At 44.1% G+C, this 71923-nt stretch overlaps 2 protein-coding genes across 2 annotated transcripts; one reads left to right on the forward strand and one right to left on the reverse strand.

The window, feature by feature from the left end:
• Positions 1 to 2725: 2725 nt before the first annotated feature.
• Positions 2726 to 45378, forward strand: CLCN1 (chloride voltage-gated channel 1; the record flags this gene model as incomplete). The annotated part of the gene is made up of 23 exons (XM_082303940.1): positions 2726 to 3061; positions 9612 to 9765; positions 10269 to 10400; positions 12042 to 12170; positions 12273 to 12406; positions 12772 to 12849; positions 16323 to 16401; positions 19359 to 19484; positions 26398 to 26482; positions 29057 to 29158; positions 31514 to 31598; positions 32025 to 32174; positions 35229 to 35298; positions 36917 to 37027; positions 37154 to 37367; positions 38097 to 38230; positions 38742 to 38968; positions 39085 to 39181; positions 40898 to 40980; positions 41732 to 41770; positions 42427 to 42531; positions 44409 to 44495; positions 44980 to 45378. Exons 1-23 carry the CDS (start codon positions 2873 to 2875, stop codon positions 45376 to 45378), a joined length of 3009 nt encoding a protein of 1002 aa, XP_082160066.1. The 5' UTR covers positions 2726 to 2872.
• Positions 45379 to 60509: 15131 nt separating this feature from the next.
• FAM131B (family with sequence similarity 131 member B) lies at positions 60510 to 67015 on the reverse strand (the record flags this gene model as incomplete). Its single annotated transcript, XM_082337325.1, has 6 exons — positions 66911 to 67015; positions 65402 to 65437; positions 62746 to 62839; positions 61941 to 62138; positions 61473 to 61616; positions 60510 to 61054 (listed from the first exon to the last, which is right to left on the reverse strand). The coding sequence occupies exons 1-6, from the start codon at positions 66962 to 66964 to the stop codon at positions 60510 to 60512; spliced, it is 1071 nt and encodes a 356-aa protein (XP_082193451.1). The 5' UTR covers positions 66965 to 67015.
• Positions 67016 to 71923: the final 4908 nt, after the last annotated feature.

Genomic DNA, 71923 nt, shown 5'->3' on the forward strand with positions numbered 1-71923 from the left:
AGAGGGGTGATTTATAAGCTGTGGAGCATGATAAGATTAGTGTTGAGGACACAGGAAATAATGTGACATAAACCCAGTATCTCTACAGATGGCAAAATGTGTTTTGTCATGCACTGGAATGGTGAATTTCAGTTCTCAGTCTTTTCCTTGGTAGCCAGTATCTGGGTACAGAGATCAGAGGTAGAGAGATTGTTTGATGAGAAGTGCCCTCCCACTGGGAATTAGATAAATGCTAGGGCCGTAGCTGCAGATGTCCTTAGAGCTAGGTCCTTAGGGTGTACACGTGTGCCACTGTGTGCATAATGGTTGTTGGGTTCCATCTGTATAGTTATTAGTCTACCATTTGGGGCACTGGACGAGGTGTTATTACATTGTGAAAAGTACGAGTGAGGGTGCAGGGGTTTTGTGAGTTGTCTTCCTCATGAGGATAGTGAAGGTTTCTTGTTCAAGTAGCATCTAGAGCCATTTGGTGAATGTTGGTCTTGGGATACTTCATGCTTTGATTGATGAGGTGAGTGAGGCTGGGGCCACTTTGGAGGCTGAGAGGGACAGTTCTTGGAAAACACCTTTCGGGGTAGGATCATCTTATTTTAGGCTATAATTATATAATGGTTTTCCATGGAAATTTCACAACAGTATCATACAAGACAGACAGTAGTTTGATTAGCTGGCAGTAGGGGGTTCTTTTTTATTCTGAAGCAATTTCTGATGTGTTATTCTTGTGCCTCCTGAAAAACAAGACCTGGAAGAGTGCACCTTTGGGTAAAGGTTCCCATTAGTTTTCTTCAGTGGCTGTGATGAATGTTTCCTCCAGTAAATAATAGTAACTGAAGGTCTGGTGCTGTATTACAGCTTTGAGGTTTGTTAGGGCTTACTGCGGTTGGTCTTTAGGTTTTCTGTATATGACGTACACTTATACTTTAAATACTTTTTTATATATTTTACACACTATACAGTATATGCTTGCACCATTTTTTATGTAAGCTGCAGTGACATTGGTCTTCCAAAAGCATCTCAGTAGGTTGGGAGCAATTAATGCCTTTAAGATGGAAATCTATGAGGCTATCCAAATGTTCTTCTCCGTATGGTCACTTCTCATGTATGACGTGTTCACTTAGAAACGCTTCTTTAAGGTGGTTCGTTACAAGTTTTGCCCTACTGATGGGCCACAGTCTTCCTCCAGGGGATATTGCTTATTAACAGTAAAGTGAGTGCTGGTGAGAATGAAACAGATGAGCCTATATGTTTTGAGGCAGCGCTGATCTTGCTTTTTTAAATATTCAGAGCTTGCCTGGCATGCCACCAGGTGTCGACTGTACAGACTAACAATATCCATATGGATATCATTGCTAATGGATATCGATATGGATATTGTTAGCAGAAACACTGGAGGAGGTGGGGAGGTGGTTTATGGAGGAAATCAAGTGTGTCTTCCTCTTGGAGATTTTCTCTGTACCCTGCTCTGGAGGATCATGCAGACTGAGGAAAAGCAAAATGAGCCTCCAGGAGAAATGTTTTACAGGGGTCTGCAAAATGAAATAATGAGACTACTGTTCTGGACCAAAAAGAAGGGTGTTTTGCCTCTCTCTCTCCCCCGCCTCCCATCCTACCTGCAAATCTCTTATGCTGCAGCGTGAGAAGCTTGGAAACCATTATTCTGGAGAGGTGATAGTGCGCAAGAGGAGGAAGGAGTTAACAGCAGCTCTTTAGTGACTGTGTTTGAGGCATGTGGGGTCTTCTTGTACACAATGTCTAGGATCTTGAACTCACTGCTTTTCATTGATTAATAGCCATCAAAAGACATATGGTTACAGGCAGCACACTGACAGCACTGGGAGGTGTCTCTAAGACCATGTTGCTGGAACATGCTTCTCATTCCTGTCACGGGCTGGTAGCTCACTGCCGTTGGCTGAGCTCGTTGCTTTTTTGCCTGGCTGAGAAACAAGTGGTAGAGTGGAGAGGAAAAGCTGTTGAATGCTCTAGCCTGTGGAAAAGTGAGCAGCAAGAATAAATTTCTGCATATAGCCATAACTGAATACCCACAGAGAAGTTTGGTGACATTCTTCAAAAGTATAAAGTGTTCCCCATAAGGGCACATGGAAAGGCTGAGATTAAGCTGTAATGCGCAGCAGTTTTACAGGGATGCCTGATTTCTCCCTTAGGGCTTGCTGCTTCTGTTGTGGACCATGGACTTAGAAAAACTGTCTTGGGACAGTGAGCAGTGAGTGTGCACCCATCTCGTTCTGTCTCCCCATAGTTGCTGGCATCTTTATGACTGTCACTCAGTCTTTTGGACACCTGGTATCTGGGGAGAGAAGGAGGAAGCCCACTGAATTTTGTTCTCATTGCAAACATAGCTTGGTCAGAATGGAGAGGTGTGAAAGAGATCTCCTGGATAACCATTTCTGCTTCCTCCTGTCTGCTTTCTGTCTCTGTACGTCTAGCTCTGTCTGTCTTATCGTCTTCTTTCCTCCACCCCCACCTCCCCCTTCCCTCTCCTTCAGGAGTTCCCCTCTTGCTCACACCTGATATTCAATCCCAGCCGAGTTAGTGCCTTTTGCTGAGATCAGACACGGCACTGGGGAATCATGTGGCAGAGGAAGGTTGCTATAAATATAGTTAAACCCTGCAATCACTGCCTTTGCGCAGGAAGGGGAGAAAGTGAGAGAGACACAAGGAGGAGGAGGAGGAGGGGCAGAGAGAAAGTGAGTGCAGGAACAGGACAAGTCAGGGTGGTCTGAGGAGAGAAAGAAAAGAAGGAGGGAGCAGAAGAAAGTGTGGAGGCCATGCTCTCGGCCAGAACATGAGGTGGTTCTAGGTAAGGCCCAGAGCGGCAGCTCCGTTACAACTGAGCGTGAGGAAGAGTAGAGGCATGGAGAGCTCAGAGACCATGACGCAGGAACCCAGCTCGAAGTCAGCTTTGTGGGGGGGCACACCGCAATACAACTATGTCTGCTTTGAGAAATGCACCCGTTACGGGATACCTTTGGAGGCAGGACGCGAGGCCGGGGGGACAGGGGACGACCTGCACTACCTGGAGAACTCCCTCAGCTACCCACAGGTAGGGCTGGACAACTGGGACATTTGTGGCAGCACAGGTCTCCCTGGGATCACGTAGGCTCTTGGGGCTCCCAGAATGGTGCTGTAGAGCACACATCCCTCTCCATTCCCAATCCTACCAAATCTCCCCTTCCCTTGTTGACTCCCAGGTCAGGCATTGACTTTCATGGTGATACTTATATCCAGGAGCGCTATAAGCATTTCGAGTCAGAGGTCATTTTCGCCTGCCATGGACACAAAGAGAGTTAGAATGGGCAAGCTGGGATGGGGAAAATCAATGAGGCCATTAATGTATGTGTGACAGCGAAGAGAAACTGCAGCTGCCTTCAGCTGCGTAGTGATATTAAGTAGAACAGAAGAGTGAATAAAAACAAAGGGACCAATGATATATATAGATGGGTATCTATCTGCACAGTATAGACGAAGTCATGCAGAGCTCTGTTCTGACTTTTCTCTGACCAAAAAGCAATTCATGGTCATAGACCCATACATGGATACTGGTGGGTTTGGTAGCTCTTAGGGGAGTTGTAAGTGAGGGATTTTCTAACCCTTAAACTGACCTGACTCTTGCTCTGGTTCATACAAGCAGCGGTTCAGAAAGATATCTGGGACACATATGTACTCTGGTTATGGCTTCTTGTTCCATTACCCTCTGTATCTCCTCTACCTCTCCTTTTGGGACAGCCTCCTGCAGAGGGGAGGTTTTGCAGCAGAGTCCTGGTGTCTTATTTCCTACCACTCTGCTCAGACTAAGCCGACATAAGAGGGCTTTAGAGCAATGAAGGATCCAGTCAAATGATGAGGGAGAGAGTGTGTGAATGTGAAATTCATACAGAGCGGATGGTTCTCCTTAGGAATACAAATCCCCTTACATTACTTAGGTGAATGATCAGGGGATGAGGGAGGGGATGCATTCATCATCTCCTGAAGACTTTTGTGATTTACTGATAGGGAAAAAGCCACATTTGCCACCAAGAAAATCTCTTCCAGTAGATAAGCATCCCAGTGAGGATTATATGTGCCACACTGCAAAAGATTAGAGAATCAGTTCCATGGCCGTATTCAGGAATTTCTCTTCCAAAACTGCCTAAAACATATGAGAGTTTGCAAATGTCTCCTGCACTAAACTCTTCCAAAACCACTCCCTGGCTGATTTGGAAGCAACAGCCCAAACGGGAAGGTGTCTGGACAGAGGTCTGACTGGAGCAGTTTACGCTTTATTTACACTAACGTAAGGCAATGGTTTGGCTGCAACAGCCACGCTAACAGGGTGAGCACACGGTGGGACGGGATGGAGAGGTGCACGCACCCAGCTGGAGCTGAGCTCCGCTGGGATTCAGCCTTCGAATCCCCGCTTGCTGCCAAGCGCCCACCCCCATCAGCCAGGCCCAAGTCCCTGGCTGGCCCTGGGTGAGTGTCACCGCTTCGCTGGGAGGATGGCACACGCCTGCCCTGTGGGGTGCGAGTGGAGCAAGGCCTAGGGCTGGAGGGCTGAGGTGGGCTAAGGAAAGGCACCTTGTGCTACATGAACCGCTAGTGAGTTGGGGGCTGTGGGCTGCAAATCGTTCCTCCAGTAAAGCACATCCATGCACAAAAACATCCCAGTTCACATGTACCCACCCGATATGCTGTTCCACACACGTCTAAAACCACTCTCGCAAGCAGGCGCAGATGACACAGTGAGGCAATACAGCCTACCTCCGTGCTCTTGCTACCTGGCACTGGAATGTCTTTCTTCTCAGATCCAGAGGCCTGCTGGTCAGTGCCTGCAGACAGACAACCTCACGCACAGACAAGCAGGCCATCAAATGCCTTCCCATGCATATCTTCAGGCAGTGAAGTCCCCAAGCAAGCATGCAGTTGTGAACACAATTTGCAGTCTTTAAAAACAGACAGCCATATTTATAGATTTACTGAAAAATATGCCCTAGAAACACTTTTACATAAACAATCAAATGCACATGTATGCATGTATGTTTATGTATGAAACTCTGTATGCGGACATATTCTGGCAAAACCAGGCTTGCTGTGCATATGTGTATTTTGCTAGCCATTCATGCATACGCAGCTAAATATAAATATGCATGCTAATGTACACATCTTGTACAAAGATGCACACATGCTATTAGTATGAAAAACAACCTGCTGCACATGTTTTCATCCATGTCCATGCAGATATCCGTTAAGATTTCTTTCCCCACTGTCATGTGAAAAAATCGTTGGCAGAGAGAGATTTTGATTCTGTTGTGCCCTTTTCTTTTGCTGGCTGTTGCCTTCTGTTTTATATGTAGGTTGGAAGCCATTTCAGACTGGCTCTGTCATTTGATTGGGTTTACATAGGCTCCAGAGCAGTAGAATCTCAGAATTTGGCCTGGGACCTTTAGATAATTGATAGTTAAAAGACATATAGTAGTTAATAGATAATAATAATAGTAGCAGAGTAACAATAGTAATATATACATAATTCTGAACAATTAACATAACAGATAGTAGATAGATGACAGATGATGTAATAAAATACATTGATTAAAATATACATTCTCAAACATTGTAGGATTTTGTATTGTTTTCTTTCTGCATGAGAAAGCAGCTCCAGCTGGTGAGGTTTTTAGAAGCTGTGTTATTCGTGACTATAGAAAGGGTGTTCATGGCAGAGAGCTCCCTCAGCAGTAGACAGATGGGTGTAGTGGGAGGGATGTGTAATGAGTAATTAGCAATGCAGTAATATAGAATAACAGACTCAGAAAGATGTAGGTGGGAGGGGACCTCCGGAGGTCTCTAGCCCAAGCCCCTGCTCACAGCAGAGCTGACTCCAAAGCTAGGTCAGGTTGTCCAGGGCCTTGTCCAAGCAAGTTCTGAACATCTCCAAGACTGAAGATTCCCCAGCCCCTCTGGGGAGCTGTTCCTGTGCTGAACCACCCTGGGACATGATGGGGACATGTTTTCCTTTTTCACAGACTTTCCTTTCTTGCAGGTTCCCCCTTTTTCCTTTCATCCTTCACTCTGTCCCTCCAAAAAGTCTCCCTCTGATGTTTCTCTCCAACCCCCTCTCCCTTCAGGTGGTGGGACTGCTGTTGGATCTCCCCTTTGCCTTCTGTTCTTCAGGAAGAACTATTATTTTGTTGCTGTCCCCTGCCCCTCACATGTGCCTCATTGACTCTATGTCTAAGCAGTTGAGCCTAGACTTCTTACTGACATTGAAATTTACTTATGAAGTGAGTTTTGGGAGGTTTCACCTTTGAGACCAAATATGGCTAGTCTTTTATGATCCATCAGAAAAAAAAACTAAGGAAGATATTTCAGGAACAGCAGGATGGCTACAAGGTGGGAGTAAAAGGGATGGGCAGTAGAGCCCAAGGCTGCCTCAAAGGCCGGGAGCAGCAGCTTAAAACCAGTATGCACTGGCAGTGCTGGGGGAAAAGATTTCAGGACTGGAGTATGCTGTGGAGAACATATTGTTCAGTCTGAATGGCATGGGAAATAGCTTAGGCTTTGGACTGTGAGAGGAGGGCAGTTCTATGCAGGTGCTGAGCTCTCAGAAAATAGCTCCCAGAAGAGTCTTGAGATGTTGGTGCTGTACATATTTTCCCCTGAAATTCTCTGCAGCTTTTCCTCTGTTACTCAAGCAATGAAACTTCCCCATCTTTTTTGGAAAAACAAACCCTGCTGGTTTACAGTTAAACGTTAATAAATGCTTCCTCCCTGAAAATGAACTTTACCCTGGTTGTGCTTTCTCCCTGGATGTTTTTTGGGTTTTTTTCTTCCCTCCCTTTAGCGGTATTTATACCTTCAGCTGGTTTTGCATCATTATCATGTTCTCACTCAGCATTTAGCCAAGCTAGGCATGATAGTACCTTTTCTGGCTCAACCCTTTAGGTGGTGATTGACATCATTTAAAATTCTCTTTGGTTTTTCTGGTGCTCAGAAACCCTGTGTTCCTTGTGTTAGAGAGGGAGCATCAGAAGAAAGAACAGTCTAACTCCTACTGTGTTATATTTTTAGTTTTATATATCTTCTAATGGAGTGGATATTTCTCGCCTAACCTAATTTTGTTCTAAGGTCATTGTCTGATTTCTGGATTCTTTCTCTGTCCCACAATCTCCTACCATTTTAAGTAGAGCCAGAGTCCTGGAGAAGCAAAGCACGTGTATGAAGCATTCTTTAAGTGAGTTGAGACTAACCTGTTCTCCAGGACAGAACCTTCTTTTTATGTCCAGAGACTAACTCCTTTTTTTCCACATCCTGAGTGCCCTATTTTCCAGCTAGATAGAAGCAGTGAACTGGGATACCGTATGAGGACTTTTACCATTCATACTAGTATACTGTCATGCTGTTCCATCTGGGCAGATGGAAGATTCTAATGTGAACATCATACTTGGCACAGGTTTGAGTTCATAGTTTGGATTAAGCTGTATTTGATATAAACCCATCCCTCATGACCATGTAAAGGCAATGAAACATTAGCTGAGGTGATGTGAAGATGCATTTGTCTAAAATCTGCTAGTACTTGGCTTTTCTGTCTGAAATAGACACAGTTAGAGAAAAAAAGGAGCAGTCTGCTATTTAGGACTGGATTCTATATGTGGCAGCTTACCTTGTATATGAAGTCTGTCAGGTCCTTCAGCCTGACGTTTCACTGTCCTCCCTGTATTATGGGGGTCAGAGCACGGCCATTCCTCACTGCAAAGAGTCTGCATTGCTTAATTTGCCTAGAGCGTGTTGATAATCGGTTAATAATTACATATAAATTTGTCAGCTTCCAATACAGTGATGAATGGAAGAATACTTTCAGATGTTCAGATAGGATCAATTTGTTTAAGAGACAGCAGGTAAGCCACCTTAAGAACAGGATGATTTAAAAAAGCCTAGATGTGTGTTCTGTGAAAAAAGCACTAGGGGTTTCTAAGGGAGCTGTTGCATATGGTTCAAGTGTCTCTTGAGGAATATATGCAAATAAATAAACTACTTAGGACCTTCAGTCATATTTGTTATGTGGAAATATGAATCGGCAGAGCACTGAAACAGATGCTCAGAGAAGCTGGGAATTTCCACCCTTGGAGATGTTTAGGAGTTGCCCGGACAAGGTCTTGAGCAGCCTGGTCTGGCTTTGGAGTTTCCATGCTGTAAGCAGAGGCTTGGACTAGAAACCTCCAAAGGTGCCTTCCAGTGTAAATCTTTCTGTGAGTCTCTGAATCTGTTTGATCTTAAATTCTCTTAAAAAGAGGTCAGCTGCGTTATCCCCATTGTACAGGTGATGTTTCAGTTCATGGAGATCCTCAGGGAACAGGAGCAACATCTCCTGTGCCACTGCGGAAGGAGGAGACACAAAGCTGTCAAATAGAAATGTCTCCTAAGCTTTACCTCCTTAGCTACCTAAGCTAAGGTAGTGCTTTATATCTCTCATGTCTTGTCATTCTCCAGCTGAAGTATCTGATTTTGCTGATCAAAGCATTGCTCACTCTCCTCATGTCACTCAGAAAATCTTAGAGAAGCAGATGTTGGGCTGGGAAGGACTCAAAGGGTTACATTCTGGCAGGTGGGAAGTGCCAAGATCACAGGCCATGCATCAGGTGGCAACCTGATCTCAAGTAAAGTCAAAGCTGGTTAACTGAAGGGCATGTGATGAGGAGAGGCTTATTCTCTGCTTCTCAAATGCACACTTCCCCACCTGTACTCTGAAAGAGTGAGATAGGATAGCTGCTCTTGAGGGAGGCCAATAAAAAAACAAGGGGGCACAGTCAGGATCCTTCAAGTTCCCTTGAGCTCTCGTTGACAAGATGGCACAACTGCCAAGTTTACTACAGATCCATGTGTGAAATGTCATTGGTAAACGCGTGTAGCTACTTGTGAATTGCGTATAACCAATTGCATTTCAAGATTTGTATCTGAAGACAAAGACTAGATTAGGTGGTTAGGAAATTCAGAGCAGTTGGATACATGTGAGCACTTAGCATGACGATTTGGGTAACTAATGGGAGGAGGTGTGCAGTACCCTGTGATACATCTTAGCTGATGCTGCTGCTTTTCCTCCGCAGGCACCATCAGTGGCTGTGTGCCCTGTTAAGCATTCCTTGGCAGCGGGAGGAACAGATGCAGGACATTCCTGCAGCCTGTTTGATAGTGTAATACCTCTCAAAACCTTCAGAGATGTTTCACAGCGCTGCTGAAGTCTATGAGACAGCCCTGAGAGTGGCAGCCTCATGTGAACTATTTTGACCTTCTTTTGTACTTCCAGAAAGCCTGCTCAATCTCCTCAGACCAGAGCCGGCTCTTTCTCAGGATGTTAGAAATCAATTAATATTCTGTGATCATATCTTGTACCCTCAAAAAGGAGATGAAAAGATTTTTCAGAGATTGGGAAGAGGGAACCAGAAAGGAAAAAGTACAAAAAATGAGCTGCATCTGTCTGAGAGTTTCTGTGTCTCTGTCTCCCTGCTTCGGTACATTCGGGTCTGCACCTCTGACTGTTAGTAGATCTGCCTTTTCATCTTTAATGCTATTTGTGAAGAGGCATTTGCCTTACCTTTTCCTCTTGCTTTCTGCTCCTCTAGCTTTATGGCCAATACACAGACCAGATAACCGACTTTGCAGAGAAGGAAGCAGCAAAACTACTGAATAAGAAGCAGGCCCAAAAGAACAATGAAAGACCCCTGAAACGTGAGAGTCAAGTAGAGATCAAAGAAGAGCACTATTCCAAATGTCAAGGTAGGGACAATTCATCTTTCATGACCCTATGACCAGATATTGCGTAGGCCAGCCAGCGAGACAGAATTTAAGCAAGAAAATTGTGACTGGGGAGAAGCAGAGAAGGAAGGAAAAGGGAGTCACAGTGGATCCAAAAGACTTTTTAATGCCAACTTTCATCATAGGAAGAGCCAAGATCTGTTTGGAAAAAAAGACCAGTCCCAAGTTAGTGATTTTTTCCACAACAGCTCTCTGGAACGCGAGGAAAAGGACTTTCTCGTGTCAGAGTTTTGCTGTTAGTGCATGAGATGTTAAATTCCCCCTCCCCCCCCTTTTTTTTGAAACTGCATCAGATTTTGCAGGACTGTGTAGGAGAGGCATAGGTACCATTCCTTCAACACTAAGCCCATGATGTTTTCTAAATAAATCCTTATTGTAGTCAGCTCTCAGCATAGGAGAGGAGAGGCAGACACAGGCTTCATCTACGTTCCCTCAGTTTTTCTGGTTCACTCTTCCCTCCACAGACTGTGCTAGACGCATCCAGAAATACGTTACCAAGAAGCTTGGAGAGGACTGGATTTTCTTGGTTCTGTTGGGTCTGGTCATGGCGTTGGTGAGCTGGGGAATGGATTATGCCAGTGCGAAGAGCCTACAGGGTGGGTCCCATTCAGGTGTTGCAAAAGCCCACCTTAAATTATATGAATGTTTTACAAAGCCCAGTGACCAATGTTCCTCTTCCTTTAACATCAGTGTCCCATCCTCATCCCTCGCTGCCTGGGAAGTTTGAAGTACTTGCAACATAGTAGAGAACGGGTTAAATAGGGAGAGGGTTTTAAAGAGATGGCAGGGAAAAATTTGGAAGGAAGCAGGCAGAAACAAAGGATATGTGTATGAGCCAAAGACACACCATTATTTTGACTCCCTTTCCCTCCTGCTCCCTTGAATATGTAGGGGCACAAGGAAGTGGTACTGTGGTCCCTCCTGTTATACTGGTTGCCATCCTCCCCAGGTCTGTGGAGCACATGGGGGGTGGGGAGGGGCTCTTAGATGCCCTGCTGACACTGTTTCTGCCTCATTATTGTTCTTTCCAATTTTTTTTATACAGTGCCCTGCAGTTTCCTGCTACGTGGCCACGTAGTGCTCTCTCCTTTGGCTCTTTTCACAAAGATCTCCTAATCACTGTCTAATACCATAGAATCATAGAATGGTCTGGATTGGAAGAGACCTTTAAAGGTCATCTAGTCCAACCCCTCTGCAATGAGCAGGGACATCTTCCCTGCATTTTTCCTGTCGTCCCTCTCCCCTTTGCCAGCTATAACAATTACAAGATCTTTCAGCCCCCCTGCCCCCATCTTGGTGCACACACGCGCACACAACATTGCCCACATCCCGTTAACTGCACTATTCCTTTGTCCTTACCCTCAGTGTCCTGATCCTGACCTGCACACGCACACCAATCCTCTCCTCTCGGTGCTCTTGGCTGCTGATGTCCACCAGACACCGCAGTTCCTCGAAGCTCCCAATATTCCTTCAGCCCAGGGTTCCTCCCTCTAGAGCTTCCCCATCTACCAGGTGTCTGGCTTACCCTCCCGGTCTCAGAGGGGCCCTGTCCTTCATACTCCCTGCAGCTGAGTTCTTTGGGTTTTTTTTCTTTCCCTCCACCAAGTCTCAGCCTCTTGCTGTGTGGGGAGCCAGCTCAGGCAAAGAAAATGAACAGCACAGGAGCTGCAGTTCAGTCTGGATTCTCAGCAGCTCGTGTTGTTGTACCTGGCTGAGCCACGGTACCACTGCTCTTCTAACAGTTGGCACGGTTCCCTTTACGCTGCTGCTCTAAAAGGCAAATCATAAGCAGAGCTTTTAAGCTAGTTTTTTAAGAAGGAACAATTTTTCATGTGATTGAGATGGAGGAGAGGGCACTAGCTGTTGGTGGACCACTTTATTGCCCTTCAGGCCCCACATAAGGCCCTCAGGCTGTCAAATGAAAAGACTCTGTACAGTAATTCGTCCTCACAACTGCATGTAATACATCTCTTCTTATACCACATTTGGGCACAGGTATTAATAGTGTCTAAGAACAGAGAGCCACTTCTATCCATTCCTGCAGAATGCCTGTTTTATTTGAGAACTCATACTCAAAATGTAACAAGGCTTGTCTTGGAAAACGAGGACTTTAGGATAGCATTTCTCAGGGACATTTAGTATGGGCAGGTTTAGCAAGCGTGTGATTCTTTGATGTCTACCAGCCTGTTTGGAGCAGCTGTGGTTACTGACAACTTCTTTTGTTTGTCTGTCTACAGCCTACAAGTGGATGTACAGAGAGCTGCACCCGAATGTTCCTATGCAGTATCTGGCGTGGGTCACATACCCACTTGTTCTTATTCTGTTTGCGGCCATTTTCTGCCACCTCGTCTCTCCACAGGCTGTTGGTGAGGGCAGAAGGCATGGCAAGATCTGTTTCTGTCTGTCTCTTTTTCTTATTCCATTTGCCTGTGGGTTTTGTTCATCCCCTGCTCTGCTGCTGTTTTCAGGGTCTGGGATCCCAGAGCTCAAGACCATTATGAGGGGAGTGGTCCTCAAGGAATATCTCACTCTCAAAGCTTTTGTGGCCAAAGTTGTAGGCCTCACAGCTGGGCTTGGAAGTGGCATGCCTGTAGGGAAAGAGGTAAATATTGCTCTTTTCATGTGCAGTAGTGGCCAGGGTCTGGGAGGTGAGAGGGGTTGTCTGTCGAAGAAGAGTCCATAAATGTTTTCTTTCTTTTGCCACCATTCCTCTTCTCAAAGCTCTGCTCTTCCCAGCAACACTTATCTTCCATAGGCCATTTTCCTTCTACTTTGAAAGGCTTGATATAGAAAATATCAAAGAACTAAAGTCAGGTAGTCTTTAAGAGGGGGAAAAAACAAAAAAAAAAGAAGATTGGAGGACTGGCTGAGAGAGCCAAAGAGAAATTATGAAATCTGCAATGGCTAAATGGTTGTCAGTAACCAGAGGGTAACCCTCTCTGATTTTCTTCTCCTCTTCTCTTGCAGGGTCCTTTTGTGCATATTGCCAGTATCTGTGCTGCCGTACTCAGCAAGTTCATGTCAATCTTCTGTGGTGTGTATGAGGTAAGGCACATGTCTCTGCATACAGCTCTCCCACAGGTTGAACTCGTAAGACACATAGGATAGTACTGGTAGGCCACAAAACACAGGGGAAACATATGGACTGAAGTTCACCATACTGCTGTAGAGCAGTAAAATACAAGCCAAAGAAAATGGTAGTGGGAGGCCAGATATACAGTTAAATAACTGTGCAGGACCACCAATGTTACCAATTACACAGAGGGTGTTTAGGAATATGCATTTGACAAGTTTTCAATCTCATGATGCTGATACCTTTGCACTGTGATCATTGTCTGTATAAAAAAGTAGCTGCAGACAAAGATCAGTTTGTCTTTAAGCCAAATTTATACAGCATTGCTAATTATAGACACTGACACTATCTCTAGGCTTTTGCTGTCACAGAACAGCCTCTGCAGGCTGATCACTGTATTGACTAGTTGTATAAAAAAATCTATTAACTGCATATATAGCTAAACGTAGGAACTGCTTTACATACAGGCTCCTAGCAGAAACTGGCTGTGTAATACAACAATGAGAGGTGCTGTTCTACCTGAGTAGATCCTGTCTGTGCATAAGGACCAGATGTCACTGCTGAAGACCAGCTGACAGTACTAAAGACTGCACTAAAGTGTGTAGAGCCTGCTATTTGTAATAGCAATGGCTGAATCTGCTGCTGGCTGTTGCTTTGTTTCATTGTTCTGGATCCTAACCCCTTGGCTTTGCTCCCTCTAACCCCAGCATGCCCTTCTCTGGCTGCACTCTCTGTTCCAGAATGTGCATAGGCAGCTCGACCTCCTGGTGGCGGCTTGCGCAGTTGGAGTTGGATGTTGCTTCGGGGCTCCTCTTGGAGGCAAGTGTCTTCCTATATGTGACATTTAATGTACAACTCATTTAGCCTCTTGCTGTGAGATCTCCTGCTCTCAGGCAGGTTCTCCACAGATACCTCTCCGCTCTAGCGACGAGTTCTTTCTTTTCTCGTGTAACCGGTGGCAGCGAAAGAAAGGGAAGGTCATAGGAAAAGTGACACCTATTAATGTACTGATTTCTAATGATGCAGCTTATTCAGTCCCTGCTGGCCATGGACATTGTTCAACTTGGAGAGCACCAAGGTCCAGTCAGCATGGGTTTATGAAAGGCAGGTCCTGCTTCACTGACCTGATCTCCTTCTATGGCAAGGTGACCCACTTAGTGGATGAGGGAAAGGCTGTGCATGTTATCTACTTGGACTTTAGTAAGGCCTTTGACACCGTTTCCCACAGCATTCTCCTGGAGAAACTGGCTGCTCATGGCTTGGACGGACGTACTCTTTGCTGGGTAAAAAACTGGATGGTCAGGTCCAAAGAGTTGTGGTGAATGGAGTTAAATACAGTTGGTGGCCGGTCACAAGTGGTGTCCCCAGGGCTCAGTATTGGGGCCAGTTCTGTTTAATATCTTTATCAATGATCTGGATGAGGGGATCGAGGGCCCCCTCAGTCAGGTTGCAGGTGACACCAAGTTGGGTGGAAGTGTCGATCTGCTGGAGGGCAGGGAGGCCCTGCAGAGGGCCCTGGCCAGGCTGGACCGATGGGCCCAGGCCACTGGGTGAGGGTCAACAAAGCTCAGGGCCGGGTCCTGCACTTGGGTCACAACAGCCCCGTGCACCGCTGCAGGCTTGGGGAGGAGCGGCTGGAGAGCTGCCTGGCAGAAAAGGACCTGGGGGTGTTGGTCAACAGCCGTCTGAATATGAGCCAGCAGTGTGCCCAGGTGGCCGAGGTGGCCAATGGCATCCTGGCTTGCATCAGGAATAGCGTGGCGAGCAGGACTAAGGCAGTGATCGTCCCCCTGTGCTCAGCACTGGTGAGGCCACACCTTGAATTCTGTGTTCAGTGTTGGGCCCCTCACTACAAGAAGGACATCGAGGTGCTGGGGCGCATCCAAAGAAGGGAAATGAAGCTGGTGAAGGGTCTAGAGCACAAGTCTTATGAGGAGCAGCTGAGGGAGCTGGGGTTGTTTAGTCTGGAGAAGGGGAGGCTGAGGGGAGACCTTATCTCTCTCTACAACTGCCTGAAAGGAGGTTGTAGCAAGGCAGGGGTCAGTCTCTTTTCCCAAGTAACAAGCAACAGGATAAGAGGAAACAGCCTCAAGTTACACCAGGGGAGGTTTAGGTTGGATATTAGGAAAAATTTATTCACCGAAAGGGTGGTCAAGCATTGGAACAGGCTGCCCAGGGAAGTGGTTGAGTCCCCATCCCTAGAGGTCTTTAAAAGCCGGGTAGATGTGGTGCTTAGGGACATGGTTTAGTGGTGGACTTGGCAGCGCTGGGTTAACGGTTGGACTCGATGATCTTAAGGGTCTTTTCCAACCTAAATGAATCCCATCCCCGTTCTGGACATGATTATGTCTTAAGGCCACAGGGGCACTAATAGGGGCCAGAAGTTACTTAGGACAAAGCTGTGGATAAGGAGACATTATTCTGGGTCAGGGAATGGTTCATGGCCCTTTTTTGTTGGGCTGTGCAGAGATAGCCTTGAGACACCTCTTGGTTGAGGCTCTATCAAGCACCTGCTCAGTTAAACAGGAGTTCATGGCCTTCTGGCCCTAGAATTCAGCCTGGCCACTTAGATTCCCACCATAACACATGACCACCCTTTCTCAAAACTCTCGTGGGAGATCTAACAGGCTTCTTCAGGAACACGTGATAGTAGAAAGTACCAGATACACAGGCTTTTAACACTGGTGTATTATACAACACCTAGGATTTAGACAAAAGACAAGAAAATGTATCATCTGCTCAACTTTCACCATTCTCAGGCATTTCAGGGCCAAATCTTGGAGAAAGAGTGGGAGAGCATTTTCTTTCTTTCAACAGCTTTATGTCTTCCAACACTGTCTCAGGAGAGACTCTACCTTTTATACCTTCCTTTTCCCTTTATTATGGTGATTGATTATTTTCACCAGGACAGCACAATTCTTTACTAGGTGATCTGTTACCTGCTCACCTACCCAGGGTGACAGGACCTTCACCATCTGCCCACACTTGGTTCTGGATATGCATGTGCCTTGTGCACACAGACTCACGGGGTGGGTTTTTTGAGGCACTTTCTGGTGCCTGTGCATCCTGAGATTCCCTGCCAAAGTAAAAGAGGTGGAGTAAAACATACGTATGTGCCCTCCACTCTCTGGAGGATTTTCCATGAGACATTTCTTCTACAGTGACAGAAATGTTCATGTTTCAATGAAAGATGAGATGCTGCCTTCTCCACGTGTCTTGAAGATGTGACTCCAGGTATATGCCCGTCATGTGCCAGGTCTTGTCTTTTGAATATTTTTAAGCCATCCAGAAGGGAGGAGTAAGATAAATAGAGCTGTAACTCTAAGAGTGGTGACAGAGCTGGGTGACAGCATGTGGCCGTACCTGCCAATTCTGTTACTCACTCTCTGCTTGCTTTCCTTCTTTCTTCTGTTTGTCTGTCTCTCTTTGTCTCTTTCACCAGTAGCAGCCATATTATTATACGGATGTCCTGACCGTGGGTTGCGCTGTGGGGGTCGGCTGCTGCTTTGGGACACCACTTGGAGGCAAGTGGCTGTTCTGTTTCCTTTTTCTCAGGTACCTAAATCCTCTCCTGCCTAGTCCTCTTCTCCTCTCCCCCTTTCCTGCACTGTATTTTTGATCTGTCATCTACCTTGAACAAAGAAGCTTACCTTTACTGTTAGCAACCTCCCCAGCATCTCTGACACAGTCATTTGTCCACATGTTGTCAGCCTTCTGGAGGCAAGAGGGGAAGGCTCTCTAGAACAGTGGTCTCCAAATTGAGGTGTGCATACCCCAGGGGGTGCACAAGATGATCCATTGGGGTGTGGGAAGAAAATATTGGAAATTCTATTTTTTTTATCTAAAAAAATAAGAAATTAAGGTTTACTAATATGCAGTATACGTATTGGCACTGGTGCCCGCACTCAGTCCGTATGTTGGATGGCCACTTGTCAACATACAGTACATGAGGTGTCCTGGGTGCCGAGATGTTCACAGTCGGTTGAGGGTTGACGGTGCCCTCACTCATTTGCTCGCTTTCAGCATATTGCAATGTGTTGCAATCAGTGTGTGCCCACTTAAGTGGATTTACGGATTATATTATCTAGTGTTAACTAAACTAACCCTCACAAAACGGACAAGTGGCTTAAAAAGATTCCTGCAAAGAGACCATGGATTGAAGATAATACTAATAATGCGAGCACAGACGAATGACAAGAAAATGGCAGAGCTGACACTTCTCCTACTCCTAGTACAAGCTCTTAATCAGCCACATTACGAGGTAAAAACAATGACCAGCTAATCAGATCTGACAAGACGTTGGCCAAAAAAATAAACATTATCAAAGACTACTTGAAGTAGGGATTTAGATCTGCTGTCATTAACCATGAACCTCACCCTAAGTGTATATTGTGCTTTGAGAAGTAAGCTAATGATGGTATGAAGCCGTCAGAATTAGCACGACATTTAGAAACTAAGCATCCAGAACATGAAGACAAACCACTATGTTTTTGTCAGCGATGTTTCAAGCTATATGATATTCGATCCAGTACTTTACAAAATTTCACTGAACTTAATGATAAATGTTTAGAAGCCTGCTTTGAGGTTTCTTACTGCGTAGCAAAAGACAAAAAGCCACATACCACTGGGGAAACACTTGTTCTTCCTGCCACGGTGAAAATGGCTGAAATAATAACACACAGAAAGCAATACGGCGGCAAACTAAAATGCTTTCCTTTGTCAGCAAACACTGTTGGAAGACGCATAGAAAACATTGCTGAAGACTTGAAGAAACAAGTATCAGTACAAATTACACAGTGTGAGGCTTGCTATGCAGCTGGATGAAAGTACAGATGTTTCTGACATGTCTCAGCTTATGGTATTTGCTAGATTCTGTTTCGGTAGTGAAATACATGAAGAACCACTTTCTGTGAGCCACTAAAGGAAAGATCTACCAGAGAAGCTATATTCTCAACAGTAAATTACTTCTTTAATAAAAATGTTTTATGGAAAAGCTGTGCAAGTGTAACAACCGGTGGAGCGGCTGCTTTGACTAAGAAAAGGATTTCATGGTAAGGTTACATAGATAGCACCACACCTGAAATTCGTTCACTGCATTGTTCATAGGCAAGGTATTGCAGCAAAGAAACGGGAGCCAGACGTGCACAAAGTGCTATAGGATGTCATTGATGTGGTTAATTTCATAAAAACAAGACCTTGAAACAGCAGAATCTTTACAATACTTTGTGTGAGATAGGGAGTGGCCATGAAAATCCTTTGTACCATACAGACATTTGCTGGTTTTTAAAAGAGTTGTTGAATTTAAACACCAGTTACATCTAACAGTTACATTAAGTGGTTGAGTCTCCATCCCTAGAGGTATTTAAAGAACGGATAGATGTGGTGCTCGAGGACATGGTATAGTGGTGGACTTGGCAGTGAGAGGTTAGCAGTTGGACTCGATGATCTTAAGGGTCTTTTCCAACCTTGACGATTCTATGATTCTATGATATTTTTCTTTTACAAAAAGACAAGTGTTCTGAATTTACTGATCTTTCTTTTCTGTGATTGCAAGCGTCTGTCAGTAGCATGCTACCTAGCAGTTATTTTTGAAAAAATAAACATACTTGATGTATGCCTTCAAGGTGAAAGTGATGTTCTAACAGTGGGTAAGAAAGTAACTGCTTTTCAAAAGAAATTTGTGGAAATGTTGTGAATTTGTTGCCAAATACAATGTAATTGTGTCACCTACGGAAACTCATACGTGTACGCTTAAAAAACTTGGAAACAGAACTTCCTAACCTGTTTATAAAGATCTTCCAGATTAAGTTTCAGTGGGTTTTGAACCCATTTGTTAAAGATATAAGAATTCAACACCTTCTGATTAGTTTGCAAGAACAACGGATTGACATCAGGGAAGATGGAAATTTACTATCCAAATTTCACCCCAAATCTTTGCATAAGGGATGGGATTGAAAAAACAGTATCATGTTTTAGTAAGCACAGCTAATGATGCATTTCTTGCATTTGGATCTATGTATCTTTGTGAGATATCTTTTTCAGCTATGACAGCCATTAAGACCAAGTATTGAAATAAACTGAACATAGAACCAGACCTTTGAATCACTGTATCACAGAGTGTTAAACCAAGATTTTAAAAAATAAAGAATATTTTTAGTGAGAACAAAAATTTTTTCCATTAATAAATAAACCAAATGATTTAAAAAAAATTATTTCATTTTTATCTCATCCTTTTTCAATTTCTATTTTTTGCATATGTTTTATATTGTACATAATATATTAGTACAGTAGAATATGTATATAATTTTTAAATAAATACATATATATTGGGGGGTATGTGCTCAAAAATTTTTTACTGATAGGGGTGCATGATCAAAGAAGTTTGGAGACCACTGCTCTAGAAGACTATTTAGAAGCCTCTCTCATGCTTCTAACATTACACTTCCAATTCTAACTTTGCTCCCTTTCCAACTCCTTCTAGGGGTCCTTTTCAGCATTGAGGTCACTTCTACGTACTTTGCTGTGCGCAATTATTGGAGAGGTTTCTTTGCAGCTACCTTTAGTGCCTTCATTTTCCGAGTCCTTGCCGTTTGGAACAAGGATGCAGGTAAGCTAAGAACCATTCCTACTCTCTTTGTACAAAAGTTGCTCTATTAATTTATTATTTTCCATCTTCCTTAAAACCACAACCTTGTATGATGTTTGAAACTTCGGCCATGACATGTGACTTCCAGCAGTACAGAAAGAAAGAGAAAGGCAAATATCCTATGTCATCGATTGCACAACCCAACCTATTCCTAGGTGTGCTGGGGATATGACTGAAAAATGACTGAATATGAGTCCTTGGCAAGTAAGAGGGCCCCTGCGGTGGGATTTTTGCCCCTACTCAGCATAATGTCAAGGCTGCAAACATAGAGGTATCCCATCATGGAGGATATAATACATACTACAGTGTATGCTGCTGCAATCTGCTGGAAATGCCATCATCTGCTTTGGTTATCTCTTGACTAGAAGCATAAAAAACAAATAGTCTAGAAAATTGAGACGATAAAATGGTTAGGAGGCTACAGGATTGGTAGGGTGTGACTGAAGGTCCTGAAAAAATAACTGTCTCATGTAACTGAAAAGCATGAGTGCAACATTTGGACAGACAGAAATAGCACAGAACAAGCTTGTTCAGGAGAGCATTAGCAGGACTACAAGTGGGAACAGTGACTTTCCGTTTGTGGACGCTGAAATTGTAAGGGACCATCTGTGTCAGCTGAATGTTCACAAGTCCATGGGGCCTGATGGGATTCATCCCAGAGTACTGAAGGAGCTAGTGGATGTTATGGCAGGACCCCTCTCAATCATCTACCAAAGGCCTTGCAAGCCTGGGGAGGTCCCTGCAGACTGGAAATGTTATTCCAATCTACAAAAAAGGGTGTGGGGAAGACCCAGGGAACTACAGAGCTGTTAGTCTAACCTCAGGACCTGGAAAAATTATGGAGAAGATCATACCGAGTATTATTGACAGGCCTTTAAAGAACAGTGCAATCATCAGGCACAGTCAACATGGGTTCACAAAGGGAAAGTCCTGTCTAGCTAATTTGATATCCTTCTATGATCTGCCTAGAGGATGAAGGGAAGGTAGTCGATGTAGTTTTTCTGGATTTTAGTATATTGATACTGTACCTCACGGCATCCTTCTGGACAAGTTGTCCAACTGTGGGATGAGAAGGTACACGGTGCGCTGTGTGAAGAACTGGCTGAACGGCAGGGCTCAAAGGGTTGTAGTGAATGGGGCTACATCTGGCTGGTGACTGTTCACCAGCGGTGTTCCTCAGGGCCCAATTCTAGGGCCAGTTCTGTTCAGTATTTTTATCAATGATCTGGATGCAGGAGTTGAACGCGCCATTAGCAAGTTTGCTGATGATACCAAACTGGGAGGTGCTGTTGACTCTCTTGAGGGACAAGAGGCCTTGCAGAGGGATCTAGATAGATTGGAGCATTGGGCTATGATTAATGGGATGAAATTTAACAAGTCCAAATGCCGGATTCTGCACCGGGGATGGAGGAATGCCGGACACGAGTATAAACTGGGAGAGGAGTGGCTGGAGAGCAGCCCTGCAGAAGGGGATCTGGGGGTGCTGGTTGACAGCAGGCTCAATACGAGTCAGCAGTGTGCCCTGGCAGCCAAGAGGGCAAACTGCATCCTGGGCTGCATCAAACACAGCATAACCAGCCAGCCAAAAGAGGTGATTATCCCGCTGTATTCAGCATTGGTGCAGCCCCACCTTGAATACTGTGTGCAGTTCTGGGCCCCACAATTTAAGAAGGATGTGAAGGTACTTGAATGCATCCAGAGGAGGGCAACAAAGCTGGTGAAAGGGCTGGAGGCATGTCCTCTGAGGAATGGCCAAGGACACTGAGTCTGTCTAGTTTGAAGAAAAGGAGGCTGAGGGGCGACCTCATTGCTCCCTACAGCTTCCTGAGGAGGGGAAGTGGAGAGGGAGGTGCTGATCTCCATGGGATCCAGTGATAGGACACATGGGAATGGTTCAAAGCTGCACCGGGGGAGGTTTAGACTGGACATTAGGAAGCATTTCTTTACTGAGAGGGTGGTCAAACACTGCAACAGGCTTCCTAGAGAGGTGGTCGATGCCCCAAGCCAGTCAGAGTTTAAGAGGCATTTGGACAATGCCCTTAATAACATGCTTTACCTTGGTCAGCCCTGAACTGGTCAGGCAGTTGGACTAGATGATCACTATACGTCCCTTCCAACTGAAATAGTCTATTCTATTCTATTCTATTCTATTCTATTCTATTCTATTCTATTCTATCCTAGATATTGTGGGAATGGCAGAAGGCTGCCATTTCTTTGTAAACTTCTTACTTATAATGTCTTTATCTTTTATTCTTGGAGTTATATCTATTTTATTGATCTGAGCTCCATGTGGGCAGTTCCCTTACTTAAAACTGCTATAACTTATGTCTCTCTTGACTTCACAGAGTTGGATTTTTTTTTGTGCTAAAACATTATTTGGCTTGAATAGCCTCTTGAATATAGAAAGTGGCTGCACTTTCTATGTAGAAAGTGACTACATCTTTGTCTGTGAAACACTACCTCATATTGAGGTGTATTCAACTGTCAGATCTGTCACAAAAAATATATCTTTCTGTTGTTTCCAGAAGAAAATATAAGAAATTCAAAGACAGATGACAGGAGATAATCTCCTATCCTTCACTTTATCTACTTAGCTCCCTTTCTGATTTCTCAAATCATTAGAAATTAGCTTAATCCTGAAACGTCTTGATTTCTGTACCTTCTTCAAAATCATCCAGACAGCTTTAATACCCACATTAATGGCTCCTTACATTCTGCTTCATTGACTGTCTGGGTTAAAAAATTCCATGATCCAATTGTCTATGAAAAAATAGTTCCTTTTCATAGTTCTGAATTTTCTTTGTCTGTGTTGCCAGTCTCCTTGTCCTTGTATTAAGGAACTAGAAACTTTTGTCTAGCGAAGTCATTCATTATTTTATGATCCTTTATCATGCCTGCTCTAACTTATCTTTCATGTCTTTTCTTGCTCATTTCCTTCTGAAAGTTCCAAGCCCGGTCTTTTCAGTCTTTGTTCATGCAAGGGGCTTTCGTAGGCTCCCTCTCTGATGTCTTCACAATCTCTAAAGTCTTGTCTACTCCCAGAAGTTATGCACTTGGTAGATAAGCGGAAGTCTTTGTGCTAGTTTCCTGTACGGCTAAAGAAAGCCTTTGTATGATGTGGGTTAATGTACTTAAAAGTGGAAGAAACTTCTTCCCTTAATGTGCACTATGCATATCTACCTGTAACGTTCATGTGAAACATGTAAACTATTGCAAATTCATACATAATATGTGATCTAACTTTTCTGCTTAGGCAAGCATTTGCCATCTTCTTCCAGAATATTTTTGAGATAAAATGATCAGAGTTCCAAGCAGATGTGGCTATCAAATGGATTTATGGGGTGGAAGGCATTACAATACTGCAATGCAATACTGTAATACCATTGTAATACCATTTTTATGCAGCTTTTACACATTTCTAGCAGCCGCAGTTAGGAAAAAGGTAAAAAGACCATTTTCTTAGAGCTCTCTACACTGATCCAACTCTCTTTCTTGAAATACTATTGTTAAATTAGATTCCTTTCTAATGTATCAATAACCTTCCCCCACTATATTACTTTGCATTCATCAACACAGAACATTGCCTTTCACATGCAGTCTTCTCTGCTTCCAATCAGGGCAAACTGATTCAGTACCACATGCAGATTTTGCTGTCTTTCTCGGAAAATTCATAACCATAGAATCATAGAAAGGTTTAGTTTGGAAAAGACCCCTGGAGCTCTCTACTCCAAAATCCTGCTTACAGCAGGGACAACTTTCCACTGCCTCTCTGGGCATCTGTTCCAGTGCTGAACCACTCCTCCAAAAAGAACCATTTGTTCATTATATGTCGACAAAATTCCCTTGTTGCAAGTTGTGCCCATTACCTTTCTTTCTTTCACTATGTCTTTACAACTTCCCCATGAGGTAGGGGAGACTGGTGTCAGAACCCCCTTGGGCCTTCTTCTTTCCAGGCTGAGTAGAGCTAGCTCCTGCAGCCTCTCCCTGGACCATCTTGGGGCTCGCCACTGGGCTCTCTCCAGTTCTGTAACATTTCATTTGTACTGGGTTCTCTAGATGTGGCTTCTTCAGTGCCATAAAGAAGGAAATAGTCACCACTGTCAACCAGCTGGTTGTGCTTTTGCTGATGCGGCCCAGTATATGGTTAGCTTTCACTGCCACAAGGGCACATAATAAGCATCATATCCACCAGGATCCGCTGGCATGAGAGCAGAGCTTTTCCTGTTCGCTAGGCCACCAGACTGTACCAATACACGTGCCGTTCCAGGTACAGAACTAAATATTTGTCTTTGTTGAAATTATGATGTTCGTACTGGTCAGCTCCTCCAGTTTGTGGAGGCCGCTCTGAACGAAGCCCCCCAGGTGACAAACCACCCCTTTTTCTCCCTCCCCAGTTCAGTATGGTCACTGATGAATGAGTTCCAACCTGTCATCCAGGACATTGATGCAGATGTTAAACAGAATCAGCTCCAATATTGGCCTCTGAAGAAATCCATTCAAATCCATCCACAGGGCCCCAAGACAACAATTAGCAACTCCTGCTACATGTGTACTATGACATGTGTCATTACACGTCTGACCTGATAAACTCACTTCTTTTCTCTCTCTGGGCTAGCTTCTGATCCATGGTAATATTTTCCCTTTTGCTGTTTGATCAGTGGGCCTCTACATGAGGCTCCACAGCCTCATGTGGGACCTCTCAATAATCTAAATAAACACCATTCCCCTTAATCTGGTTTTACTATTTTGTTCCAAAACTCCACGTCACAAAGTTTTTATTAATTTGAATTATCCTTCTGGGTTTTTTCCTTGGCTTTGAGGTTCAAAACAGGTATTTCCAGGGTTGTGCTTGCTTTTAAAATCTATATGTATTTAAGCAGTTTGCCAGATGCTAATGAACAGCTCTCTTTGTACTTTACCACATTGCTCCACAACCTTCTTAAACACCTAAGCTACCCATCGGTCTCCCTCCAGTCCCTGGAAGCCCTGATGCTCATTAGAGAAGGTGGATTATTTTTTTAAATAGCTCATCCACCTCATTCCTAATCTGCCTCAGATCTCCATGCCTTTTAAATCCGCAGCTTGTTTAACACCTCTTTTATCGTCATTTTTTACATCCAAGCTGCATCATTGCTACCAGGAGAGTAGGGAAGGTAGGGAAGCCATCAGAGTAGACAGGTGCAAATAAGTTGTGTAGCATCTCACCAAAATTCTTTTCTTTCTTAGACCCACAATATCTTTGCTGCCTTCTGGATACTGATGGCTTTGTTGGCTGGCTTTACACCATTATCTGTACTTTCCAAATAACATCTGGCCCATTCCAGTTGGCTGCTACAACTTAGGCCCCTGTTTGCTAATCACAGAAGACTGGAGTTCTGCAATTTGCGGGATTTCTGTTTTACCATGTCCCAAGCCTTCATCTTATTTGCCATAGTGTTTTACACCTTGCCTTCCTCCTGCTCTTTCTGATCACTTCTACACATGGCTCAGTGGTATTTTAAAGTTCAAAGCTTTTTTAAGTAGACTTTCCCATTAACTAGACTTTCCTGTTTCTTTTTACTTCTCTTAACTTTCACCCTGAAAGAGCTACACTAAACTAGTAGAGTTTGTAGCCAATGGAGGGAAAAGGGCTTAGCTATGCAGTTTCAGGATGGCTTAGTCACTCAGGAAAGAGGACGAAGATAGGGGGGATGAATCTTTCTGTAGGAATCTCTTTCTGTCTTGTGGGAGTAGAGAGGGAACCTAGGAAGAGTCAGACTAAGTGCTGTGACTGTTTCCCTTTGCCCTGGTCATCTTTGCCCTGCTGTGGCAAAAACCTTTGAAAGCGAGCCCTACTATCCGTTTAATGCACTGTCATTTAGTGTCTTGGACTATCTGTTTTCTCAAAGTAAATTGAGATGATCCCTTTCTTGGGCCAATTTAACAAAAAAGACGATATCGTGCTTTTCACCATCTTCCCTCCCTGACTGTTCTTCCACCTCTCCCTTGTACCACCTCTGTGTTCGTTGACCCCTCCATTCAACTCACTGCCTTGGCAGAGGACTAACCCAGGAAAAGAGCAGATAGGTTTTCTGGTAGGTTTTAAAGAGGTAAAAGAACTCAGTGAAGGCTTTGACATGTGTCAGAGTGGGCCCAATGAGAGGGGAGAACCGTGCAACCGGGAGGGAAGGAACAGGGTGAAGAGACAGGGAGAGTAAGAGGTAAGTAAGTAAGTAAGAGTAAGTAACAGTAAGATCTTCCCATTTTGGATAGTAGCATGCTGTTAGACAGGCTTAGCTATCTTAGGTAATGTAACCCACAGAGATCTGATTAAATCATTGCTCTAAACCTGGTCCTGTCTGACCAATTAACAAGTAATTAATGCCTCCTGTAATTATCATGTAATGCTAGATTTTCACTGCTTCTTTTCTTTCCTCGTTGTGCAAACAATTCCTTCACCCAGGGCAAGCTGGGATTTATAGCCATCCTCACTCAGCTGCATTTCCACGCTGCACTAGATTCATAATTTGTACTTCACCTATTGGCATACAGATACTTACTGTTTCCACACAATTAGGTGCCTCCAGGTAAAAGCAGGACAGGTTTCAACATCTGAGTCATTTTAGCAGTGCAACACTGCCAGGATAGGTGAGCTGGAGAAGATGGTTCTTAGCGGATTTTTTCCATCTCTGATTTCTAAGACTTTCATTCTTTTGGTACCAGTCAAAAATTTTGCAGATGTAACTTCAGAGAGGATCTGAGTTTTGTTTCTAGAAGGCAATCACAACTGTGCGTGACACAGCTTCTCCAGCTATGTAAGCACTGCCTGCCTCAGCAAAGAGAGTTTTGAGAGTCATTATTCCCTTTCCTCCTCTACCTCTTTCTTCTCTCACAGTTACCATCACAGCCCTGTTCAGAACGAACTTTCGCATGGATTTCCCCTTTGATCTGCAAGAGCTGCCAGCATTTGCTGTGATAGGGTAAGTTCCCAGGAGCCTGGCTCCTTGCTCTGCAAAGGTTATCATGTGAGCTCTGTTAGGAATTCTTTTGCAAAACAGTTACAGCTCTTTTAAACGGTTTGAATGTCACAATTAAGGCCTCTGCATGTTGGGATTCCTCCTTCAGAAATGGTGCCCATGTAACACAACGGATAAGGAAGGAAATGCGGCTATTATCAAGCTGTTTGTTATTTCCTTTCCATATATCTTTTTCAGAAATTAAGTCCTGGGGAAAAAAAAAGTAAGTCTAACTGAGTCTAGGTTCTGGGTATAGTTTTACTGAAGGGCCTTTTAACCATGTTGATGGCATCCCCAAATGAACTGACCCAAAAAGTGTGGCCTTTTCACTTGACAAAAATGGGCCAAAAGATTTAACCAGGAAGTTTCCCTTTAAAAGGGAAAGGAATGGTTATCCTTTTCAAGAGAGGCTGGTACACTTGACATGGTGGCAAGGGTAACTGAACCGTAATTGGATCCAGTGAGAAAACCAGTTACTTTATTAAGATGAGCGTCAGTTTTATTTTATTCATGGAGATATCTGTGCTGGTTTCACTTGTGGAGGAAATTTTGGGAAAAGAAAGAATGAGCTTAAGAAAAATTAGAAGAGAATTGGGAAATACTAGAGAAAAACTGAGTTTGGAATTGCTGTGAGGAAAAGTCTTGGGTTAGAGCTTCAGAGAGGCTCCAGGGAAATCACTGCAGAGAATTAGCGAAGGGAATACGCTGAAGGAACAAATACCTGTGCTGGCATTGTGAACATATCCTGTTGCAAGACCTGGACCCAAGACCAGAAATATAGTTAAGGTTTTCCAGCTCCTTTTAGTAGGCTGCTCTCATATTCATTTACTTGAATATGAACTCAAGTGGGATTTTTTGAAGACATCAAATATGTTGAAAATCTATGAATATACAGGAGCTTTTGCTAGTAATATGTATCCACTTTATTCTTCTCCTTAAATTACTTGCATGCTGAACTCGGGGGGGGATCTATTTGTTTAGACTGGCAAGGACAAAGGTAATCCTTATGATTTACGGCTTGATAGAATGCAAATCTTCTTGTCATTCTGTTTTGAACGGAGTTGGCAGAGCTGGTTTTTTGCAGTACTGTACGTAGGCTAGGAAAGGAGTATATGACAACTGTGAAGTGCTTTCAAATGCCTAGGTGTCCAATGTGGTAGTTTAAAAGAAAAAAAGCTAAAGACTTGGATAGTCTTGGAGAAAGTCCTGATGCCAACATGGAATGCTCCAAATTCTCTTAACGCTAAGCCTCAAAGTTGAACTCTCTTTCTGTCCAATGTATTTCTTCACTTTCAGATAGGACAAAAAAACTGAGCCAACCCAAGCACTATCAACAGGTAGATCTTGTTCTTCTGTGTCAGCAAATGTTGTTAATTTGCAAAAGGTGTACAGGTGGAGCACTTCTCTTTTACTGACAAATTGATAGGCAGGAATGGAGGGATCTGTTTTTTAGTATAAAGTATTATAAAGAAATTCAGCTCACTGTGGAGCCTTTCAGCTTATATTGCCTAAGGGACTGGTCTATTTTAACAGTAGTGCTAAATAGTGCTGGCTTAAAATATTTAAGAGAAGCTCATTGGATGTGTTTTTTCTGTGAACAGCTTTATATTTAGTTTAAACTTGCTTCTATGCAATTTTTAAATGATCAAGCAGGATTTTTTCAACATACAACTTTTTAAGTGAGCTAAATTAATCTTTGAATGAGATTTGGCAAAGGCCTGTATAACATATAAGAAAGGAAAATTCCATTAAGTTAATAAATTAATAGAATGAAAATGTTATCTGTTTATCCTCAGTATTCTGAGGGTTAATTATTTTCCACATAAAATAATACTTCCCCTTACCAATTCTAAATGCTCTCTTTTTTCATTCTTTTTTTTTTTTTTTTTTTTTACTTCACCTTTCACTATTAGGCCCTATTTATCCAGGTCTCATTAAGCTAGAGAGCACAAGGATCAAGGCCAGTTCTTAGACAACTATACTTTTTTTGGCTTTATTAGGATCAGAAACATAGGCCTAAGTGATGAGGATCATAGAGATGACATACTTTGCTTTAGGCACAAGAGTTGCTATTACCTCTAATATTTGATGTAGGTGTATAATTTTGCTGAATCAGAGTTAAACTTCCTTCATTTTTTTCTATTTCCTGTTCCAACCTGATGTCTAAGTTCTGACAATACTGGGCTTTGCCCAGCTGCTCTTCTCCAGCCCCCACTGAGATCTGTCAGTCCTTTTTTACAGATTATTTTTACAGATTATTTTATAAGTTTTTATAGATGAGATTTCCCCCTCTACGCAAGAGAAAATTTAAGTGGTCAAATGGCATTGTGTGTGACAGAGAGGTCCAAAATAATCTCTCCCCTTTCATCAGGGAGTGAATGTCTTCAAGTGAGTTGCTGTAGGAGTAACCCTCTAGGTGACGTTTAAAAGACTTCATAAAGAGCTGAAGATGAAAAACACTTAAACTCAGTTTCTTGGTTGATGGCTTGTGTATTATCTGTTGTTTGATATCATTTTATTTCATTTTCTCCACTTTAGGATATGTTCTGGATTCCTTGGAGCATTTTTTGTTTATCTCAATCGCCAAGTGGTCCTATGCATCCGGCGCCATACAGCTCTGAGCCAGTTTCTCACCAAATAGTGAGTGCCTTTGAAGATATTCTTTTTAGGGACCAGATTTTTATACCTTACTGGTATTGGATAGTAAAAAAAATGCTTTCTGGAAGCTAGTAGAACTATTTCAAGTGTACAATAGTAAAAATACGAGAAACTGAAATTATATGAGAATACGATATCTGCAAACATCAAGAGAATTTGTTCTGAGCTGGATTTTCTTCTTGACCAGCCCCAATAGTTTCAGATAGCTTCCTGATTCAGAATGGAGACTCTGTAATATTCATTAAGAGGTGTCGTGGTTTAACCCTAGCTGGCAACTAAGCACCACACAACCAGTCGCTCACCCTCCCCCCGCCCCAGTGGGATAGAGGAGAGAATTGGGAAAAAAAAGTAAAACCCGTGGGTTGAGATAAAGACAGTTTAATGGGACAGCAGAGGAAGAGAAAACAATAATAATAATGGTGATGATAAAAGAATATACAAAACAAGTGATGCACAATGGAATTGCTCATCACCCGCCGACCGATGCCCAGCCCGTCCCTGAGCAGCGATCGCTGCTCCCTGGCCAACTCCCCCGGTTGATATACTGGGCATGATGCCATACGGTATGGAATAGCCCTGGGGCCAGTCTGGGCCAGCTGTCCTGGCTGTGCCCCCTCCCAGCTCCTTGTGCACCGGGCAGAGCATGGGAAGCTGAAGAGTCCTTGACCAGTGCAAGCCCTGCTCAGCAACAACTAAACCATCAGTGTGTTATCAACATTATTCTCATACTAAATCCAAACCACAACACTATGCCAGCTACTAGAACGAAAATTAACTCTATGCCAGCCAAAACCAGGACAAGGGAAACTACTGATTGGACAGAAAATGTTTTTAATTAGAAAATCAATGATTCTTAAGATCATGCTGCTTCTGCTTATTTTTTTTAGAATCTGTAAAAAATAAATTCAACATCATTTATATTTAAGAAAATGAAATACAACTGAAATCTGTGTCTTTAAAATCTAATTTTTTTAAATCAAAATGTAGGCAAAAATGTAAAGAATGTGCTGCAGCATTGCAATTACTGCATGAAGCAACCAAAAGCTGAAACTGATAGTAACCAAATGGTGTGAATCGCAGCATGGAAGAGAAATGCAAAACAAAATAAAAATCTTAGCAATAAAGGTTTTGCAGGGCACTTGAAGATACTTTTTTCCCCTCTCTAATAAAGTTATAACCTCCAAAGTTATAACCTGAAGAAGAAAAAGTGGCTAACTGTAAATCTCTTCAGTCTCTTTACAGAAGAGATCTGATGCTATGAGAATTTTTTAAGTTGAGAGGTGTGGAGGACCTACATTTCTTAGCAAGTTGCAGATCTGAGCAGAAGCAAACAACTACTCAAAGAGAAGCTCAAACTAACTTAATTTATTATATGGACGAAAAATTGTCTTTCTTCATTAAGTAGCGTTACCCACAAGCACAAGCAGAGTGATCAAACAAAGTTAATAGACAAGTGGAGCAGAGCCAGAAAAGCAGGAATTTACTTTAAACTTTTGACCAATTTCTCAGAATTTTGTAGGTTCTTAGACTGAAAGAAATTAAAGGTTATGTTTTGGTCTTCCTGAATACCACAGCATCTCAGCCAGAACTTCCTGTAGGGAACACAGTAATTTGTCAGGGGAGGCCTGACGGGATTAGTCCAGGATATGGAGGCAGCTTAGACTCATGTCGTCTTAGTGCCCATGAAGTGTCACAGTGTACCCAGAAACCCATCCTGGGACTGGACACAGCAGTAGGAAAACACAGATGGCTGCAGCTTGCTGTCCAGTTACGCCCCACTGGCCCAGCACAGCTAGACCCACTAGCCACCAAGGACACCTTTGCAAAAATTGTGACAGTCAGCAATTCAACGGAAAGAAAAGCAGTTTTTTTCATAAGAATTAATGCGATGGGGGATGCATGCATAAACGTATAAAAAAACCCTACATATAAATACACTAGGACGGGATACGTTGCATAGGGGATGAAGAGGCAAGACTGGCATAAACAGGACAAATGGAGGAGATGCTGGCTTTTGACGATAGGTCAACACATCATTGTAAATACGCATCCCCCCCATGTATTCAAGTCTGTGCATTTTGTACATCCCTCTCTCCCTCCATCCCTTCCATTACATTAATTCTGATGGGAAAAATGGCTTTGCTGACAGTTGAACTCTCTGTGAATGGTGATGATCAGTGGAGCAAGGTGTTAAATTGCCAGTAGCAGCACTCCAAAGCAATGGCTACAGATGTGGCAGAGAGTTTTCACAGAAATAAGAGTTCATAGTCCTGAAATGACAGTGCTACAAGAAAAGAATGTGAGGTTATATTTTAATAAACTTTTCTTCCTTTTCAGCCGCCTCATATACCCTGGGGTTATAACCTTCCTTATAGCAACGGTGACCTTTCCTCCAGGATTTGGGCAGTTCATGGCAGGAGAGGTGAGAGTGGGATGTGCGTTTGCAATTCCGTGCAGTTCTGCGGAACAGTCTCCCCTTATCCTGTGCCCCAATAAACCATAAGGTTTCATGTCATGGAAAGGGGAAGAAAGATTTGGGAGGAGTTTGGACTGAGGAGGGACTGTATTTTGAGACTTATGATCTCTGCTATCTCCTTCATATAAAACTTGAAAAAGGTCCACTCTCCTAAGCAAGTAATAAGGAAGATGCTACCCCATGTGCAAAAGTAGTTATCCTTTCACCAGTTCAGGTAAAGTTCCATCTCTCTTCCTGAAGGCTAAAAATGTGAATTAAGTCTCATAATCATGAATTACCAAAGGAAAAATCTCCTCCACTTTCTTGGAACAGGGGTAGAATATTTACTCCATCTAATCTCATGGTTCATGCCTGGGTTTTTTTGCTGTTTAGTTGATGCCACGGGAAGCCATCAGCTCTCTCTTTGATAACTATACCTGGGCAAAATACACAGGGGACCCTCAGATCCTAGGGAAATCTGCTGCCTGGATCCATCCCAAAGTCAGTGTCTTCATCATCATCCTGCTTTTCTTCCTCATGAAGGTAAGAAACCCAGTTCACCATAACCCTTTTCCACTCAGAGTGAATGTTCTTGATCCTTTGTAAAATAGTTTGTGAACTGCCAATGAGTACTTGCTGGGTATTGAATGAAGCACTACAACTGAAATGGGGTCTTACATCTTTTGAAGTGATTTTTGCCCGTCTTGAATGCAAGATTACTAAAATTATTAGGGAATAGTTTCCTGGCTTTAATCGAGTGACATCCTTCACTGCTCCCTAGGTCATCTTCCTCATGCACCCTGCTGAATGACCTTCAGTGCCCACTATGTTGGTAGGGAGGACTACGTCAGGAAAGATTTCTCAAGTTCCAGAAAAATGAGTAATTGAGTAAAAAGCTTTCAAATTATTTATATTTGGTCTAAATAAAGTCTAATACAGTCTACTTAATATTCCTGATTACAGATAGGAGACAAATAAGAATATGCAAACACAACCTATAGTTGTGTGAGGCTCAAGGATTTGTTAGCAGTACTGTAACTTGATGGAGAAATGCAGCTAAAAACAGGTTTGCTCACTTCTCAGAAAGCAACAGTGGATTAAATGTTCTGAGCTGACATGGTCTGTGGAAGTTGCAACTGAACGGATCAGCTGTGTAACTGACACATGACAGAGCAAGAGAAGAGATTTGAAAGAAGAAAACATTATATCCCAGTATTCAAAATACAAGTAGCAAGAAAGAGGTTTTCCTAAAGGGTAAAAAATAAAATATAAGGGTAAAAATATCATAGAAATGGTGATTTTTTTTTTTGTTGTTGCAAAGGAGCAGAAGAGCTGAGACCACCTTGCAATATCAGTTGAACATTTCAGTAGATCAGGAATGGACATCAGTGATTGATTGACACAGCTGATTCCACCTAAAGTAAAGCACCGTATCAAGTTTCTGACAGGCAGTTAAGGGTTCTGCTTCTGTGATAATTCTGATTATAGTGTATCAAGCAGATAAGGTCTCATTTACTTGAATAAAAGAGGGATGGACTACATGATGTATCTATCCTGAGTCCATCTGTTCTTCTTTGGAAGAGTTGTATCCTCAGACACTAGATTCATTGGCCTTGTCCCATTAACTAAAGGCTTCCTCAACTCACTAGATAACTGCTCCAAGCAGTTTATTTTCTACTGGATATATTCAGAGTTGGGATAGACCACATCATAAAAAAGAAACCGCTGTTTCAACTCTGGGCAAAGACTTGGCCTGATTCTCCACTGCACTATAGTCCCAATTCTCAGCCATATTTGGCCTGGGTTCGGTGCTGCAAAGACAGAGCTTAGTTAGCAGTACTCCACTTCTGCAGCTTGCTGGCCTCTGTAGCCAGCCAGAAACTTCTCCTCTGGACTATTCAAATGGCTTATGGAAGGCAGAGCAACAGCCAGTATCAAATTGATGGTCCAACCCATCCTCACAGCACGTTCCTCTACCATGGGCTGAGAGATGCTGTTCTGCTGGCTCTTTGTTACCTTTGTAGAGGGCTTTCCTAAATGGAAGACTACATCCTGGCTTCATTTTCCCTTTTATGCCAACCATCCTATGAGGATTACAGCAGTAAAGCTGTCTTGGGTGGATTTCCTCTCACCAAACTCACTGTCTACAGCTACAACAATGTCTGCAGAGGCATCGCCTCCTCAAAGGTGGACCTTGAACAGGAAGGATTTGCCCACTCTGAGGAGAATATGATCCTGAAGTACCTGAAATTATTGCTTTTGATGTGCTGGACCACGGTCGTCTCTCTCCTATGGATGATACTGCTGCTGCAAGGGACAGCTTGCCAGTACGCTTCTTTGTACAAGCTTTTGAAACAGCAACATTCTCTGTGTTTCCCTCAACTGTGGAAATCTTGTCATATTGCCTGAGAAAGTCTGAGCACATTGGCTTTTGAGGTGTTTGTAAGATTAGGCTGTTGCCTCCAGAAGTCTATATGTGCTGGGCTAAGTCAGCATTTGAATTGGTCTTAGCAGTACCAGGACAGATTTCATCATTTTGCCCAACATAGTGATGGGACAAGAGGCAAGAGACACAAGCTATAATAAAGGAATCATGACAGTTGGACTTCAGAAAAAATTCTCCCTGGAGCATGGGTCAGCAGTGGCAGAAATGCCCAGAAAAGCTGGGGAATCTCCATTCTTCAAGATGTTCAGAACTCACCTGGACAAGGCCCTGAGCAACCTGATCTGACCTAGGAATTAGCCCTTCTGGGAGCAGGGAGTTGGGGGAGAGACCTCCAGAGTTTGCTTTGCACTGAAATCTTTCCGAGTCTGTGAAATTTTGACAACCATGTTCTATGAAAAGCTCAGCTGTTTGGAGCAGTAAGAAATCTCAGCTTCTGAGGTCCAAGGCAAAGGAGTTCTCAGGTTCATCCATCCCCATGGTGACTCAGCTTCCCCACCACCACAGCAGTTGCCCAGAAGTCCTTTGCATCAGTGTTGGTGTGTTGCCAGAGTTCCTCTAGCTCCCCTTCACACCCCACAGCCCTTTTACCCTTCACTTTCTGGCTGAACTGCCAGATCCCTCAGAACATGTCTCCTCGAGGCTTCACAGGCTGGGCACCAGAGTGGGGCTGCAGGGTCTGGAGCACAAGTCTTACAAGGAGCAGCTGAGGGAGCTGGGGTGTTTAGTCTGGAGAAGAGGAGGCTGAGGGGAGCCCTCATCGCTCTCTACAACTACCCGAAAGGAGGTTGTAGCGAGGTGGGGGTCGGTCTCTTCTCCCCAGTAACAAGCGATAGAACGAGAGGAAACGGCCTCAAGCTGCGCCAGGGCAGGTTTAGGTTGGATATTAGGAAAAACTTCTTCACCGAAAGGGTGGTCAAGCATTGGAACAGGCTGCCCAGGGCAGGGGTTGAGTCTCCATCCCTGGAGGTATTTAAAGAACGGATAGATGTGGTGCTCGAGGACATGGTATAGATGGACTTGGCAGTGCTGGGTTAACGGTTGGACTCGATGATCTTAAGGGTCTTTTCCAACCTTGACAATTCTATGATTTTATGATTCTATGAAATGCTGTTGCTGCTCAGTAACGTCTGCACCCTCTGCCTCTGTTCTAGTTCTGGATGTCTGTCATTGCTACCACGATGCCAATCCCCTGTGGAGGCTTCATGCCTGTTTTTGTTCTAGGTGAGTTTCAATTTGGTGTTGCAGCATGTAGGTCTGACAGGTGGAGAGGGTGAGAGAGACACTGTGTACATACCCAGTAGGTTTCTTCTAGTGGATGAGGAGTCATCACTTGATGTCTATGACAAGCCTGGTTAACAGGCTATGTACCAGCCTCTGAGTCTCTCCTTTTATCATTTTCCCACCCCCCAAATCCAAATGCTAAGGAGAAAATCTCTGTCCTTTTACATAAGGAAAGCCACACTATGGGGAGGAATGCTGAGCCACGGCTTTCTAATTTCTCTGCCTCTTCATCTACAGAGAAACTTTCATCCTACAATTAGTAGTAGTTGCTCCCTTCCCCCCTGAAGGCCAACTAGAAGAGATAACCTCAAAACTATGCCTGCAATGTAATCCACCACTTACTTATTCATTTCTTCTGACTGAAATATGGTAACATATGGGAGCTTATTGGGTTTTAACTGGTTTTAATTCCAAGACCAAAAATTAAAAAGAATATGATGCTAAAGTTAAGAAAGAGAGGCTATGTTAAACTAAAGTATACAAGCTCATGAAGTTCAGCATTAAGTATCCACAGCTCTTAAATGAAATGCTGTGTGCCAAGGACCTCTGGGTTCTGGCAGGCAGCAACTGAACATGAGTCAGCAGTATGCCCTTGCAGTGATGAAGGCTAACCACAAACAAGGCTGTATTAGGAAAAGCCTAGGCAGCAAGGCAAAGAAATTTATTATTTCCCTGCATTCAGCATTTTTGGACACAATTCTGGAATATTGTGCCATTCTGCATCCACCAATACAAGAGATTTTGACAAAGTGCAATGAGTCCAGTGAAGGCCACTGAGATTGTTGGGGAGGCGGAGCACAAAACAGACAAGGAGAGCCTGAGGATGTTGGGCTTGTTCAGTCTGCAGAAGGGAAGGCCAAGAGGGGATCTAACTGTGGCCTTCATCACCTAATGCAGCAGGGGAGGATGCAGAGAGGACAGAAAGACTTCTCTTAAAGACACACAGTAAATAGGAGGTAAAGGCACAAGTTGCAACGGGAAATTCTGATAGGACATAAGAGAAAAGTTTTTTCCTTGGTTAAGGTGCTCAGAAAGGCTGGAGAATCTCCATCCTTGCAGACTTTTAAAGCTTGTCTGGACAAGGCCCTGCGTGACTTGATCGCATTTTGAAATTAGCCCTGTTGTGATCAGGGGTCAGAACAAGACCTCCAAAAATCCCTTCCCACCTAAACTCTTCTGTAAGCTGTGAGTCTAGGGTTCAGACATTCATAGAATGAGTGTGTGAAGGGCCTCGACTGTGATCTGGACTGACATTGTACATGTTCTGAAAATATTTCCTCCCACCTGGGAATCACAAATACCACTGTGCCTGGTGTGCCTAAGTGGAAGAATGAGGGGTCAACTGTATTTACCTGCCTTAGTACCTTTTTGTCCTCTTGGAGTCTAACTTCTATATTCTGTAACTGAGAACTACTCTTTAGTCCTCAGTGTCATTTCAATGTACGTTTTGATTTTGTTTCTGTTAGAAAATACTCAAGTGATTGCCCAGCATAGCTGCACAGCACAGACTGGGTGTTCCTTAGATGTTAATTCCATAATTGTCAGTGATATTTTCCAGGCGCTGCATTTGGGCGTCTTATTGGGGAAATCATGGCAGCACTTTTTCCCAACGGGATCCTCTTCGATGGTATTGTCTATCAAATCTTACCGGGAGGGTATGCTGTCATTGGTGAGTCTCCATGTCTGTCTTTTTCTTCGCCTGATCCCATCCCCATGACTTTCCTGGTTGACATGACATGCTGTTTCTGTATGACAGTCTTCTCTCCCTATTCCTTTTCCACCCTACCTGGGAAAGGTGCAGCAGCTCTGACAGGAGCAGTGAGCCACACTGTCTCCACTGCTGTGATCTGCTTCGAGCTGACAGGTCAGATCTCTCACATCCTCCCCATGATGGTGGCTGTCATTCTTGCCAACATGGTGGCTCAGAGTCTGCAGCCCAGCCTCTATGACAGCATCATCCAGGTGAAGAAGTTACCCTACCTGCCAGACCTGGGCTGGAATCACATAAGGTATAGTAGTAAAACAGAGGTGGAGGTGGGGAGTGGCAAAGAAATAAAGCAGAAGAGGATGGGACCATGGGAGAATAAAAGATCATGGAAAGGGGATAGTACTACGTATAAAATAAAAAGGCAGAATAGGCCTGGAGTGAGACAAAACAAGTGGTGGAGCAGAATTAGGCTTCATACACAGAAATGGAGAAAAGTCGTCTTTTTTTCACTGAAAGCACAGGTCTGAATAATCTGCAATGTTACTGAATTTCTGTTAATATTACTAAATTGCTTCAGGTTAAAAATTTAAAAATCAAGTGTCTCATTTTCCATTTTTTTCTGAATTTAGTGGGGTTTGGATTTTTTTTTTCTCCAGCAAATGTTTGGAATATCACTTTATTTGGATATTTTGCTTAAAACAAAATTCAGTTATTCATCTACATTTCTTCCTCTCTTTAGTATATATAATTTACATAGGTATGTATATATAAAACATCTATACATATATATATATGTGTGTATTTTTATGGTGAGGGGTAACGGAGTGGAATACAACTGTGATGAAAATCCAGTTAATCTGTGTCGATCCTGTTAGAAAGTCCTCTGTGGTTACTCTCACAGAAGATTATTTAGCAACTGTATTGAGAACACTATTTTAAAAAGTGGTCATTTATATATTTCTTCAAGAAATTTATCTGCTAGACATTTTTAATATGCTAACTCTTCACCTTATTGTCCATAAATTCACAGCAAATACAATATCTTTGTTGAGGACATTATGGTCCAAGATGTGAAATTCGTCTCCTCCAACTGTAAATACCGAGACTTGCAAACTCTACTCCAAAGCACCACTGTTAAGACTTTGCCTTTGGTGGACTCACCAGGTAAGCATTGCGGAGAAACTGGTCCTTGCTGGAGACTTTCTCAGCTTAAAGGGCCAAAGAAGATAGCTTTCAAATTACATGCTACGAAGGAGACAGTGTGACCCACTACATAAAATATCCTCCTAAAAATCTTCCGCTATGGATGATGCGTGACGGAAAGCTGTTTCAGCTGGTCAGACGGGTAAGCCGGAGTGTGGGCAGTGAAGCAGATACCGCAGGTAAGGGCGGTGTGTGGGAAGGTTGTGGACTGAACTGTGACAACAGGGGGGAATCTTGCATACGTAAAGAGCCTGCTTCTGATGTGGTGCTGAGGAGTGGTGATGGTGAGCTTCCCACAGCCCCACAGTGCATTAGCAGCAACTAGCAGCACCGGTCAGTGACTCTCGTATAGCTCTAGATAGTACAAGTCCAAGCACTTTGAAGAGGTTGGAGGGAGGAAGGGGCAGTGTGTGGCAGGGGACGTCCAAAACCTTGAAGTGGCTTAATGGCTTCTCTGCTCTGTGTTATGCAGAGACCATGATCCTTCTGGGGTCTGTAGAGCGATCTGAACTGCAGGCTCTCCTCCAGAGACATATAAGCCCAGAACGGCGACGGCTCCTCAACAGAGAAATGCAGCAGAAGCTGTATGAGGCACCCTACGATGGGCACAGCAAGGGACCGTGGGCAACCCTGCCAAAGCTGAAGCATGAATCTTTTGCTTATGTTGATGAGGATGAGGATACAGATGAGAAGGGAGAGGTGAGGGACAGAAGTGGAGAGACTGCAACACAGAGACTGCTTAAGAAGCAGCCTTTGGAGAGGCTGAGAAAGAAATGACACAGGGTGGACTTTATCTTCTCTCCTTTCCGTAACAGCTGCCTCGGCCCCCAAGTCCCACTCCCAGTTACCCAGAGGAGCCCAACGGCCCGACAAGTCCTCTTAAACAAACTTCGGAGCCACAGCAACTCCCAGGTATGACAACTTCTGGCATGCCTCAGCCCCATCCTAGCCAGCTTGTGGAAGCTTTCATGCTAACTGTGTGTACATGCCTGTGCGAGGTGCTGATTTCCCAGAGACTGAGAGAAGGAGCTTTCTCTTCTGCTCCTGTATTAAAGGTACTTTGTTAATGCACCTCAACATCAGTGTAACGTACCTGGAAGTATCCTCTGTTTGTGATCCCTCAGAGAGTGTGGCAAAAGTAGGCCCACGCAGGCTGCTCTCTCTCTCTCTGTCAGTACTCCCCACTCCATCCTTTGCAATAACATCTCCTTGGCCATTTTCTGGAGATCCTGCATGGAAGGGTCCCATCTCTTGCCTCCTTCACCCCATGAATGAATTTTGCTGGGAAAAGCAGCCTGAGAGCTAAACATCTGTACTTGTTTTTTTGAATAGCTTAGGCTGTTGCTCAGCCATCTCCAAAGCTGACCAGCTCCTCCCTTGGACACGCATCTCTTTGATTCAGCTACATTAATATGATGGAAAAACACTGATGTATTGTGTTCTTTGTGTGCCACCCAGGCCTATATTAGCTTTGCTTCCAAGACTGTACTCATCACTCATTTTTGATTCATATATAATGTATACTTGATGCAGGATGGTGGGGTTTTTTTCCCTTTATATGTCTTGAAATATGCAGAGAGTGAGTAAGCACGGAGGTGTAGCCCAATCTTGAGAATGAATACAGAGGACAGGGCCTTGTGCCCGTCAGTGACAGAGGCTTGTGCTTTTAGGGACCCAAAGGTTAGCATGTAGTATAGCATATAGGACATTCTGGTTCCTGAACACCACTCATGTATGACTAAACCTCTAAGGCACAGGAAAATCCACGTTATGCTTCCAGGGCAGTAGAGTGGTGGGACAGCTATCCACCTTCCTTACCAAATCAGAAAAAGAATCACATCAAACCAAGGACAGCGTGTGAGACATTTTACGTGAAGCTAGTACTGAGTGATCCAGGAGTGACAGGAGGACACGGAGCAGGGGTGGCTTCACGAGGCTTTCCCTGCCATAAGTTTTAGTTTGGCTCACAGCCTGTCATTGTTTCTGACCAACCTTGCTCCACAGTCTCGTCCACTTCACAACAGCACCGAACTCTATCTCCTCCTCTTTGCTAATTCCTGACTGTCCTGCCCGGGAGAATAATTCTGCAGTCTTTTTCATTCCCGCCATTACACTGCTGGCACAACCCATGGACTCCTCATCCCTTTGTACCTGTCACATTCAGGCTGTTGATATGTTTTGTCTTTGATGTCATTTCCAAATTCTCACCTCCCCTTTCCATACCCATCCTCCAAACCACAGTCTCTTTGCGGACTGCAGAAACCTCTAGTCATAGCAGTTTATCCCTTGTATCAGATTGTTTGCTGTGTTCGTAGTCTCGCTTCTGCTTTGTTGGGTTTTCTTCTTCAGGGACACTGATCTATGAATATTATCTGCAAGGGCTACTTTGCAATGGTTTGTTTCCTCTCCTTGAGGAAAAGGTATTGCATGGGAATATTTACTCTGGCATGTCCCAGACACCATCTTACAAATTGAATGCTAGATTGTGACTGGCTCAGCCCTGTCATATACCATGTCCCTCATATTATTTCCCAGCCTGCCTTGGGCAAGGACATGGGCATGGGGCTTTGTATTTTTGTCTCTCACTTGTTCTTCTCTCTTATCCACGTGTTTGTTTTCATCCTTCAGGCAATTTCAGGAGTCTGAGGCAACTGATCCAGCAGCTCTTGTGCCATTACAACCGTCCACTTGAAACAGAGAGTGCCGTCCAGGTTAGGGATACAGAGAGCCTAGTAGTATCCTGAAGAGGGAAGGGAATGCAATGGAAAAAGAACCTACTACTCAGAGCCATTCAGCGTTTGGCCAAAGTGTGAACACACTTACAGTCCTGAACTCTGACAGCATCAGTGGAGAACTCTCTCCAAGGAGAAAGAGTGTGATTACTGTTAAGGAGCGTGCATTTTCCTAAAGAGCCATCTGTGCTCAGGTGTCAAGGCTACCATCATGATTGAGTGTGGGCATCTTTTTCTCAGTGAATAACTTAATGCTGTTTTGGCTAACCTGGAATAAAGTGCAGTTCTATTCCATTTGGCAACCAGTTTTGGCCAGATAATAATGAAAAAATGCCTTTGCCTTGTGCCATGTTAGATGCCCTTGGGTATCTGACATACCTTCACAGGGTTGGTGGATATCATACAGAGCCTATGGGAGACTCATCCACTCTAGGGCAGTGGTTGGACCCCATGTGGGACATCTGAGAGCATCTAAAGCAGTACTAGATGACCATGTTTAGGCACCTGAACTGCTCCAGCATTCCATAGTCAATCTTCATTGGCAAGGGAAGCACAGCAAGTACAGAGTACACCTTACCATGCATAGAAAGAAAATCTAAACACTCAGTAACATACCATTTGGGAAAAAAAGGGGATCACAAGGGGTGAGGAGGCTGTGCAAATTTTTCCTTTCTGTACTCTGTGAAACTGTGGGCTCTTTGCCTGTCCTGAACAGTGTTTTCTCCCACAGGAACCACTGGAAGCCATTGACACAATGAGGCCAGAAGAGGTAAGACTGGATGCAGAAAGGGAGTGACGTTAATTGAGTGCTTCTTTTGCCCATTTCCTATCACTTGCAATACTTCCTGAACTCCGACAACCTCAGTGATTGCCACATAAAGCCATAGCTAAAGCCATTTTCTCCTTAGAGTTGCACAGCGGGCAAGTCTCGCCCAATAAGAGAAGAGATTGTTCTGCTAGATGTGCTGAGTAAGGCTCTGACTAATCTGATCTAGCTTTGAAGTCAGCTCTGCTGTGAGCAGGGTTTTGGACTAGAGACCTCCACAGTACCCCTCACCTAAATCTGTCTGTGGGTCTGTGTTGTTCCTTCATTTTTTACACAAAGGAACTATTATCTTGCAATGACAAGGAAAAGATGCACTCGGAAAGGAAAGCTAAGATGTTCACTCCCTCTTTAAGCAGGAAGGAGCAAAACTTCACCTTCTCAGAAAACCTCTGAGGTACTGGAATTGCTCTGTTTCCATAGGGACTTGACATCTGGCAAGGAAGGGATGGGAAACCTGAGGGGTGTGATATAACGGGCAAGATGAATGATCTACATAGGAAGGGAAGAAGCATTAACAGGAGAATGGGACTAGTTTGGGTACACAAGACAGTGACACTGCTGATTACGGTAAGAGTGATTCCTCTTCTTTCCTGTGTCAGATAGATGCTTGGGAACAGGAGGAGCTGGACAAGAACGTGTGCTTTGACAGCTGCCGCATAGACCCTTCCCCTTTCCAACTGGTGGAGAGAACTTCCCTGCACAAGGTGGGTACAGATGTCTCTCCACGTTTTTCTCCACCCTATCTACCATTGCAAGTCTAGTCTATGACTTATTTCTTCTCTTTGTCTTCACCTACAACTGCTATCACCAGCTACTTCCATAGCCAGCTACAGAAGTCAGTTTGTTCCTACAACCTTCCGCGTGTACCTCCAATCTCCTGCAAAACTAAAGGCTACATGATAAGAAGTCTGAGCACATTTATTAAAATCGCTTTTGGACACCAGATAGCATTTTCCAGCCACTGTATGCCTTGCTGCTGGGGGCATTACATTGAGATTTACACTCTGCTTTGTCAGCGTGCAGCACTGGAATGAGTACTCCTGGATTTCTCAGGGTATTTCTGTCAGGGTGTAGAGTCTGCTATCTGTAGAGTTGCTTGAAACTACCCTATATCATAGGCTCTTCATTGAACTGAAGCACAAGGAAAGAGGAAGCTGGATCATACAACTTCTAGAGTTAGCACAGGATGACTGGGGATAAAAGCAGTCGTATATCAGGAGTAAGAGAGGCCTGGGCTTTCACGCAATGGAAAGGGAAAGCAGTCTACTGAAGCAAAAGTGCACAGTGCATGTTTTCATCAATATTCATTTAACGTAAACGGTCAGCATATGCCTTGCACAAAATTAATTAATTACTGTTATCAAAGGGGTAAGATCTCAGCCTTGAGCAAAATAAGAACAGGTTAGCATATACTTAAGATGAGTTTGATGTTTTCTAAAGGACTGGCTGAAGTAATCTGAAAACCACTAGCATTTATCTTTGCGAATACAGGGGTTACAACAAATTATACCTGAAGACTGCAAATGGGGAAAGTTTCATACCTCTCGTAGAAAAGAGTAAATGAGAAACTCTGAAATATGTGACCCATCAGCTTAGCTTGGACGCACAAAAAATGCAGGAATAAATACTCAAACTGTCTGAGGCATGCATAGTTAGAGCTAAATGTGAGACTAGTGACAATGGCAAGAATATCACAGCTTATCATGATCAAATTGTGTTTAACCAGTCTGATCTTCTTTTACGTTAGGGTAAAATGTCTTGTTCCTGAGAAATGAGATTTTTCCCTAGTTTACAGTTGAACATGACATTCAGTGTCTCATGTGATGTTAAAAAAAAAAGGCAACACCAGCTGTGAAAGAATGACTTCATGTAAGGCCACAGGTAAAGTCCAGCTAGAACTTAGCTTAAAGAACTTGGAGGTTGGAAATACCCCACAGATGAGCACTGAGAATGCTGAAAGTTTTAGAAAGCCTGATCTATGAAGAACGGTAAAATAATGGGGTATATTTAAGCTGAAGAAAAGACGACCGATAGCAGTGTGATATCTGCCCTTTTAAGAAGGCTTTGCAAGAGAAAGGGAATAACTTGTTCTCAGTGTTCCCACTGCACTGGATAAGCAGCAACAAGCTTACGTTTTGACAGGCAATATTCTGGAACAGGAAAAAAGAAATCTCTAGTGTTGAGGAAAGCACTGGAATAAATGACCTAAGCAGGTTCTGACTTTGCATCTTACTACATGATACTTTCATTTCCAGAACCAAAATGAAATAGGGTCTGCGTAAGTCCCCAGATACCCAGGGTGTTGCATGTGAATCTGTTTGCCAGATGCAGGATGGGAGTGACCTTGAGAATGTGCTCTCCATCATCAACACACTCCCAACGATGACTCCCCAGCAGAAGGACCAAAGGGTAGTATTTGCTAGCTACAAAAGGGGAAGAGGTGGTTTCTCATTGGGATGACTGCAGACTTGTGCGCCTTTGTGATTCCCATTTCTAAATCCCAAGTCCCAGCTCTAGCAACAAGTATCGTGTTACCAGTTTCCAAAGTCCCTGACGTGGTCTTTTGTGGTTTTGCTCATAGACGCATACGTTGTTCTCATTACTGGGCCTCAGCCATGCCTATGTAACCAGTATGGGGAAGCTGAGGGGAGTGTTGGCTTTGGAAGAGGTAAGTACAGTTCCTTTCATCTCCTCCTAATCAACTGCAAATATCCTGTGGATCACTGCAATAACTTACAGGTGTTGGAGGATCCAGCTGGGAATATATATAACTGCGATCGCTACATTTTCAATCCAGTGTTGAATTCTGAGTCAACCCTTTGGAAGCTGCGTAGAGGAATGGATGACTGTATTTCAGAGAAGGCAGCAGGTGTTGTTTACAGGGATGCTAGGTGGTTCGTCCTTTTCATGAATGTCATGCTCTTAACTGAGTGGCTATTACTGTCTCTGAAAGTGGTGTGGAATTTGTTATTTACCGTGGAATGAAAAATTACACCACCTGTGTAAAAGATGATCTCCACAGGCCCCAGAGGTAGAGCTGTGACTCTCTCTATTTGTGATCCCTTTACCCTGGAGAGTAGACGGAACTTCTGGGTAGGGCTGGGTCAGCCTCCCTTTCATCCATTTTTTCTGAACTTTTTCTCTTCTCATAGCTTCAGAAAGCAATAGAGGGCTCCACACGCTCTGGGGTTCGCCTCCGCCCACCCCTCGCCAGCTTCCGCGATACCAACCGGAATTCCATCAGCAGTGAGAAGGTCAGCCAGGCCTCTCAGGTGTGGAGCCGGCAGGACAACGGCATTGTGGCAGCACAGCAAGCAGCAGACTTGGGCACAGAGAGCCCACTGCCTCCCTGCTCACACTCCCCCCAGCCCTCACGCTTGCATGAAGAGGGGGAAGGCCAGTGCTCCACTTATGCCACTGATACTGAGTTGGAAGAGATGGAGCTGACAGGGCCGGTTGCTGAAAACATCTCAGACATCCTCAAGGACATAAGCCTACGCTCCACTGACCTGGATGAGGATGAAGATGAGGATGAGGATGTCCCCTTATAGCTGGTGTGAGGGGAGTAGTCCATCACACTCTTCAGTTGAGCCAGTCTTCTTATGTTTGCTCCTCAAAGAGAAGCTTTTGGATGTTCTTTGCAATCCCCACAGAGGATTGATTCAGCTCGGAGAAGGGGCATTGGACTGACCCTTTCTTCTGCTGCTTTCCTTCTGTGCAAAGATGGTTAGGCTGTTGGACTATATGGGTGTGTGCAGGAGACATATGTGGACTGCAAGGTGGCTAAGGGCAGGCTCGTAATGCTTAGGCTCCTGCCATGTCTACGTAACATGGCAGAAGGCATTGTAACAGGACATGAATACTGCTGGACACAGTCAGCATGCTCTGGGTCAATCTGCCACCTGGAAAGTGGAGAAGGAGCAGCTCTTCTCGTTCTCCATTGGTGTCATCCTTCCAGTCATACCTGGCCTGCATGCACCAGCATAAACACAGCCAGACCTCCAGCCTAGAAGCATATTGCTGCTTCTGACTACAGCCCTGTCCATGTTGCCGCAGCTCCTTTTCGTTAGCTCTTACCTTGCATCCCCTCCCAAACATTCCCACGTAGAACATTTTTCCTCTTTCTCAATTTTTACTCTGGGATTTTCCTGGATGGGGGCACAGTTAGGAGCTTCTCCTCTGTTCTTCAGCTGAGTCGTGCCCTAAAAACAGGTGGGAGGAAAATATTCGGTCTACGTCTCATGTCTTGAATTCAGCCAGGGCTCTAAGAAAAGCACTGGAAGGGAGGAAAGCCTCTTTGTTTTCCCATCATCTCTGAAATTTTTAAATAGAATGGGAAAATCTTAAGTGGGGGCATCCTCAGTGTTGGAGGGAGAGGAGTAAAACAGCATGTATGCACCGCACCTATATTTCAAGTACTTGTGTTTGTCTCTGAATCACTGTTCACAATTTTTACAAACTTATAGTCTTAAAATATAACAACTCAAAAAAGAAATTATGGAGTGTTAGCAGGCTGCCAAGAAATACAGCAGAGGGAAGCCACATTTTCTACACTTTAAAAACATGTTTCTCCCTGAAAACTCCTGCTCTCTTTCCTGGTAATTCTACCCTGCCTACTTTCCACATATTTCTGCATACCTCAGATCTGAGAATTCCAGCTCTCACTTTTGCCAGCTTGTCTCCGTTGTGACTAACAGCAGAGACCTCAACCCTTGTCTGCAGCATCCCTCTCTATTCCAGTTCTAAATCTGGAGCAGATCTTGATCTGTATCTTGCAAAAAGATGTCTTGTCAGTTCGTGTCATGCATGCAAAACCTTAGCATCCAAAGATAAGATGCTGCTTTGTTTAACTCACTGTCCTTGTGAGGTTTCTCAGTAAATAGGCAAAATCAAATTCTGTGTATTCTGCAGCTTTCCTCTAACATTCTACATCTCTCTCTATCATCTTTTTGATCCAAGCAGCCTACTGGATGTGTTTCCACTCATCAGCAACAGAGAAGAAATCCAGGCTCTGAGAATATGTTCTTGGGGGTATTCTCCCAGATGTTGGGCCACATTCCCCTTCCTGATATTAGCAAAGCATTATCTTAGAGTGACCAGTTTCACCTTAACGGCTGCTTTTCCATAAGCTTTCTCAGGAGCAAGTCAAAAATATGGTTACCTCTAACCCAGTCTCCCTAGGAAAATTCCCTCCTGGCTTTAATTCCAAGGATTGACCTTGCACCAATTCCTCTCTGATGATGCTCATGGGTGGGGGAGTCTGTGACAAGCTTATAGTAGAGGGAAATCTCCCCAGCTAGTCTCTTGAAGAGGGAGAGATTTATTTTTGTTGTCCAGAATTCAGAGCCCACCAGCTCTGTATTGTCTTTGACACATGATCGTCCTCTATGAGCTAACTGGGGACAGCCTTTCCCTGCCAACGTGACCTTCAGTCCTCCGAGGGTCACCCCGTCCTTGTGAGAAGACAGTGGTGATCTGAGGGCAAGACTCTTGCGCACACCAGCTGCTTGCCTCCACCAGAGGGTTGTGGCACATTTCTGGCTGCCAGGCATTAGCACACAGCCTCCCCGCTACCTTTGTGTCACCTGCAGAGAAGAGGCAGAACAACGGCTATTCTTCCTCAGGGAACTGCGATAGTCCTTTAAACAAGCAGGGGAGAAAGGACATTCCTTTAAAAAAAACCCATAAATGTGCGGTGAGTTGCAACATCTGAGACCAAATCTGATCTGAGGGTCCACGCACCCTCAGGAAGGACAAGTTTCTCCAAGTCAGCCCCAGCCTTATTACTGGCACGTACAGACTTACATTTTGCAGCCAAACACTTGCACTGAGACAGATGAGACAAGGAGAAACTTTGAGGCTGGAGTCAATACACCTCCCCCTCCTCTCTCCCGAATACAGATATATGTTCTGTTCCAGTCCCACACTTCTCCTACGGTGTGTTACAGAAGAACTGGGATCTGACTGGCTGAGAAAGCAGATGGAGTCTAAATCAAAGCCAGGGAGTGTGTGAGTCATGACAGACAGATTGTGAGCTGGGGGAGATGAAGCTGGAACAAAAATGATGCACATGGAGAGGCGTGGGGAGCTCCGAGTAAGACACAAGCTAACCTGGAAAGTCTCTTGAGGTTTGTCACCTGGGGGTTCAAGAGCACAGACTTGTGTGCCCACACAGGCACACACATGTCTCTCACCATTCCTATTGCCTTTAGCTGTCTCAGAGTTACCATGAGGAGCTGGACCGCTCTCGGGGGGGAAGCAGAAAGGTGGGTGTTACTCCAAATGTTCTCTGGAGGCATTACTCAAGATCCATTCCAGGTATGCCCCCACCCTTTGAGCAGAAGCAGCATTCATCTGCACCATTTTCTCACCTGGGAAAAAGTATGCAGACATTAATGTGTACAGGCAGCCAGGAGGGGACAAAAAAACCCTACTGCAAAGACGGTTTGCAATGGCTGAAGATGTTTCCACTTCCATTTTACCAATAAAATCTTCACTGAGCTGACGCCAAGTACTTTAGTAGGTGCGAAATGTGGAATAAACTAACACTGAACCTTTGTCAAGAGAACTCTAAGCTTGCACCCTCTCAGGCAATCCCAGTCCGCCCCCTCAAAGTTTAAACTTGAAACCTTTGTCCGACAAACAAAGTCACACTGATCTGTCACTCTAAAACCTCCATCTCTCATCCTATCCAAGTAGCACAGACTTGGCTACCTGCACACAAAAATCATTTTTTTCCCAACCCAAAACATGCCCAGAATTTGTATCAGCACTGAGGCCTTCCTATTCGGCTAGAAAGTCAAATCTCAGATCTGCCCCCAAAAATCCAAGCACAAGCCTTGAGAAACAAGAAGCTCTGGGGCTGTTTTGAACCACAGAAGCTTGCTTTTCTCCTACATAGCATGTGCAGTTGCTTAGAATCATTGTTTTGGGCAGAGATTCATGTCACACCAAGCTTGTCACTACCACTCAAAGCACTAAAATAGAGCTGATCTTGTTCAGCATTTTCAACTCCAAGCACCTGCTGAACTACATTTGGTACCCAACACATAAGGAAACACTCTGAGAAGAACATGATAGTGAAAAATGTCCATCAGAGCAGAAAATTCTGGGAAACCACCACCATCAACGGAAAAAAAACTAAAAAAAAAAATCCTTTGACCGTGTATCTTCAAGACAAATGTAGTCTTAATCTCAACTACTTGCCAGTTTACTGACATTCAGTTAATGAAGGGAAGAAGTTATCTATTAAATTTTAGTCTAGCAAAAAGCTGAACTCTTCCTTTTACATGGCATTTAAATGTGAAAGCTGAAGTCATTTTTAAATTCACCGATATAAAGAAGTGAAAAAATAAGGAAGACTTAAGATTGACAAGACAACAGATAGGGCTTTGGGTAGTTAAGACAAGGCTAAGAGACTTGGTCATGATACGGATGAAGGAGAAAACACACGGAGATGGAGTACTGGACAACCCAGAAAAATTTGCCTGGACAACGTAACTTTTTTTGCTTGGCAAGTTATTTCAGACTAAAAAAAAATCTAGTTTGCTAACCCTATGGACAAAACCAGTTAGTACACGTAGGAATAGAGAGACAGACAGAATCATAAAACATAACTCCCTCCCTCTCCCCCATTATGCAAACACTGTATAGAAGTGTGTGTTTTGTGGCCAAAGAGTACAAGACAGGGCAATAACCAGCTGAGCAAGTAAACATCCCTCTTTGCCAAATTAGTCCAATCCCAAGAAGGGTATAATTAAAAACACACTATTAAAAATACTGTCACAACAAGCACTAAGTTGTTCATGGCCACATAAGCAAGGATCTGGGCACAGCTCCCATAAAAATTTAATCAACACTGAAGACCCGTAATTAATATTTCCGCACAAAAGCCATGCCTGAGCATTAGCATGGTCAAATAGAGAAAAACTTTTTTTTTATCTTAAGCCATGTGATGCAAAACTTTTTAAGGCTTTATTTGTGGGAAGCAAGCTTAAACTGGTCCTGACCGTAAACTGCAGGCTCTTTATTGCGTGCCCGCCCCATACTGTGTCCAGTACAACCCTGTGCACGTGGACTCACACACACACAAACACAAACATCACCTTTTTCAAATCACGGGAGTGCAATAGTAGGTAGCTCTGTAATTGGGTTGCCTGTGCTTTGAGCCGCATCTCCCCCCGCCCAGCTTGCTGGAAGTCCTGATGTAGCCTCACGGTGCTAAAGACACTACTGTGGATACAGCTGGGATTAGTGCGCGAGCTAAATGAAGCCAGGCTCAGCCAAACCTGTTCCTAGTTCAACCACTGGCCTTTCAAATGAGCATTTGCTCCCATCCCAGCAGTTTTGGTGTGCTGCTTGTGCAAACATCTTGTGCTCCGTAGTAAAACCAGTTGCTGAAACGTATCTAGCCAACGTGAAGGATTGCACCTGATACGGAAGACAAAGTATGTTGAGTATCGTCCAGTAGCAAATTTATAACGGAAACAGAATGTAGAGAAATGAAAACATGAATTGCCTGCTGTATATGAACAACAATCTAAACGCTGCTAATATCTGGCTATTATTTGCTGAATAGCTACTTAGTTTGAAGAACAGAAGGTAAAAATACGAGACTACTGAGATATGTTCAGAATTAAAGTCACACAAACTCAAGTTAGAAGCTTTTCAGTTTTTCCACACAGACACAAGTGCAAAAGACAGTAATAGAAGGTTTATGAGGAATACATTTGCCAAAAAATATTCATCTGCTTTTTTCTCCCCCTCAAACTTCTATAGTGCACTCAAGCAAATGGGCTGTGAAAAGAAATGAGAGCTGTAAGATGGCTGGATTATGACCAAACACGTCACAAAAATCTTATGCTTAGACCAAATTTGCCGTTTCTCTGGCACAGAAGATATGAACTGTCTGAGGGACTGTATAGAAAATGCCCTTGCAGCTGGCAAAGCGCAGAGCCAGTGAGGCGTGCAGCAAGAATGGTCTTGTGCCCTTTTTATTTACTGTTTTCATTAATGACTTGAAAAAGGAAGTAACATCTGAGAGTTTGTAAGACAGAAACATGAGAGAAACATATGGTAGATTTGCCATCTAGTCTAAACAGAGAAATAAGCAGAAAGTGGAGATCAGAGACTGGGGCAGATACCACAGAATGAAGTTCATCTTGAGGCTAAGCAGCTAAACCCAGAGGAGATGTACTCAACTGAGGGATAAATCCAGACTAGTATGATGGTAAAAAGTGCTGTTAGGTGAAGCACTCAGCAGCTGGACACCATCTTTGTAGCATAATGTAAAATTAAGAAAAAAAGACGTTTTTCCTATGCAGAGGTAGGACTTCCAGGCTCAGAGACACGTTGTTTTCCCAGGGACTCAAACATGTGTGGAATAACTGATTTCATTTGACACACTACATTTAAAAAAAAAATAGTGACAATTTAGAGGCCATTTTGAAAAAAAAAAAACAAAACAAAAAACAAAAAACCCAGGAGCAAGTACTAGAGGACTTACAGGATTGACAAAAAAACCTCAAAAACCTGAAGGAGTTAAATATGTGTGTCCTCTGTACGTCACAATTAATTATATGAACATAATTATGCAGGCATACCTACCAAGGGGTGGGTGGGAATCTATTCAGAAGCAAAGGCAGGTAAACTGGAAGGAAGCAGATTAACTTCAAATAGAACACAGAAAGCAAAGCTCAGCTAAATAACCCTGATGATTGTGAAATACGTTATGCCTCAAGCAGGGCAAGTGACACTGCTTAGCCCCTGTAAGAATCAGTGGAAAAGAGCAAGTAAGTATTGTCACAAGGAAACGGGTATCTTTTATGTCTACAACTTAAAAATTCTCATATGGTAAACAAAGTGCTACTGGATCTGGCCTAACGTCCTGAAACAGAAGCAGATGATACAACAACGTTGGAAGTGCAGAGATGCTTCTTTCCCTCTGGGTCAACCAATTCCCCAACCTGCTACGAGGACAGCAGGCTGAGAAGCGCCGATTTAAAACTGAAATGTGAAACCAAAGTTTTGCTACCCGGTGTCAGTGCCTTTTACAACCCCGGCATCAGACTCCTCTTTGTGTCCTAATCTGCTGTTGTGAAACTTCTGTCCAACTCCATACCACCAATATAGGGACAAGACTTATGTGTATCATCCGGAAAATGCTGTTTCAGTGGAAGAGGAAAACTCACTCTATGCTAAACTAGAGGGTGCCGACAACGTGATGCCGTCCATCATCAAATCTGCCACAACGGCCTGGGATTTGTGTCGTGGTAGCCACAGGTACACACAAGGTCTTAGCCCTGTATAGCTGAACATGCGATGTTCTTCTCTTCTTAATGAGAAATAGCATATCATGTATCTCCTACTCTGGGATACTTCTCCAAACCACCGTGGCTCTTTCTTTTTCAATGTCCTCCATCAGACTACCTCATTGAGACCCACCCCCTCTTCCTAGGATCCTCCTTCCTCAGACGCAATCCCCTGGAACCAGTCCCACAGAAATAAAACACTTCCACCAGCCAGGACGGCAAGACCACATTCTGTTTAATAACAACTCCATAAAGGACTGTACATGCTATTTTGAGCTACCTCCCCTCCTTTACTGTGGTTGCTGCCACATACAGGCATGGAGGTGTATAGTGCCATATAGTTTCCTAAGTCTATATGTAGTGTGTGTACATGTATGTAGGTGGTTGTACATGTATGTATTTATATATATCTTTGCAGAAGTGTTATCTCATAAGTCACATTATCAAAACATGCGAAGTATATCCAACAAAAATTTTCAGGCAAACATGTTTTGGAGCTGGAAGACCAAAGGCAAATCAGACTCGTTTTACTTATTAAGGGCTAGTGTGGGACAAGGTAAGGATGAAAGCTTTCAATAGTGGGTCCCATTCCCTTTTTGTTTTACTTCCATTCAGTATTTTCCCCCCAAATGTCAATGCACCTCTGCAAACACTAGCTTGAAAGAATACATATAATCACCATGCAGCCTCCCCCTACACAAAACGTGTACAGGCTTGGGGGAAGCTCTTTAAAATTGCTTTGCAGCAACCTCCGTTGTCCCATACGCTTATGCTAAAGCAATTTCAGATACTGAGAATACAACATTTGAAGACCCAAGCCTTTAGTTACTTTTAAACATGCTTCAGGAATCCATTCAGCATGCCACCCCTGAGACTCCCATCCACCACCCTTGCATCTCCCAGATCCTCCGTCTGTACCCTCCCATATCTGAAAAGAGCTGAGACAAGAGAAATCCTGTTCCCTGTAAAATTACTTTTGAGTCTCAATTTTATAGTGTAGGCATTCCCAAAGACCTCCAATCATGCACAACATCCACAAATCAGAGAAGAAAAATTGAAGCCAAACAAGAATATATACCTGCAAAAGAGCTTTTGGCTTGCTACACATGCAGTATCTGAAAAGAAGGGAAGTCCACCTGTACTTGCCTCATGGGAGCTTGGCAGAGCTCTGGAAGAGGGTTCTTAACCTTTTAACCTCATTACTGGATCTCCATGCCCAATGAAAATGAATCCAGAAGGACAGTGAATTTGGACTAGATGCCTTTATCTTATTAGAAGTAAATCCTGGTGCACGGTCTCGTCTCCATAATGGAGAAGAGCCTTTTTAGATGTTTTTGTCTTGCTAGCACAGACATTTGATCCCTTATGGGAAAGCAAAAACAAGACTAGGTTTCAGAGGGCATTTAAAACGTCCTCAGCGAAAGGAGATGAGGAAGATCCTCAGTAGCATTCTTTCCACAGAACACTGCAACCCCTCTCTTCCTAGAAGACAGCAGCTACTATTCATCAGTAAGTCAGTCCTGCAGGGGGCTTGGAACTAGATGATCTTTAAAATCCCTTCCAACCCAAACCATTCTGCGACATCTGCACTGAGAACACTCTTGAACAAGTCTCCCCAGTTTTAGTAAACATACTCTTTCTCTGAGAGTCCTGGTCTCACTAAATTTTTCCTCTTCCAACAATGTGTATCTGCACTGGAAAAATATATCACATATTTTCTTTTGCACAGATCAACACTGACCATCACAGAGCTGCTCTTGATTTCCAAGGAAAAGATAACACTTTGTTCTGCCTATGCTGGGGAAAAATGTCAGTACAAGGACGCAAATAGACCTTAATGTTCTAAGTGCAGGTCTTCCATGTCCATTTGTTAACATAACAACGATTTGTCTTCATCCCTACCCCAGTCAATTCATGCAGCTGGCTGTGCTGCTGAGAGAGCACGGTGTCCCCAACAGCCTTACCCAGGCTCCATGACGTCTTCTGAAGCAGAGACATTGGTCTGGCACCAATGTCCAGTTCTCAATGTTCTCCTGTGCAGGTTCACTACTACTTAGCCTGGGAAAAGCCTATGATACAAAAGAGGCACGTGACGTCGACTTGACAGCTTGCATTCATATTTGAGACTGTGCTTTAATGACCGTAGGCTGTGCTACACATACATTTAGTTCTAATAGGCACTACTTTACTCACATTTTCCCTGTTTATTTTTCCTTTCCCTGAGCCATGGCATAGAAATCTTCCCCTGTCAGATTGCTACAGGGGAGGGGAATCAAAGATGAAACTGTTCCTTATTTATAATTTTCTAGATGTAAGGGCACCAGCTGCTGATAATCTCTGCATTAGAATGGATTTTTTTTTCCTTTCTTTTCCTTTTTCTTTTGGAAAAAGTCAAATAGTTTTTTTCTGGAAATGCCAGATTGTTTAGAGTTGTCTGAACAAGGACCATGAGAAATTCCATCTGGGAGAAATTAGAAAGAAGAGCTTAGACTATGCCAACATTGCTCTGCTCTCCACAACATTTAGATGAGGATTTATTTTAGTTTGTTTCTCTTCCTAGGCAATTACCAATACAACAGTTAAGGCAAACTGAGTTAAATTTAGATATTTTGGGTTTCCAATGAGAACAGAACTCACAGTAACTTAATTTGGACAATGACTAAGTTCTCATTTGGTGTATTTCTTACATGATTCTCCTGAAGAATTAAGCATATTGTGCACTGTTTTTCGAAGATGATGAAGAAGAAGAAGCCAGCAGGTGCCCAAATTCGGGGAAGTCTCTTTCCTATCACTCCGCCTTACAGAAAGAAGCGTGGCTTGGGCTAAGTAGTATCATAAACCACACCAGTCCTGGAGCTACAGCTTGTGTAGCAATTCTATACATTCTGCCTGAAGTCTGCCACGAAACTTCCTACCTGTGTTGTGTAAACATAAGACTTGAGGCTTTTCGTGATCTTTTTCCCAAGCCTTTCTCTCAGTGTCTTTCCCTCTCTGGCTAGATTTCTTCCTTGCTATTGCACAGAGCACACATAGTTGTCCACAAGCCCGTACTGTTGCACGCTACCTTGCCTCACCACCATACCTCATACCTCTGTCAAATGAAGAGAACAGTTTCTTTCTCTCCGGTTCTCTTCTCTGGGCCTACAACTAATATTTTTTAGTAGTTGTTATACACAGTACGTTATGCACAGACTCTGCCTAGGTGTGAAGTGCCATTCTGGATCTCACACTAGATTGGAACTGGCTTAAAGATAGGGATAAACCTCACCTCCGACAGCTGTGCTTCAGTCCTGCACAAGTCTCTGCCTCTTGCAATTACAGGAGAATAATTATCGGTATCCTTAGCTGCCGTGGAGTGTAATCACTGAGTGCATACGAGATTTGTGCATGTTAATTTTATTAATTCCATGCGTATATCAAGTTACTCATCTCCTCCTGCCCGATTGGAAGGGATTATCTCAAAGGAGCCTGTGGAAGGGGAGGGAATAGTGAGGGAAATAACAGGGCATTAAATAACAACAAAAACCAAATCAGATAAGAGCACAGTAGAAATTCTAAGGAAAACACTAGGGAAGGAAGGAGGGAGTATATCCTCCCTGGTACCCCAGCTGGGTTTATTCTTCTCGGACAGATATTTCACAATCAGCTTAAGCCAATTTAAGTTGCATCTGCAACCAAAGAAATATTCTTCAACGTGCCCGTCTGCACGTTTCACCAGCCCTCAGTGTTGCTTGCCTCACCGAGTGAAACAATACAAGGAGCTGATCCCCCTGAAACGCTTATTTTGATGGGGGACTGGGTTAATTTTCAATGGGGCCAGTTCCCAAGCAGCCAAATGACTGTGAGCGCTGGTGCTTCTTAGGCAGTAGAAGTATACAGCCGGTGGTGACAGAAGGGAGGAGGCACGACAGCTCCTTTTAGCAGCTTAGACTCATCATGAAGATGCCATTTCAAAGTGCACTTTCACAGTTTCCCTAACCCGATATAAAGGCCAGCTGCTGAGAAGAGTGCTCTCTCTCCCTCTGCTCACAGCGGTTCCCCTCTTTGCTTTTATAGTAGGGTGCACTGGCTTGCTGTGGGGTCAGCTGTGCATCAGCATCTGCGCCAGGATTGTGGGAGGTGAGCGCGGGCAGGGCAGAGGGCTGCCTCCTTCGCAGCAGCTCACCCTTTGAGCAGCTTAGAGGTACGGTTAAACTGCTGCAAGCCTATCGTGAAAGGTGATGTTAAAGTTTTTAAGGGGGAAAAGCAAACGGGTGACTTGTCAGCAGCTTCCCAGAAGATGATTTAGAGGCACAGAAACTGAAAGAAGCAGATTTCTTCATCCCAGGCCTGAGGTAATGAAGAGAACTCACAAGGCTTGTAAAGAAAGCTTAGGATTAATATAAAAGAAAAACTTACTAAATAGTGTAACTGATATGAGAAATCATGGGAAAAGGACCAAGAGAGAATTTTCTTGCAGTGGAATCTGAGATCTTTTTCAATTAGGGTCACCTGTGTTTAAGCTTTGATTCGTGTTCAGCACAGTAACTTCAACAAGTTGAAGACAAAGGCTGTGGGAGAAGATGGGAATCTTCTACCTCCACTGCTTCAAGAAAATCCAAAATCTTTACGTAGTGCAGCTCTGCTCTACAAAGGATTTGTGTAAATGAACAGCAGGGCTCAGTTTCTTAGTAACTGTAGATCAGGGATGCTGAGCTTACCTTTCCTTCTTATTTTCAGCCTCACAAATTCAATTTGGGCTCTGAGTATTTGGCTGGACTCTCTCCAACTCATCCCTCCTCACCAGGATAAAGGAACTGCAGGCCAAATTTTGCTCACAGAGCACCTGTGCTGTCCGTATGCTTGAATAGGTGTAGCTATATAATAACGGCTTTTCTGGGAAATGTACAGTAGGTTCCAAGTCCCTCTCTCTGATATTGGATTCACACAAGCAGCAGGCCTGTTACATAAGAAAAGGCCAGGTTATACAAACCATTTTCCATTTTTAAAGAGATTCAAACTGCCTTTCCAGTTCAGCTCAGGATGCTCACTCAGGTCACAAGTGTTGATGGGCAGACCTGCTCTCTCCAGTCGAGCTCCTGGCAACTGTAGAGGCAGATACAGTTCTCTTTTAACTTCTGGAGAGGTCATGGAAAATAGCCTTTTTCTTTTTTTCAGAAAAAGGCTGAAATTTTATTATTCACAGAAAGCCAAGACCTTTATGAAAAAGTTTTATAGGATTTAGTAAGCTTGAAAGTTTATATAGAGAGTAGTCTTCAAACCAGTCAGAATTCACAGAGAACGAGAGTCTATCTACAGGTTTCTAGAGATTGGGTTATGGAATTATACAGCAGGGTATAATTCTCTATCCTATTCCACAGAGGTTAGAAAACTCTACAGATGATAGGTTTTCTTCTCCTATTGAACTCCACAGAATTTTCTATAAGGTCAATTTTTTTCCACACTTTTTCCCATGTAGATAATTCCCTGTCACTGCCTTGCATGGAGATAACGTACATCTTTTAGCCATCGATCAGACATCTTAGTAAATGTATCACATGTCCATATTAAAAGAAAAAGAAGCCCTGGACAAGTTGACCCACTTGTCCCAATCCTGTAAACAACACGGAGGGATCATTCGAAGCTACTCTGAAAGTTACCATAAACATCCAGATTGGTCCTGGAGAGGCACATGGGAACAAAATGGTTTGGAGAAAAAAGCGACAAGCGACCCAAATCTTCTCCCACAAAGGAACATAACCAACCATTTTTGTTTCCCTGAAGGCTTTTTTAAAAAAGAAATAAGAAAAGGTTAACACTTACTCATTAGTCATCCGCTGAGGTGCTCTTGGCACTTGCCCCGTCTCCCTGTTCTGGCTAGTGGGATTTCCTAGGCCCTGCTCCATGGCTAGACCCAAACCAGCTCAGGACAATGAGCTAGCACTGGCCCTGCAAGAACTGTAGATCATCTTTATCAAGCCCTCCTGCCTAGGGGAGGTTAGCACCTGAATGCGTAAACATCTTTAAAGAGATATTGAAAGGTCATCATTCAGGAGAAGAGCTACCTCCTTAGAGAGATGTAAGCAAGCCCAAGCAAATGGGTAAAAAGAGGTGGTCACAAAAACTTTTTTCTCTTACCCACACCAAATTACCAGTCTTACTTAAATATCCCAAAGGTCTTTCCTTTAGAGGTGCAATGGAGAGGGAAGACAGATCCGCTTGAAGTGGACTTGGCCGGAAAGACTTGGGCGTTCATAGAGGAGACCCTCTTCATGCAGCTGCCTGTATAAGTGGGAGAAAGCTGAGTGGGGTAAAGTTCTACCTGAGAGTCCCGTTCGTACTTTTCGTAATTCCTGGACATCGTCTGCTTTACTTGCCAGGAGATCTGTGAACTCTGACACTTGATGATATTACTTCAGTCACATTATATTCTCCTCAGACATTCTTCCCTGCAAATACGCTGGGTCTAAACCTGAATCAGGAAAGAAGCATGTATCACTCTCCTGTCATCCAAAAAACACACCAAGCCTGAAGAGGAGGCAAAGAAGAGACAAATGTATCATGAATTAAACAGAGTAGTTATGAGTCAGAGTAAGTGAGAAAGAGTTGCCCCGGGACAGTATGGCAGTGCCCAGGCAAATTCCTTTCTCTAGCTCATCAGATCTAGCATCTGATCTAGACCCATGCTTTGCTGATGCTTCCTTGCAAGAGGTATTGCAATTAAAACTCAGCACTTGGGTAATCTCTGCTGGTTCTGTTCAGTCCTCTAGCAAAATCGATAGCCTTGTACAATTTTTGCTTTTGCTTTTGCTCCTGTTTATTTTCTGGTGAGAGCTTGAGAGGAGACAGTTTGTTCCATTTCCTTTCAAAACCCCTCCCTGCCACAAGGAGGTCTGCAGAAACATGGCGAGGAATTGCAAGAGAACAAATTCCCCCTAGTCAATGAACCATATTTTTTTAACCAAAAAAAAAAAATAAATAGAACCCGTACAAATAGGAAAAACTCCAGAAATCAGCTTTCTCCACTCCTAAAAAAGAGATGGGAGGGAAAAAGAAACAGACCAAGCACTGAGCATTATTTACATTGCTTGGGGGTAGGAAAACAAAAGAAGAAAATATAGGCAGGAAGAAGAAATAAATAGGAGGAGAAAACTTCTTCTCACCCCTTTTCCTCCAGCTACATTTGGCACTGCAGAAGAAGTGGCAGAAATGGGAAAGGTGCAGTATTTCTGTGAAGTGATGACTGGAGTACAGGCCTTTCCCACTATTAACTGCTTTGTTAGGAACACTTACCCAGCAATATAAAAAGGTAAAAAAAAAAAAGCAAAAACTGAAAACTCCAATGTAAACTGGATATCTGTGATCTCGTAGCTGTACACACTGTTCCTGGATCTGCTGCCTACTCTCTGGGTCTCCCCATACCGTTGGCAAGGGAAAAGACAGAAGGATACGGCAGCAGCACCAAGATGGACATGTTCTCAAGCCCCCTGCAAGAGTCAGCTTTTTATGACTGTCTCTGTAGCTGAAAATGTCCCTTCCACTGGCATCCAGTGCCCAATGCCAAAAGGACACACCACTCTTGCCAGCTCCTGGGAAGGCAGAAATGTCAAAGAGAGAAACAAATAAATGAAAGATTAGAAAGAGACCAAAGCATGAATATCTGAGAGCAGGGTTAGATTCGTTTCTGCATCCATTCTTCCATGCCACAGTAGAGCCATGCTCACAGAGCCACACCATCTGTACTGCAGCACAGCCCATGCCCACGGAGCGCCGTTTGTATCCATCGAGCCTACAATTTCCTATCAAGGTGCTATTGAGGATCCGGTTACACAGCGAATCTTTCACCTCAGTACAGTCTGTATCGAACACAGCCTTATCCTCTGTATCACAATCACAATACTAGTGCAATCTATATTTGTAAAGCCATATCTTAATTTTAAACCAGTTTATATTCATATATTCTATCAAAGGGGACCGTGTCCACAGAGCAACATCCATTCTGCCAAGATGGATTCTAGCCACATAGCCGCTCCCTATACCAAGCCTGTCTCATCAGCCACATCCCCAGTACCAGAAGAGTTTGTATCCACAGCCAAGACTTTGTATTAAAAAGATTTAGAAATGATTTACCAATCCAGATCTCTCCAAGCACCTCACATGTGTTGCCCAGAGCAAAGAAAATCAAAAATACGTGTCCGTGGTGGAGGGGAAGAAGAGGTCTTCATGTGCCAATCACTTTGAGATTTTCCTCTTGTTTAAAAAAATAATTAAATGTCAGGAATGGAAGGTGTGTCTGCTCGGAAGTATGGGGAGCTGGAGAGAAGAATCCCTGTCATTTCATTCCTTGCCACCCCTTTCTTTGTTCAGCAATGGTGAGAGCTTCACAGAAAGCATCAGTTGTTTGTTTCTCCCTCTTCCTCATCAAAGGACTGCACCCCAGAGGAGGTGACATCTGAGACTTTGCGGCTCAGTGCAGCGTGTTCCATCTCCTCTCGAGGAGACAGTGATTCCAGGTCCCGGCACACTGCATCATCCTCCTCTGGAGAGGGCTTCTTGTTTAGGAGAGGAGCCTTCTCCAGCCGTGGGTTCCCTTCATCCTCAATGTGGTCCTCCATGTATGTGCTGGACTCAGCCCCACCCCCACCCTGAGCAGTCTGCAGGGGCCACACGTGGACCAGCCCTGTGCTCTGGATGAAGTTCTGCTCCTGCCGCTGTTGCTGCAGCTGTTGCTGCTGGAGAAGGCTGCTCTGAATCAAAATGCTTTCCTGAAGGTTTGTCTGGGACTCGTCAAAATTCTGGCCTAAGTAGGAGCCAGTTGCTGGGGAAGCGATGAGGGACTGGTCACTGGTCTCCCAGGCATCGGATGAACCTAAGCAATACATGCCCTGCGAGACGTAGGAATGAGGCCAGCTGTCATACTGCGTCTGGGCCATATGCTCTGCAAGGGAAACAACACACAGTTAGAAACCCTCCCTAGGCCAAGCTGGCTCACTCAGGTAGCTTGTGTGCCTACGCGTGGCACCGTACTGTACAGGGTGGATAAATCCTTTAGAGGGGAGGAGGGTGAGGAGAAAAGGCAGTTCTAGTCAGTAGGCAGATGAACTTGATTATACCCACAATTGACTGCAAGAGCTGGTAGCTTTCCACAGCTGTGCCCAAAAGAGGCTAAGGAACTGGGCTTTGGAGCTTCCCTGTTAAGATTAGATTCCTTGGACAGCTCCACAAATAGGTGATGCCTCTGCTAGATCCCAAAAATTGAGGCTACAGAATAAAACAGGGTAGAGGGAAAGAAAGCAACATGACAACAAGAGCAGGAAAGGGGTGTTCGAAGACCAGTGAGAGGCACCGGAGCTCACCTTGGCTCTCCATTAGCTCCTGATAGTTCTCAGAGTAGTTGCCTGCTGGGTTCTCTTGATTTGAGTTTACACTCACATCCTCACCATCCATGGAGGACCAGGCCATGAGAGTTGCCTCAGAAATAGCAAATTGCTCCATCACTCCTGTGCCAAAGGAGATAGGGAGGGGAAGCAAGGATGTGTGAAAATCTACACTTACCACCCTCTTCAACCTCATCTCTTGGTCACACTGTCCTACTCTTCTCCTGTCTCAGCAACACCCATCACCCACAGCTGGCCCTCACCCTCTCCACTTTGCATTCCATTGGCAATACTCCAACCACAGTCTCTCTCATCTCCTTCAGCCATCTGAACCACCCACAGGCTCTCCTGAGTGTGTTTTTCAGGTTCCTGCACTTTGGTCTCTCAGGGATTCTGCTCTAGGACATCCCAATCAATCCAATCCACATGCCAAAAAATTAGCGCTACCTGCAAGGAACCGGGCCTCCTTTTCACCATCACTCAGGTCTGAGTAGGCATCAGCGTCTTTGCGTGCTGTCTCATGCGTGTGCTGCTGCTGCTGGCTGTTACCTTTGCCCCAGCCTTGCCATTCAATCATGTGCGCCACACGGCCTTGGCCCATAGCCGTTGGCTTTGTGACATGGTCCTTCATGCTGCGAGATATCCCTAAGGGGCCAGACATTAGAAAACAAGGAGGGGCTATTACACAGCTCCAGGGTTGTCTGCCATGCTGTTTACCTCTCTTAGAAGTGGAGCTTCTCCCCTCCTTTCCTGACAGGGTTCAGGCCTTGGGCTGGGTGTCTCCCACCTTTCACTGTATCACTCTCCAGGAGAGTATCTATCTCCATCTTTCCTTGGACTGGCTCTCAGAAGGGGGAAAAAGGGAAACCCCAAATATGAAAGACCATTTCCTTCCTTGCCTAGAATCCATTTAGGACAGTGTTGGGCATGAAGCATGAAGCCTGGAAGTGAACAAACTAAGAAATAGAAAATGGGGTTAAACCAAAGACTGCTTGAGGGAAAGCAATTGAAGATGTCTGAGCTGGGGTGCATGGTAAGAAGCCAACAGGAGTAAGACAAATCTGTTCTTTGAAAGGGCAACAGCTAAGAGATTGCTGTATCTAGAACCATGGTGGTGGAGACTCCTCTAAGGCCTCGAAAAGGCAAGAGTCAGAAAGGAGCAGTTGGGAGAGCAACAGGGAGATATGGGAAGAGGCACAAAGGCCTGTGGAGAGAAGCTGCCAAGGATAAACCCAAATTTTGAGGACCTCACCAGAGAAAGATGATTTAGCCAAAGCCCCAATCCCATAAGCATTGGAGTTGCGTTTCAGCTTGGGGAGGATGGAGGTCGTATCTTCCATGGAGAGCTGAAAAGAGAGAGAATATGAAGAAATGATATACAGGAAGGAGAAAAGGAAGTGAACTGAAGTGAGAAATCAGTATAAGGATTCCAGAAGGTAGGGGGAAGATGAGGAGCAGAAGCAAGCAACAAGAAAAAGAACAAAAGAAGGGAAAGAAAAATTAGAGTCTGTTTAACCAGGACTGGGTATTGCATAGCGTTAGGACTGAGTGAGGCAAGGTCAGTGGGAGAGGCAGAAGCAGGCTGTGAGAAGCCTCCCTTTGGCTGCTGCCAGTCCTCCATAGACATGCTGCACTGTTCCCAGCTCTTTGTTAGAGACGCAAGACATGGCTGATGGACAATTCAGAGAGCTTACAATGGGGAGCTGGCAATGTCATAGGCAAGACACAGTAATGCATCATATATGCATCGTACTACAGATATTAATTTTTATACGTTACTTTTCGTTTTCATTTCTTCTCATACGGTCTTAATAAAATGAACATGACTGTATCAGTGATGCGTCCTGTTTCAAGCACCTACAACTACCTGTAAAGAAATAAGGTCTACAGTTCTGCTTAATTCCCTTTACTGTCTTCTCTATACTCATCCTCAGTCCCTGAATAACAAGGACAGGAAACTATTGGGACAGGCAGCAGTCACAAACATCATCATAAAACACAATCCCTCAAGATGAATTCATCAGGCTTCTTCAGAGATGCCAGGCATTGCACATGAGGCTTAATTTTCATAAGGGCTAAACAAGCATTGCTTCTGCTCTTCATTTCAACCTCTCTGAAAATCAAATCCAGCATGTTTCAAACACAAAGATACTTGAAAGTAGTGACCATGACACTGGAAGTTTTAAATCCTGACATGAAGCAAGCATTTGGTCATAGGCACAAACCTCACAAAAGGTGAGAGGAGCAATAACTAGGCAGTCAAATAGTTGGAGGTAAAGGAAGGCATTGCAAAGATTTGAACTGCATGTAATCCCAGTCAATTGCCAAAATATGAGAGGTGAGTTTCTCTGGAAACTGAGCGTAAATGCAGCAGCTACGGCATCCTGTAACTTCAGAGCCAATGTCTGCGTGCAACATGTGAGGTGAAGAAATCAGAAAGCAGGGGAAGGACAGTAAAAAGTGAAAGGTGTAGCTGAGAACACAGCCCTTGTTCCACGATGCGTTTCCTTTGGTGATGAAGCTGGTTGAAGAATGTCCATCTGCGCCCCACTGGTCATTCCTGCCTGGGCGCTGCTGTTCAGTATCCACCCATGTGTTTCAAGCCAGTCTGGGGGCTATGCTGTGAGCCACCTCATGGAAACGGTCCAGAAAAGAAAGCAAACTGCAGAAGGTCTTTACCACTACGGGGTTGGAGAGCTATGACGTGAAGGCAGGAATGAATGGGAAGGGAAGGAAATTCATGACCCAGCTTTGATACCAAAGATCTATGGAATTACACTGAGAAAGAGCTGTGTTATGAAAGAGCTCCATGGATTCAGAATGGGTTGGAACATGGGAAACTGCAAGTAAGGAAACTGTCTTCTACTATCTTTAAGGAAACATGACTTTGTGTACCTTGCTTTCAGCTAGACAGAAGTGCAGTGAGGAAAAACCTGACAAATTTCTTCTAGACAGTTGCTGCATGCACCATAATTTTCCTGTACAATTTGTTTCTCTAACCGAGCCTAGGCAAAAGATCCCAAGCCATAAGTGCCACAATGAATGAGGTGTCAGTAGGGTGAGGGCTAGATAAAAATATAAGTCCCCTTGATATTCAGTGGCCCGAGTCCTTTCAAACCACAGAGAACCAGAAAATGACAGCCATTTAAAAGTCCTGAAACTATCTGAAAATGCTTACCCTACCAAAAATGCAGCTTCTTATCCTGCCTTTCTAAGTGTACAAATCTATCAAAGCTAATTTATGTGAACACATTTTTTTTAAGTCTCTAGAGCAGAAAAAATAGTTTGGTAGCACTAACATGCATTATTCCCTTTTCAGGATGCTGGTTTTGCATTAGTGAAAAAGAAAAAAATAAAATCATACTTTTTCATGGCATCGGTATTAAGAGTAACAAGGAACATATGTTATTAAAATGTTTGCTTGTTTCTTCTTCCACTTGTTAACTGAAGTTAACTGGTGCTGACCATCTCCCCCAGGGAACATTAAGAATTCTCTTACTTCTGTATGCAACTGAAAATGAGGGACACATTTCTCCCAAACTCCTGGAGAAGATCAAATGATGCTCTAATCAAAGACTACTGATTTTTTAAACATGCTGGACAGACGCCTTTTTTATCTAGCAGCGCCCAGAAATGTCAAAAAGAGAACATATGAAATGACACACGTTTGTCCCAAAGAGGACAATTTAATAGCCACCGGCAGATCTAAATACCTGCCAGACAGCAAAAGACCCAGAGGCAAACAAAAATTCATCACCATCCTCTGAATCTTAGACAATTCCCAGAATTCCAGTGGCACTAAGGACTTGCAGTCATATTTTCATTCTGGTCTCCACTGTATCCAATGGCAGACAAATCCTGGTCTTCCTATGACTAGAAATTCAAATGGTGGTATGGCGTGTACTCACATTGATGCCATCCCAGGAGAAATCTGTCCGTGTTTGCTAAAGAAAGCGAAGAAGGACATCACGTTAGTGTAACAAACAAGTTGCCAACAGCCACGCATCTCTGTAGTAGCTTGCCATCATTAACAGCCACTACTTCATCTGATGTATTAAAAAAACGTGTGTCTTTCAAGCTGGTTTCATTCCCTGCTGTTGACTGTGGTGCCTGTAGGTATCCTGCTGTTTGAAGGTACAGTAGCAAATAGGATGATATAGAAAGTAGAGAGAGAAAAACAAACAGCTTTCATAAGGCTCCCTTCTAACAGCTCCTTGCTAACTGTTGCAATGCTGGCACCCCTGCGTGGGAGTTGCATCGCGTTGAGGCTAACACAAGGAGGAGCTACACTACCTATGTATTTGGAGTATAATACAGCAAGTTACAGAATTGTTTTCTGCCAAAATTATTTTTTGTTGTAGTCTTTCAGTTTGCCCATTCTGACCTACCTTCCCCTTGCAAACCAGATCCATTTCCCACATGAGCCATTACAGCACCAATTCACAGGGCGTTTCCTTCAGCTGGGAGGCCTCACATCCCAACATCTCAGTTTGGGGATGTGGACACTCAGGAAAATGTAGGTGAATCAATTACACCTATGGTACCCATTCACATACATCAACATGTTCACTGAGGTATAGTTTATGCTCATTGACTTTCAGATCCACGTTGGATTTAACTGAATTTTCCATACAAGGTTGGGCCCCACAGTTTCTGCCAGGATTCTGTGAAACTCCAAGTTTCTTGGAGTTATGTTCCAAGCCAGCAAGGTATAATAAGGAAATAAAAATACGTGTACATTAGCACTTAGTAAGGTTTTGCAAATTGTTATTTGTTAATGTTATTTGTGAACATTATGATGATTTATGATTCTCAAATATTATGTATTTAAAATAACTTCGATCTTTTTATTAATCACGACTGCATACCCTGAACCTTACGGAGCTGAAAATTCAGGTATCCGAGATTGCAGAAGCTGCAATAATTCTCAACAGCAAATGAACCAGCCCTTGAGCTACTGCATGGTAAATCAATTGGCAGTGAGTTACCACTGACTGCACCCCTAAAAATCAAAATGGAGACAAGTGTGTTTCTTCAAAAGATTTTATGGCTGTGCTGCAGAAGCTGGGACAGACATCGTGTTGCACATTTCAGTGAATCCCTCATTCAAGGAATGCTGACCTACAGGCTTGTCAGAACTGCCACAGTTTTTTTCATGTTCTGTTCCACTCCAGTCATGAGTGGTCACTTTAATTTGCAAATTCGTACTCGCTATGGATACTCTGAAGGGAGGGATTCAACTCTATTCACTGCAAGCCAAACTGCACAGATAGGAAAGCCTGATCCTTAGGTGCACACTGACATGCTGGTCCTCTCCCAGGTGATGCCCCAGTGAAGCACAACACCCATTTCTGAACTCAGAAAGAACTGAAACTTTCTGATCCCCCTGGGTAAGTGGGTCTGGGACAGGCACTCACCTCAGTGGAAGGTCGATGGAAGCTGCTGCCATGCAGTGAACTGGTGCTGTCCATATTGATTTGGTCCACATCTTTCAGTCCCTTCCAGTCTACCGCAATCACCTCGTTTCCTGTGGGAACACAGCTAGTCAGGCTTCTGGATGCCACTACAATTTGTCCTAGCAGTCTTAAGCCAAGTTAGCTCAGCATACAGGAGAATCACTGAGATTAAGGCCACAGTAGCCTTAAATCAGGCTTTCCTATCTTAATCAGACCACCTGTATATCATCAACCATTATATTTCACACCGTTATCTCCATATGAACACCAGTGATTTGTGTTTTTCTCAAGCATAATGTATGCTTGGCTAAAGCACAGCTCCCTAGAAAAAAAGCATCTAGTCATGATGTGTGACTGAGAAAGAACCAATTCTTTTGATATCCTGTTCCAATATTAAACCATCATCACTTAAAAAGGCATTTCTCCTTTATAATTTGAATTGGTCTGACATCAACTTAGAGCTGCTGGTGCCCTTGCTTTGCCATTCTCAGCAAGATTAAAGACCTTTTTACTACCTGCCATTACATTTCAGGAAAGTTATTCATATTATTTGCTTTTCTTCTTGACAAACTAAACAGACCGCCATCTCTAGGTTTCTTCCTGTAGAGCATTTTTCCAGCCCCCTTAATAGATCTGTGCCTCTTTTTAAAAGACATCTCAAATTTTTCAGTTCTTCCAAATGAGGACATAAAAGCATACACAGTAATGCAGGACTGCTCTCACCCATTCTGCTAATAAAGTTAAAACTTACTTGCTGCTCTTCACATTCACCCATTGTGCCATAACCTCGCAGTAGATTCGCACATTCAGCTGTTTGCTCACTCAGATCCCTATGCACTATGCACAGCTTTCTGGGACCGTCACCCATGCAAAAGCAGAGTCTCTGCCATTTGATTTTAGATGTGTTTTAATACAACTTAAAGGATCAAGTAAAATTAAATATTAATGACATAAAATACAAATGATAAAACTGAATGAATGAAGATAAAAAATAAGATTATTAAACAAGATTAAATTGTAATAAAAGTGAAACTAAATGCAAAGTAGCACACTTTAAATAGTCAGCCAAGGAACCAGGACTGCTCTGTGTGACTGCTCTATCCAGACAGCTATTTGCTGTGCCTTCAGCCTTTGTGCCATCCTCAAACTCTGTTAAAAGTTATTTGCTTCCATGTCATGGAGGAAAAGGTTGCACTGTGTTTAAAACTGAGCCTTTTGGAACCTGGCAAGAAATATAGCTCCCCAAATGATCATCCATTCCTGGGATCAATTCAGCAATCTGTAGTCTATTTGAAATACATGCCATTGAACGGTTCTGTTTTCATTAGCTTTTAGCTTTTTATTTACTCTTTATAGCAAATTTCTTCTCCACAGACATCTGCAAATCCCCTTGCTCGTTCTAGCAGCTCTGGCACGTTTACGCTACTTCATCACTGCACTTCCCGGGTAGAAATGAGGTGCTGTGCTCCGCCCTACGCAGGCCTGCAGGAGGCACGCAGGCACTGACGGATGGGAAGCCTGAGGCACTCATCAGCTAGAATTCAAAATGCAAAAGAATAATTTGGTCCCTTAAAAAGGCTAAACATGGTGAAATGAAAACCAGCAGAAAGCAAATGCTATGTGGATTGGTGTCCACCACATCTTCACAGTGTGGAGGTGCCATGGATGTCATCTATCTGGACTTCTGTAAGGCTTTTGACATGGTCCCCCACAATATTCTTCTCTCTAAATTGGAAGGATATGGACTTGATGGGTGGACTGTTCGGTGGGTAAGGAATTGGCTGGATGGTTGCATCCAGAGGGTAATGGTCAATGGCTCGATGTCCAGATGGAGATCAGTAACAAGCGGTGTCCCTCAGGGGTCCATACTGGGGCCAGTGCTGTTCAATATCTTCATCAATGACATAGACAGCGGGATCGAGTGCACCCTCCGCAAGTTTGCAGATGACACCAAGCTGAGCGGTGCAGTTGACATGCCTGAGGGATGGGATGTCATCCAGAGGGACCTGGACAAGCTGGAGAAATGGGCCTGTGTGAACCTCATGGGGTTCCATGAGGACAAGTGCAAGGTCCTGCACCTAGGTCGGGGCAAGCCCTGGTATCAATACAGGCTGGGGGACGGAGGGATGGAGAGCAGCCCTGAGGAGAAGGACTTGGGGGTACTGATAGATGAAAAGCTGGACATGAGCCAGCAAAGTGCTCTCGCAGCCCAGAAAGCCAACTGTATCCTGGGCTGCATCAAAAGAAGCGTGGCCAGCAGGGCAAGGGAGGGGATTCTGCCCCTCTGCTCCGCTCTGGTGAGGCCCCACCTGGAGCCCTGCGTCCAGCTCTGGGGTCCTCAGCACAGGAAGGACAAGGACCTGTTGGAGCGGGTCCAGAGGAGGCCACAAAAATGATGAGAGGGCTGGAACACCTCTGCTATGCGGAAAGGCTGAGAGAGCTGGGGGTGTTCAGCCTGGAGAAGAGAAGGCTGCGGGGAGACCTTATTGCGGCCTTTCAGTACTTAAATGGAGCCTATAAGAAAGATGGGAACAGACTTTTTAGCAGGGCCAATAGCGATAAGACAAGGGGTAATGGTTTTAAACTAAAAGAGGGTAGATTCAGACTGGATATAAGGAAGAAATTTTTTACAATGAGGGTGGTGAAACACTGGAAGGGGTTGCCCAGAGAGGTGGTAGATGCCCCATCCTTGGAAACACTCAAGGCCAGGCTGGATGGGGCTCTGAGCAACCTGATCTGGTTGTAGATGTCTCTGCCAATTGCAGGGGGGATGGACTAGATGGCCTTTAAAGGTCCCTTCCATCCCAAAGCATTCTATGATTCTATGATCCACATCTCATCATTTTCTGCTGTGCAAGAAGCTCTCTCTTTCTGAAAGAACCAAGGCATATTTACCCCTTCACACTTGAAGTATGTTTCTGTTCATCAGGATAATTAGAACCAAGTGCTTTAATAGCATCCCCCATATGCCGCTGACTAGGTCGAGTAAAGTTGCAGGGAACTTAACAGAAAAAGGAGGTTCCTGTACTGTATGCTACAACGGTGAGCATATTGGTGAAACAGAGCCAGACTTCAGAAGGAGGCAGGACATGGCTATGATGAGCATGACAAAGACCACCCTTCAAGGTTGTGATCCTCTTGACTGATACTCATGACAAGCACATGCATGCATTTGGCCTTACTGAGCTCAATTATTTATTTCTAATTGTGATTGTTATTAACCACAATCAATTCATGAGCTACAAGTGTAGAGCTGAATTTGTGCTAAATTCTGATCAGATCATTTGGCTCCTATCTGCAGGCATCCCACTTTGCAGGGCATAATGTTGGGTTGTGTGACAAAAGCTCATCTGCACACCCACAAAGGAGCACAGAGAGACAGTGGTAGGACGGGGAGCCCAAACAGCACCCTGCCGGGCTGCTCCCAGTCCCATCACAGGAGCCATCAGCCCACCAAAGGCCCATCTCCACCGTCCCAGAGGAGCACAGGGGCACAACAGCAGGCGGGAACCCAAATTATGGACTCAGAGGAGGGGACACCCTGTTCAGGCCCCTCTTGGGGCTGTCCCAGGAGATCCTCAGCCCCAGGGTCCAGGGGAAAGCCCATCAAGATGAGTCAGGGGGAGAGGCTTTCAGAAGAAGCTTCGTAACCGAGGGGGGCGGTTACTGCCTAGGGGTATGGGACCCATTATGGGATGCAGGAGAAGAGCATCTGGGGATTGCACTAGATTTATGTGATGTTTTGGGGGAAGAACAAATGGCAGGGTAAGGGGGGGATCTAGGTGGTTTGGGGACAAACAAATATGAGAAAATAGATAAAGGGATAAAAGGGGCTGGTAGCATGTAGATAGGTTGCTGATCAGTATGGTTGTCTGGCCATTCCCTGCACTTGCTCTGTGCAGTCTGTCCTGTCTTCTTGTTAAATTCCATTTCTAACTATTTTCTGGCATGAAGGACGCTGTATTCTGGGTGCATGTGTTTTGTGATGGAGGTCTAAGTGCCAGGAACTAGAGAGACCGGAGCAAGTGAAATCAACTGGAGAGAGTGAGGGCATGTGAATGAGTGTGTGATCACCAACCAAAATGAAGGTGAAGTGATCTGGGTGCCAGATGTGTGCTCCTGCATGCCCCTGAGGGTGAGACCACAGGGAGAGCTGGCTACTGGAGGGATCAGGGGAGTCCCAGGCAGCTGTCACAGAGCTCTGCGTCTATCTGTGAGTGAGGGGTCTGTACCAGCAACTGCAGTGGGGCTGTGGCCTCGCGGGCTGCTATGTCCAGGTGCCAGCAACCAGGGAGACTGGGATCCAGGAGTAGCTACTGGGCAGACCTCCTGCTACAGGAGGGATCCGTGCTGCACATAGTGGATCTCCATCGTGCTCAACCAGAAATGGGAGCAGGATGAGGCTGTTGGCGCTGTTTGTGTGACTGCTCAGTGTGTCTGTCTGTGCTGATCTTGTGTGGCCGGCAATACGTGCATATGTATGTGTGTTGCGTATGCATGTTTACATATATGCATACTGGGAATACAAGCTCAGCCTGGCTACTGGCTGCACCGGGGGGCAGGGAGCTGCAGCAGCCTCGCCTCTGTTGGGCTGCCGGATTCACCCCTGCTAGCACATAAGGGCCCTTGAAGGTGTGCACCAGAGCTTCCCAGCAGGTCTGGAGACGTCTGCGCTCCCAGGCCTCAGCAGGCTCCCAGGGCTGCCAAGGCTTTCTCTAAATCCTGTCATGGCAGGCCTGGATGGGACGGGCCCCTCACTCCCTCTGGCTGGGGAGTACAGCTGCAACTAGCCCACCCTGAGCTTCTTTTATCACTGCATAAAGCCTAGGCACATCATTGCTACCTTCTACCCAACCTTTGATTATCTTTTGGCCTCCCCATTTGACAGGAGTTTCTTTTCTTCCTGTTTTGCTTGGTAAGGCCGCGGCAGACTGCACTACCGCCTCTTGGACCGGCCATCTTGAGTTCGGCAAA

The sequence above is a fragment of the Platalea leucorodia genome (assembly GCF_965183815.1).
Source record: "Platalea leucorodia genome assembly, chromosome: 2".
NCBI lineage: Eukaryota > Metazoa > Chordata > Aves > Pelecaniformes > Threskiornithidae > Platalea > Platalea leucorodia.